General features: G+C 36.9%; 1 protein-coding gene across 1 annotated transcript; it reads left to right on the forward strand.

Annotated features, from left to right (window-relative positions):
* The first annotated feature begins 24,122 nt into the window (after positions 1–24,122).
* LOC6036374 (protein borderless) lies at positions 24,123–42,075 on the forward strand. Its single transcript, XM_038254974.1, has 8 exons — positions 24,123–25,100; positions 39,697–39,919; positions 39,982–40,266; positions 40,332–40,480; positions 40,538–40,798; positions 40,861–41,296; positions 41,356–41,583; positions 41,639–42,075. Exons 1-8 carry the CDS (start codon positions 24,873–24,875, stop codon positions 41,875–41,877), a joined length of 2,049 nt encoding a protein of 682 aa, XP_038110902.1. The 5' UTR covers positions 24,123–24,872; the 3' UTR covers positions 41,878–42,075.
* The last annotated feature ends 19,344 nt before the right edge of the window (positions 42,076–61,419 follow it).

Here is a 61,419-nt window from a genome sequence, read left to right on the forward strand (position 1 = left end):
CATATCGCAGAGATGACTCGTAATTGGGTTGAGCTTGAGCACAGAGTGTACGAACAACAACACAATTCTGAATCGACAGGGGAGGAAGAAGCGTGGGGACACACCACCATACGCTCCGAGATTTGGTTGTATTCGTTGGGAGCACCATGCTAAGACTGGTACTCCGGGACCCTCTGGGATGGGACATTGTATTGGTAATATTTTCGTGTTTTGGCAATTTATTTCCACAGAGGTGCCAAAGATTGGAATCATTTAATTAGAATATATTATTCAGGATTCAATAAATAGGCAATGATTTAAAAATAAAATGTAATAGAATATTTTTTAGGAGTTTTGTACAAACTTCTTTGTCATATTGGTCATGTAGAACATAACCACCTGCACCTTTTTTCACCCTGGAATTCCTACCCCAGTTCACTGCTCCTGATCGCATAAATGTCCCATATGCATTTTCATCGCTTTTAAGTTATTGATGCAGTTTGGTTCAAAATCTTGTGTTCTTTCCGAGCAGCCTATAACAGCCAGTACTTTGTTCTCGAAATCAGGAGAAAATCCAGTTTCAAATGAGTTTTTCTCAGCTTGCTGTTTTTGCTTATGGAACATTTATGCGAACATGGGCAGTACATGTATTAAAAATAAAAATCTGGTTACGAACCTAACCAATTCGAAAATATTACAAAATATAAATTGAAATCCTATCAATGTCACCCCGGTTTAGGGTATCCAAATATTGTAGAGTGTCCAATTTCCGGGGTTACAAAATTCCCGGGAAACGGGAAATTTTCAACAAATTTCCCGAGAAATCCCGGGAAATTTGAAATTTAACGAAAAACATTCTGATCCTGTTTCTGATAAATATTTTGCAACATCGTATAGAACAGCAAGTGTGAGGATCAATTAATGGCTGAATGCTTGTAAAAAATCTGCAACTTTGCGAAAATATTTTATTTTCAACGTGTGAATAAATAGATATTCATTGAATTTGCTTTAGAATCGTTTTTCTAGCGCTACAACCAATTTCATGAAATCAAAACACAAAGTTTTACAATATTTGAAGCAAGTTTTTGAAATATGGTTGCATTCTGTGGGTAAATTTCACATGTAACGAAGTTGTTTAATAATGATTTTTCAGTGTTCCATTTATGATATGATTTTAGTTATATGGTTCACATACCTAATAAATTAATTAGATTAACATATTTTTTATAGTGTAAAAGTGGTTGAAATTATACGGTATTTTTTCATATTTAAAATTTTTAACCTCAGAAAGTTATTTCTTGAATACTTTTGAACTAATTCTTCTCGAACAACCCTTTTTGAAAATTAGTATTATATCAATTCGATTTTCATCCAATTTGGTCAAGGTAAACAAAAATGGTGAAATAGTAGTTTATGCAACAAGTTGCAAAAAGAGGATTTTTTCAGCACGAGTCGTGCATTTATCCAACGAGGTTCACCGAGTTGGATAAATACGAAGAGATTCCGAAAAACACCCATTGAGTGAAATTTTAAGTCAAATTTTCATGTATTTAGTCAATAAATCGTTTAAATCAAAAAAATGTTGAAAAGTGTTACTTTTCGAAACAAGTGCTGATAAGTTCAACTTTTCAGCACCCATTTCAGTGCTGAAAAGTAGAACTTTTCAGCATTTATTTTGAAAAGTGTTGCTATTCGTTTTTTTTATTTTTGGTACAGAAAAGTAGGCTATTTCGTCGTTCAAGAATGACAGGAAATGTAAGTAGTTTCACGACGGAATTGCAAAAATCTTATTTTCAAATGATTTAACAAAAAAATCGTTAAAATAGGTTGTCGAAAATAAAATAGGTAATATTCATTCCATAACAGCATATTTTTTTGTTGCCCAACATATAATCAAACAATATTCCTAGTTGTAAATGCTTCAGGAATAAATATTATCTGAATTAGACAAACGGATCAGTTCAATGAACAGACAAGCTGATTAGTTTAATATAAACAGTAGATTGAAATGAATAAAATCAAATAAGGTTCTCTAATTATTATTTTTTGTATGATTTCAGAATATTGGTGGCAACAAAGTAGGAAAATGTATACTTCCACTTGTATTTCGGGAATTCCAGGGAAATTTACAAATTTCCCGGGAAACCGGAAATATTTTTTCCGGGAAATCCTGGGAATTCCCTATATTTTTTTTCCCTGGACGGGATATTGGACGCTTCTAAAAAAATTTGAATATTCTCTAACAAGATTTTGAGATGATTTTTTGAAAATCATTCATCGGATTTCATTACATCAAACTTAAAACACCGCGCGTCTCCAGCAAAAAGTATCCACATCTACCGACTCCACTGAACTGCAACACTTTCGTATGTCTATTGGGAGATGTCTTTACGGGAGCGAATGACCCATAGAATTAAAGTTCCCCTAATAAAATCAACAACAATATTGAGAGATGAAAATATATTGAGAAAAACGGCAAAATCAATTGTAAACTTTTAATTAAAATTTAAGACACCAAGTCATCGTTAAAGTTGTACCATTATGAATTTTATGGAAAAATAGGTTCGCGAAAAATAAACCCGGTTTTTTATTTGACATTTTATTATTTATTACTCAAATAATAATTCGAAAAGTGTAAATTACTGGATTTTTTATTTTTTTTTGTGTTTATTAGAGGACTGAAGAAAGACTTTTGTAAATGTACTTGAGATATAATCTAAAAAATGTGATTTTTAGAAAAAAATAAAACTATTGCTAAACAAAAATTCTAAACTTATGAATAGATGCAATCAAGTAAAAGACAGTTGAAGGTGAAACATTTTTTGATGCAATTAGCAGATATTTCATTATGGAAAAGTGGGTATTTCAGAAAAAGTTTTAAAGAACAGTGACAGTTTTTTCACTTTATTGATAGGACTGCTAGTTGCTAAAATACAGCGGTTTTTATTTTGAACATTTTGAAAAATGAGTTTTTTTCGGTGTCATCTGATAGCCACATTTTCAGCTAGCAATATTTCGGACTACTGGTTCTTCGATTTCTAACGTTGAAAATAGAAATTGCTTTGAAATTTTCTGTTTATTTCTATTAAAATTATTTTGAAATTAAAAATCCAACTCAACATTTCATAGGTTCAAAACTGAGTGTTTTGATACATTTCATAAGGATTCTTTTGATGCTAAATATTCGAAATTTAAAAAAAGTTGGAACGGTATAGTAACTTCAACTCGCTGGTTCTCGGGACCATTCGGGATGATTATTTTTTTGAGTGATTTGTATGGATGTCTAGATGATCAAATCTGTAATTTTTTCAATCAAAAACATCAAGTTAAGTTAAATTCTATTTGAAGTGCTGAGACAAAGTTGTGGTGTAAATTATTTTGGATAATATGAATTTTTAGCCGGGACCGTGGTGTTGGGGTAAGCGTGATTGCCTCTCACCCAGTCGGCCTGGGTTCGATCCCAGAAGGTCCCGGTGGCAAATTTTGAGACGAGATTTGTCTGATCACGCCTTCCGTCGGATGGGGAAGTAAATGTTGGTCCCGGTCTAACCTAGAGGTGTTAGGTCGTTAGCTCAGTCCAGGTGTAGGAGTCGTCTCCTGGGTCCTGCCTCGGTGGATTCGCTGGTAGGCAGTTGGACTCACAATCCAAAGGTCGTCAGTTAGAATCCCGGGGTGGATGGAAGCTAAGGTGTAAAAAGAGGTTTGCAATTGCCTCAACAATCAAGCCTTCGGACACCTAGTTTCGAGTAGGAATCTCGCAATCGAGAACGCCAAGGCAAAGCTGTAGAGCGAATAATTTGATTTTTTTGATTTTGAATTTTTAAAATATACATAAAAAACGTTACTTAATCCACCGTTAGGTGGTTGGTGCCTTCCTCATATTCATAAAGTCAATACATTCAGTAAAAATAGCAACATTCCCCCTTAACATGTTTAACAAATCAACTTTATTACTCATTTCTTTTGATATGGTACGCAGACCATCAATATTTCTGGCTCATCGGCAAGGTCTGATAAAAAAAACCTATCCAACGATAGTTCGCATGGAAGATTCAGACAATATTTTTATCACAATATCTGAAATCAAACCTCTAAAAAGTGTATAAATAACACTTAAGTGCCAATAACTTTTGATAGGATTGTCAGATCCTTGATGTTTTAGGCTCATTTGAAAGGTCTTTCGATTATCTAACTAACGATGGGTCGCATGATGGACCCGGACATCATTTTTACTGAAATATCTGAGATCCGGCCTCCAAAAAGTGTATAAATAACACTTAAGTGCCAATAACTTTTAATAGGGTTGTCAGACCCTTGATGTTTTAGGCTCATTTGAAAGGTATTTCGATTATCTAACTAACGATGGGTCGCATGATAGACCCGGACATCATTTTTACTGAAATATCTGAGATCCGGCCTCCAAAAAGTGTATAAATAACACTTAAGTGCTAATAACTTTTGATAGGATTGTCAGATCCTTGATATTTTAGGCTCATTTGAAAGGTCTTTCGATTATCTAACTAACGATGGGTCGCATGATGGACCCGGACATCATTGTCATTGAAATATCTGAGATCCGGCCTCCAAAAAGTGTATAAATAACACTTAAGTGCTAATAACTTTTGATAGGATTGTCAGATCCTTGATGTTTTAGGCTCATTTGAAAGGTCTTTCGATTATCTAACTAACGATGGGTCGCATGATAGACCCGGACATCATTTTTACTGAAATATCTGAGATCCGGCCTCCAAAAAGTGTATAAATAACACTTAAGTGCCAATAACTTTTAATAGGGTTGTCAGACCCTTGATGTTTTAGGCTCATTTGAAAGGTATTTCGATTATCTAACTAACGATGGGTCGCATGATAGACCCGGACATCATTTTTACTGAAATATCTGAGATCCGGCCTCCAAAAAGTGTATAAATAACACTTAAGTGCTAATAACTTTTGATAGGATTGTCAGATCCTTGATGTTTTAGGCTAATTTGAAAGGTCTTTCGATTATCTAACTAACGATGGGTCGCATGATGGACCCGGACATCATTTTTACTGAAATATCTGAGATCCGGCCTCCAAAAAGTGTATAAATAACACTTAAGTGCTAATAACTTTTGATAGGATTGTCAGATCCTTGATGTTTTAGGCTCATTTGAAAGGTCTTTCGATTATCTAACTAACGATGGGTCGCATGATGGACCCGGACATCATTGTCATTGAAATATCTGAGATCCGGCCTCCAAAAAGTGTATAAATAACACTTAAGTGCTAATAACTTTTGATAGGATTGTCAGATGCTTGATGTTTTAGGCTCATTGGAAAGGTCTTTTTAATACCTTTCTGAAAATATATAACATGACAGGGTTTCTTACAAAAACCACCCTTTTTACAATCTTCCGGACATACGCCAAAATCGTTTTTTTAGCATAACTTTTGAAGTACTTTACTAAACTTCATAATTTTCAATAGGGACTTATGGGACCCCAAGACGAATCGAATGAGACCAAAACGGTCCAAATCGGTTAAGCCAGTGCTGAGATAATCGAGTGCATATTTTTTGGTGCACAGACCCACATCCCTACACACACACACACACACAGACATTTGCTCAGAATTTGATTCTGAGTCGATAGGTATACGTGAAGGTGGGTCTACGAGGTCAAATTAAGAAGTTCATTTTTCGAGTGATTTTATAGCCTTTCCTCAGTAAGGTGAGGAAGGCAAAAATGCTTAAAAATTATCTTTCAAACACTCTACAGTGCAACAAAGCCATCAATCGATCCTAGCACAATGCACTTCCTCTGACCCTGTTCCTGAATAGTGTCGTCCAATCTCCTGACTAGATGATGTTCCTCCTCAACCCCTACCAGTGGCCAATCCGGTCCACCCCCACCGCAACCACAAAAGCGAAGCCCGATAAAAAAAAAAAACTAAAACGCATAAAACCTCGCCGCAAATGCAGCACCAACGGGAAAATATCAGCAAGCGCAGCGGAGTTTCCGCCCCGGAAACGGCCAAAACACGCGAATTTAGTGACCAAAAATGTTTTAATAACAAAAGCTGGACCATAAATTTTGTGGTCCCGACATACGTAACATGTTGGCAAATCCACACTTTGCGCTGTTTTTTCCCCTTTCATGTTTGAATGGATGTATGTGTGTGTTTTTGGGCTTGAAATAGAGCTTTTTCGTGGGGGCAGCTGCTTTTTTTGTTTCTATTTCTGGGCAACATAGATGGTGCAATCGTGGAAGCTGGCAAATAGAAAATGTAGATTAATTTCCCGTCGAAAAAAAAACAAAAAAAAAACCGTTGACTGCATGTGGGTTTTGATGTTTTTCATTACGTCGAATGTATGTAAATTAAATTCTCGGTAGATAACTTCCTGTAACATGTTTTCACTGAAATTCATCACTCGTTTTCGCATTTGGTATTGTGGGTCTAGCTCATTTCCCCGAATGACATTTCCCCGAATGCCATTTCCCCGAAAATCATTTCCCCTAATTGGTCACATCCCCGAATACCACTTCCCCTAATCATCCACATCCCCGAATGCCATTTCCCCGAATATCATTTCCCCTAATCGGCTATATCCCCGAATGCCATTTCCCCTAATCGGCCATTTCCCCGAATGCCATTTCCCCGAAGTGACACTTACGCCAATTGCCGTTAATTTAAATTTAAAATTACCCGAATTTGCATATCCCCTAATCATCATTTTCGCTAAAGCCTTTTTCCATGACTAACAGTTATTTTCTTTCTCAATTTTCCGAACAATCAGCTTTTTCGGGTATGCTGTTGATTAAATGTTGTAAATTGGGTAGTAAAGCCCTTTGTCAATTTTTATGAACAACGGTAAGAAACACGATTAAAAACAATTTCTGATAACTTTTTTTTCTTCATTTTTATGGCCCCCCTGGATCGAGCTGTCAAGTAGGAGCTTTTCTGCCAAGAAGGGCCGAGAAGTGAATTTTTAGAAATTGAATTAAAAATCCATTTTAAATCCTTTGCGATCGTTCAAAGGGTCATTGTACTTAGTAAAGCTTATTTTTCTTGTGAACAATAATATCGCAAATTTAAGCTTAATTTTAGGACCCAATTACTAAATTTTTTGTTGTTCAATTAACATTTGTGTTCAACCGCATGATTAGATGTTGTTTTTGAGAAATTTGCAAGGATTTTTTTTTTCGAATTTTGTTCAAAAATGCAAAAATCGAACAAATAGTTACATAAGGCTGGTACAAATTTTTGTTGATTATACTTTTCGCCAAATCCCAAACCAGCAATGTGAATAAAATGATCAGTGTGAACTGGGTTCTACTGATACGGGGTACTACGAAAATCGCACGGTATGTTTTTGAATCATAAAAAATAACAAAACTTCTATTGCATTATTATTATCATGTCTATTAGAAAAAGGTATTTGTTTTGAGAATATATATAAAAAAAAACTGTAACAATATTCATTGTATTTGAATGAATAGTACCAAACCTTCTAACACCACTTCCCCCCTAAAATGCTACGTCTATTCTGAGTGAAGCCAAAAAGAAAGTTGATCATTCAAGGCCAATACGAACCTTTCAAGAAATATTATATGTAGTTTGATGTGATAAAAAGTGCCATCATTTTTTCTTATAGAGCTGTCGATCTTCTAGATATCAATAATTCTCCATCTATCGATAAATTCTTCAGTCCCTGTTTGCTTTAAAATCTCTTCCGGTTGTCAATAATTTCAGTTTTCATGGCTTGCACAGACATTTTGCTTGGCGAAACGAAGCTTTAAAGGGTGTTTGAAATTTGTGTGTTTTTGTTTGATGGACGTTGCCATGATTCTCTCCATAGCTGGGTATCAAGAAAAATATTTTCAATCGAGTCTTCATTTTGCATCGTTCTGTAATCTGATGATTCTCTTCCTCGACGGTCCCTTGGATATTGACAAGCAGAGAGTCGACTGTAAAATGCGATTTCCCCGAACGGTCAAGCCGAAATGCCCGGTGCCCAGGAGCGCGCCGGGGCACCGGGCATTTCCTTGACCGCGTTCGGAAATGGCGTTCAGAAAATGACTATTCAGGGATATGACTAATCGGGTAAGTGGCATTCGGGATTGTGGCCAATTCGGGAAAATGGAATTCGGGAATGTGGACGATTAGGGGAAATGGGAAATTCGGGTAAATGGAATTCGGGGAAATTACTATTAGGGGAAGTGTCTTTTCGGGGAAGTGGCATTCGGGGAAATGTCCCTTCGGTAATATGGGTTTCGGGGAAATGTCATAGATTCGGTATTGTACGATCTTGACCCGGTGCAGTTTGTTTAAATGAGTTATGTGCTTGACGAAGTCGAACTCACACACAGCTCTGCCGCAAATTATGGACAATTGTGCCTAATGGGAGCATCAATATTCACCTCAATGGTCGCTAATAAGGCCTCGAGTGCATAATAATAAATTAGTACGGATGACTTCGAAGGCGGCTGTGGAGCTCTGTTGTTAACCGTTTTGCAACCGACGTTTCTGTGGTGGCATTGTCTGATGTCTTTCCCTCTGGAGAAGTGACAAGATAGGATAAACGATTACGTCATGACATTCAAATTGCGTTCAAAGTTGATGATGCATCCCTAAGCATCTGTGTTGTACAACTATCAGGGTGATACCAACTAACGTTTGAGAGTTTTTATCCATGTCTCCAATACAGCTAACAACATGTATGCAATACAGAAACAGTGTTGTTCTAGCTTCAATACAAAAGCATATTTGAAAATTCTATCAAATATCCATCAAGCGAAAAAAATATGTATCAACATTTTGAACAGTTGTTAAACATTGTGAATATTCGAACGATCACGTTCAGATCAATCTGAGCATTTGAGGATGTTTTACAAAGCGGATCACACTATCGATTACTAATGTATTTTGAATCAAATAAAGACTTTTTAATAAATCACTTTTTTTTAATTTTTGGAACCACAGATCGATACAAAACGTAAATTTTATTCATTTAAATAAAAAAAAATATAGTTGCATAAATGTTATGAGCATGAGCATGGTTGACTGCCAATGAGCTGCTACTCCGTTATTGACAGATCAGCTGAAGTTAACAAATGAATCAAAAATGATCAGTGGGAGCCAACCATCCGTTCACTGTTTAACCTCTGAAGATCTTTACTTTATTAGTCAATACCGGCGCCCTCCCAAGAAGCCTGCAGTTCAACGAAAGGGAGGAATGTTAGTCCGATAGTTGAAGTTGCAGACTCATCAAGCACATAGTTTTTCGCTATATACTTGTTGATACCGCTTGAGACTGTTGAATCCACAGCATCTCCTTCAAGCATCACGTGATTAATATTTTTTTGGGTTAGTAGGATAAGGTATTGGCTTTTCGATGCCTCCCGAGCTACGACGCTATGGGGAGGACTTTCATAACAGACCCGTCGGTGAGCCTTCCGAGCAACGATGCTATGGGAAGGTCTTTCTGGTTAACACAAAAAATCACTCACACACAGTTATTTTGCTCCTATATTAACTCAACGATCCAAATTGTCAGTGCGTCTTTCGATCATTATCATTAAAATTTAAACACAATTCACCCGACGCCGTGCCTTCCCATCAACGATGACATACGAAGGGCTTTGAAAATCACAAAAGAAACCAATTTTCACTCCAAATATTTTTTACGACCACGCGCTCCCTTTGCCAATTATGCACTGATGACGCTGCATTTTCCGAGGGCAATCTTCTCCTCGCAGCACACAATACACGACAAAAATGTGAAACAAAAGGCACACACAAAAAAAAAAACACTTTTCACTCCGAATATTTTTTTACGACCACGCGCTCCTTTTGTCAATTATGCACTCATAGTTACATAAATGTTATCATGTATAAAGAATTTTGTGATACAGTGTCATTTCGTTTTTGACAACATCTTTTTCCAGAGTTTAATACCATCAATTTTTTTTCTAATCTTCGAAAGCATTTGAAAGATTGGAAACCTAAAATGCATTTTTCTGCAATGATGATCACATTAAGCTTGTTTGGGCTCGTACAAAAATATCTTGAATTTAAATGAAAATATAAATTTTAGAAAAATCGCAAAGAGAATTAGTCAATAATGTCGTATTATGGAAACTAATGATTGCAAAACAACTGGGCTGGTTTAAGATGCAGTCTAGAATACTTTTTTCATTCAAATGTTGAAACCGTGCCTCTTGAATTAATCATTTTTTTTAATTTTATTTTTATTTTTTTTTGCCCTCTCTGGACTTTGACCAGAATCGAGTGACATAAGCTTCAGAAAATATGTGCAACGGCCTTATCAAATGTTAAAAAAAACATAAATGAAATTTTGCCTAAACTTTTATGAAATATTTAAATTACAGTACATCCGAGAACATCCGGAAATGTGTTGCAAAAATTAAAGCGGCCAGCCCTACTGCGTTGTGTTTACCGCAGAGAGAATTCAGAGAACGGATCATATTTCACAGAATCTACAGGGGAGGAAAGATGCGTTGACATAACGTAACAAACGCTCCAGTTTACAGTTTCATAAGAGTTTTGTATGATGTGTTTAGTGTAAAATATAGTGTTGTTATATAATCAATTAATTATAAGAATGCAATATAATTATCATTTAATAAAATCTCTCTACTTATTAATAATAACCACTCACCCAATCACATAAACAGCTACACAAAAGGAATGAAAATGAGCATGCGAGACTGACAACAAACGCATGTTTATTTTACTGCAATGAATATTTTGTGCAGAGGGGTTATGTTTTGTATTTTGATGTACTGCTAACTTTTCCAGTAAATAACCTGTACAAATTTATTAAAAAATAACACATTTTTGCATAAATTTTAAGCAGATTTTAGAATACCATGAAATTGCCGTTAAATTTCATTGTTTTGTAATTGGCATGCTTTGAAATTTCAGTTATTTTTCCAAGGAAACCTATGGAGTTGTTAATACAGTCGATTTCTGGTTATGGAAGGGGCCATTGAGGAACAAAAGTTTAAGTTTACAGTACGATACAAAGTGAAGAATGAAATAAAAATCATTTGTCTGTGGAGGCCCTGAGAACGAGAATGTATTGACAAACGTATATGAGCAATTCTCGCTGAAACCGTCCCACTAGATGCACATGTTGTTAAATCGTTACGGCAATGTTCTCATTCGATTCAGCGCACCAAAAAACCATTAAAACAACCTTCGAACCTATGAAAATGTCAGCCGTTAGCCACCTGTAAATAAAAACTTGTATTGAACTATGGATTTTTTTCGAAAAAATGCCCTAATTTGGAGAAATAATATCTCCCAAAATACATTACCAAAACATCAAAAAGTTATATATCGTTGGAAAGGTTATCGCGAGGGCTTTCTATCGCACTTTGAAAAACATTTCAAAAATTATTTTTTCAATGGTAATTTTAAGGGTTTTAGAAAAACTTACTCTTAATTTTGAATTTTGACCGTGTTCGCAACCACTTATCACTACGCAACCATTTTCATTCGAAAGATTGGAAGATTTTGCATAAAATCAACTTGAGAAAAGTAGTGTAATGAAATAGTTTTCGTATAGATATTAACGGATGAAAGAAATTGGTAAAATTTCAGTTAAAAATAACCAAAGCTCAGACTTCAGAAATGAGCCTAATTTACAGCCAAAACAAAGCAGGATTGTATTTGAGCCGAATGTACAGTCATATGAGGCAAATCTGGACATACAGGATGAATAGGGACAGCTATTTGAACTATACTTTCACTCATCAGATCATATTTTTAAATTGTTTATGTAAAAACATACATAAACAAGCAAGTTTCTAAATTTTATGCTTTTAAGTGCTCTGAAAACTATTGTCCTTACTTAGACTGAGTCTCGATTCGCCACATTTCAGTGAAGTAATATTTTATGTACAGAATTTGTTTTGGGAAGGTCTGCTTTATTTGTATAACCTCAATCGTGCACAAAAAAGTGCAAAGTTGAAATCAATATTTTTTGATCAAGTTAAAATTTTGTGGGGCTGTTGATACCATAAAAACAAGCAAAAAACTCGATTTTCGTCCAAATCGGACTACACCCAGAATATTTGACACCACCCCAAAGTTTCGCTTTTTTGCAAACAAGTTTAAAAACTTTCATTGACAAATTGCGATATCCCTAAAACCGCAAGCCTTACAATGTCGAGTCAGAACTCACTAGAAAGATAATTAGACGTAGAATTAATAAGTGTAGTCTGTTTTCAGTAAAAACTTTTTTCAATGTATTAATGTTGCGCACATAATTTTAAATTGATCAAAAAAAATGATTTCAACTTTGAACTTTTTTGTGTACGATTGAGGTTATACAAATAAAGCAGTCCTTCCCAAAACAAATTCTGTACATAAAATATTACTTCACTGAAATTAGCAAATCGAGACTACAGTCTAAGTAAGGACAATAGTTTTCAGAGTACTTAAAAGCATAAAATTTAGAAACTTGCTTGTTTATGTATGTTTTTACATAAACAATTTAAAAATATGATCTGATGATATAGTTCAAATAGCTGTCCCTATTCATCCTGTATGTCCAGATTTGCCTCATATGACTGTACATTCGGCTCAAATACAATCCTGCTTTGTTTGTAAATTAGGCTCATTTCTGAAGTCTGAGCTTTGGTTATTTTACAACTGTTTCCAATTTCTTTCATCCGTTAATATCTATACGAAAACTATTTCATTACACTACTTTCAAGTTGATTTTATGCAAAATCTTCCAATCTTTCGAATGAAAATGGTTGCGTAATGTGGTTGAAAACGGTCAAAATTCAAAATTAAGAGTAAGTTTTTCTAAAACAAAATTACCATTGAAAAATAATTTTGAAATGTTTTTCAAAGTGTAGAATGCCTTTCAACGATATCTTTTTGATGTTTGGTAATGTATTTTGGGAGATATTATTTCTCCAAATTAGGCATTTTTTCGAAAAAATCCATAATACAAGTTTTTTTTACAGGTGGCTAACGGCTGACATTTTCATAGGTTCGAAGAATGGTTTTTTGGTTTGAGCAAAAGATTTGAGAACATGTGCATCTAGTGGGACGGTTTCAGCGAGAATTGCTCAGATTATTTTTGGAGCAAATTAAATCCAAGAGATCATAGAGGAAGGGATTTATCGAACTAGAGAGGTTATCAAGAAAAGAAGAGCAAAGAAGTTTGAAGTTTTAAGGGACTGAAAAAACCATCGACAGATGGACCAATATTGAGATGGTGAAAATCGTCAGCCAGAGAAGCGTTAAGAGGCAGTATTTGAAAATTTGCTCGGTTTGTTCTAGAGGTCGTATCAAGGTGCTCCGATTTGGTTGAAACTTTCAGCGTTTGTTTGTCTATACATGAGATGAACTCATGCCAAATATGAGCCCTCTACAACAAAGGGAAGTGGGGTAAAACGGGCTTTGAAGTTTGAGGTCGAAAAAACATAAAAAATCTTAAAATTGCTCGCATTTCCGTAAAACTTCATCAATTCCAACTCTCTTAGATGCATTCAAAAGGTCTTTTAAAGCACTTCAAAATGTGCTTTAGACATCCAGGATTGGTTTGACTTTTTCTCTTAGCTTTTGCAAATTACTGTCAAAAATTGATTTTTTTAAAACCTTAATATCTTTTTCCAACAGCCTCCAACACCCATAATCCTATAGGTCAAAAGATAGGTAATTTCATGCACCATAAGCCTATGGTATTAACTTTTTGACCAATCGCAGTTTTTCTCATAGTTTTTCGATTTTTCTAGAACAAACATTTTACAACGTTAGTTTTTGCCCTGTAGGCCAAGAATACGGCATTTTTTGATCTCAATTTTGTCATATTCGGAATCCTCTGACAATTTCATGTAAGTCAGAAGTATTGGAGTTGTAATTTTGATTTAAAAAATAATTAAATAAAACATTTTTGAAAAAAAGAAATAGATTTTATTTACCCTATCATCAATACGTCAAAAGCTGTATCAAGTAGGCGAAACCCTGTTTTACCCCTAATCCAACAAATTGTTAAAAAATATTTTAATTCATTCTAAATGGCAATTTTTCCAATCAAATTTACAACTCCAATACTTCTAATTTACGTGGAATTGTCCGAGGATTCCGAATATGACAAAGTTGAGACCATAAAATGCCGCTATGGCGGCCTACAGGGCAAAAACTATCGTTGTAAAATGTTTGTTCTAGAAAAATTGAAAAACTATAAGAAAAACTGCGATTGGCCAAAAAGTTAATACCATAGGCTTATAATGCATGAAATTACCTATCTTTTGACCTATAGGAGTTTGGGTGTTGGAGGCTGTTGGAAAAAGATATTAAGGTTTAAACAAAAATCCATTTTGACAGTAATTTGCAAAAGCTAAGAGAAAAAGTCAAACCAATCCTGGATGTCTATAGCACATTTTGAAGTGCTTCAAAAGACCTTTCGAATGCATCTGAGAGAGTTGGAAATCATTAAATTTTACGGAAATGCGAGCAATTTTAAGATTTTTTATGTTTTTTCGACCTCAAACTTCAAAGCCTTTTTTACCCCACTTCCCTTTGTCGTAGAGGGCTCATATTTGGCATGAGTTCATCTCATGTATAGACAAACAAACGCTGAAAGTTTCATCCAAATCGGAGCACCTCGATACGACCTGTTACACATTGGTGAAAAACTCGCTCTTAAATATTGAATCATATGATTTTGAGTAAAAATAACCTTTTCAAGCATTATAGTAAAGCTCCTCAAATATCTTCCTTATACGGAAAGATGACAAATTTGAATTTCAATTTGCGCAGACAATTTAAAGCTCAACACCCTGTCTTTTTTCCACGAGCTCCGTGACAGTTGTTCCATTCCACATGACTCACTCAAAGTCAGAAAGGGTGCCGCCAACTGGCAAGCAGAAGCTGTTGTCACCCATAAATCATGCGGCAGCATATGGTTCCCAGCACAACCGGTGTGTGAGTGTTGGTTTGTTCAAATTGTTTGCTGGCACGTGTGAACAATAGGCCATGCAGAAGCTGCAGCAGATGCAGATGCGTGTCCGGAGACTGCAGCTGGCGTGCGACACGTGCCCTTTACATGTGATGCAAATCGGGTTGGTTTTATAATTTCCGGCTCTATTTGTCTCTAATTCAGTTCCCAAAGCGACAAACGGTGCCGGTGACAGTGGCCAGGCAACTTCCAAACTGATGCTGGATGCGTAATTGCCCTTCGGTGCTACGACTCTACTCTGGAATATATTGTTTGTGTGTATTTGTACATGTGCGACAGCAGCGTCAGTTGTCACGTTAGATCATAACCAAATGCAACAGCCGAGTCGCTTGAACACACGAGAACTGCCTAAAGCATCGTTGACAAACTCGAATCAACAGCAGCGGCAGCTGGAAACAACAAAATCCTAGACGTACATTTGCATTTAAACAATCAATAATTTGCATTTAAACAAGATTCAGTACAGGCGAGTTGTGTGTAATCTCGAATGTTTCGTCGTAACATGAACAGCGGATTGTGGGTGCCAGATTTTGGGAAAATCCTACTTTGAATCTTCAAAAGCCATGCGTCTCCATCGATTTCTGCACGAAACAGAATCTAATGGGTGCACCCTATACTTGGGGAGCCCCTAATGAAAATCCATGAACCATGACTTGCCGCTTCAATTAGTCAATAGCTACACGTATTCGGCATCCATCTTGGGAAGAAAAACGATCCCATAAAATAGCGATTGCGCTGCCAACCCTGCAATAAATTCGACCTGCCACCCTCGCCCGGAACGAAACCTACACCTCTATGCGCGTCCGAATACTAGCGAGTCCACTTCTGAGCTGCACAAACACAGAGATGGACCTGCCTAGCGTCTTTCGCGTTGAATAATTTATCATTATTGAATTCAATTTCTGGAAAACAACTCTAAATTGGAATCGCACACACATATGCACGAGTAGCACTACTAGGCTTGACACTCACTTACTTAGACTTGAACTAAGCTCCACGAACTAGTCCGGATCAACGAGACTTGCACCTTATGTTTACTTGTAGCTGTGATGGAATTTGAACAAATGGATCGTTGGCTGGACGCGATGACCCTTTTGTCCCACGTTACATCATAGGTCGTTCTGCGGGAATTTCGCAGTCATCTTTCAAATTGTTGAGTTTAAATATATTGATTTTATGCTGACATCACACTGTTTTGGGTTAATATGATTACTAGATCGGACGTTATGAAACAACATCATGTTCTTATTTTTTGCCAAAACACTTCTTTGACTAGACATTTTGCCCCTTAAGGTAACGTTGGAAAAATAATCTTACAATTTTATTGAAAAAATAGTTACAGGTTTATAAAATACTTAAAGCTTTAAACTCCAGAATTGATTCATATTTGGATTTACAGGATCTTTTTTGTTTTATTTGGCTCCCTCAAATTTGCGAGATAACATATTATTTTACCGAATCGTCATGATCGTGCTTACTTGTCACACGTTGGTTTTGGTTCAAATTGAGTTAAGGGTGCCATTTTGTGTAGCTTTCAATGCCTTGCCTTTTGAGCTTCACAGATCCCCAAAATTCGAATTCAATCCTGAGATATACAACAAAAACCCGAAAAACTCCGTGAATTGTTGACATTCTTCTTATAAAAGAAGTTTCGATCTGATCGTGCTATCTAGATGCACCCTAAAAATAGCTGTAAGTGCGAAAAATTGGCCAATGGGATTTTAGTCAGAACGCGATTGCCACACGTACATGCCCGACTACTGTATACATTATTAATTATAACTCGGAACTCTGGCTGCCAAATTCAACCAAACTTCGGGACAATGCACAGATTGATCTGCCAATCAAACCATGTGTGTTATTGTTTACATTCCCGAGCATGGGTAAATAACAAGGGAATTGCGTAATAATACCTTTCTCTGGTATCAATACCAAATTTTGGTATTCCTGGACCCTTTAAAATTTGTCTTGAGGATTATGCAAGAACAAAATGTGGTATCATACCAATTTAAGGTATTGTTTTGATATTGCAAAATTGCAGAATTTGTCAATGGTCGAACACCACATTTTGGTATTCTTTTGGTATTACTGTATTTTATCAAATTCCTCTGAAACTATGGGAAAATTTTGACCAATTTTGACAAAATAATTAATTTTGCGCTAAAATGATGTCTCAAAGCGAATGCTTTCATTGAAAATCGGAAATTTCAAACTTAATTTTAAACATTTTTGATATACCCCCTACAGAAATGACTTGTAATTGTGGAAAATTTTCTAAGTCAGGATGGCACATTTTGGTATTATATTGGTATTGAAAGGTTTCATCAATTTTCTCTGAAACTATGGGATTTTTTTTACCAATTTGGACAAGATAATAAATTTTGCGTTAAAATGACTTGAAAAAAAATGTTAAAGCTAGTTTTAACATTTTTTGATATACCCATTACGATTTTTTTTAATTGTTGAAATTTCTAACCAAATACTTTGAAAAAGGAGTCAATCGAAAGATTATTGAATTTTGGTGAATTTCAATCCAGTTTCATTTTAAAAACACTTATTTTTCAATCTTGTTATTTTTCAGAAGTTTCAAGAACTTCAAACACAGGCCGTTCATCAATGACAAATGCATTCGGTGTGGTGAAGAATATCACTAAGAATAACATGGAATCATCAGGTGAGTAGATTTGGCTGTTGCATATGGATCATTTCCGTTTTTTCACTAACTGCAACTGCTGCACTAAAAATGGTATGAAAATACCAAATTTTGGTATTACCTACTTGTGCAAATATCAGCGACCAAAATGTGCTCTTGGTTGCCCTGTAATAGATGGTAAAATACCATGAAATCATACCAAAATCATGTATGTGGAAGACCCAGGAATACCAAAATCTGATTTTCCAAGGGTGCGGAAATACCTAAAAATAAAACCATGGCAACACCAAGTTTTGGTATTCAAGCAATGTTTAAAAATCCAGAAGACCTCAACTTGGTATTGAAATGGTTTTATTTTGAGGTATTATTTTACCCTTGGAATAACATGGTTGGGTATTGTTGTGCCCTTCCACATACAAGACTTTTGTATGATTTCATGGTATTTTACCATCTATTACTGGGCAACCAAGGGCACATTTTGGTCGCTGTTATTTGCCCAAGTAATACCAAAAATTGGTATTCCCGTGTTATTTACCCCTGCTCGGGTTGTGTGCTCTATGTTTGGTTTATCCAAGGTCAAACGTTAAAATGCATTTTTTCTCGAAACATCAAAAAGGGACGTGCGTCAAAATAGCCCGATTTGGTATTTCCTCTAGATACTGGACCCCGCCTCCCAAGTCTTCAGTGTGTAAAGGTTTGGTATTATTTCTAACCAAACCCATACTCCAATAAAAGTTTTATCATTCCTACATATTTTGACCCGAGCCATTTAAAAACGGTCATACTGTTCAAACATTCGAGGAACCCCGTTCTAATACTTTCTGCTCTAACAGCCATATTCTCTGGTGAACACTACTGCGAATGGCCCCTGGCATATTGTACGCAAATGAACCGTGTTGAGACTTGGTTGTCGTCGTCGCCGGGGCTCTTATCTTAATAGGATAATTTAAATTATAGTTCTGGTTCACCGACGAAAAGCGGAATGTCATCGACAGACTGTATGGGTAGGAGGAAGTCTGGGTAGATGAATAAAAAAAAAACGGAACGCCACAAAATTACCAGCCAACCAACCGACTAACCAAGTCGAAGGAACTGGACTGGTCTTGTCTTGCTTGCTTTCGGGTGGTGTGGGTTGTCATCAGTGAGTCTGAAAGCACTAATAGTGCATTTGCAAAGCATGCTTTTCAGAAGGGACCAAAAGAGTTAAGTAAGTTGATTAATCGAAATTTATGCTAATTGACGGGACCGTCTATGAGTGTACGCCGTACGGTCATTAGACGTTACCAAAGGTCGTACATAGTTTTGTGTTGTTGCTATAGTTAACGAAAAGAAGGTATCATAGGATTCATTAAATTGAGGAAAATTGCATTAGAAAAAAACTAATTTTATAATTTTCACTCAAATAGGTCATGTCAAATGCATTGCATATAAACAATTCTCTACAAAATCGTTCTTTTTTAATTTTAATTTTGTATTTTTTAATCCGGCTGAAACTTTTTTTTATAACTTTCCTTACTAATTTGGTAGCTGTCCATGTGTGTGTGTGGTCCAATCCAATACCCACTAACCGGTAGCGATATTATGGGAAAGTATAATTTGTATCAGACTTTGTATATGCCGGATGCTGATAGCCCTCACGCTGCTTCCAACGACCCGTTTCAGAATGACAGAGCTCCTTGCGGTCCAATTAGGTTTTACGCCGACTCGGTTTTTAGGTTAGAAATTTTACAGCTTGGCTGCACTGTTTACATTTTTTGCACGTGTGTCTCAGCAAAAATGTGTGTGCGTGTGCGCTCGTGACGTCACGCTGTAAAACCTAATTCCGAGGTCGCTGGGCATTGTTCGGCCCCGCCTAAACATAGAAGCAAGCATCTGAAGGAAACTCGAAACTATACCCTTTGTCAGCCTATTTCTATCATCGGCCTATCAGCACTTTGCTCATGAATTACAGCTTTCATAAAGTATTTTTGACTGTTCCAAAGTAATAAATAGTTCAAATAAAAGTGAGCAAGCGACTCTTCATTGTTGTTACATCTGGAAATATTGATTTTAAGCGGAAAACGGCAAAATTGATGAAAACTGGTCGAACGGCTTATTGTGATTAAAATGGGTATATTTACCCTATATTTAGACTTCCATTCCAGGCAAATCAGGGATTATCGCGTATTTAATATGAGAAGATAACATTGTTTCAACACTACGGATCAATTCACTGCTAGGGTGTAAACCTTCTGATGGCCGGCTGGTTAGCATCCCAGATCACCAATACAGAGGTGTGAGTTCGAATCCCACCTGATTCATTTTCGTTTTGTTCATATTCAAAGTTCAAGTTCCTGATTCCAAATTTCAAAGGTACCGACCGGGATTTGATCCCTGAACCTTCTGCTTATGAGGCAGAAGCCGTAACCATTAAGCCACGGAGTCGGTTACTTACAAATTTGGTGGCTAGTCCATGTATGAAATGTATGAAAATTCTAAAATCTGTATCTTTTGAAGGAATTTTTTTATCGATTTGGTGTCTTCGGCAAAGTTGTTGGTATGAATAAGGACTACACTGAAAAAAAACATGGTAAAATTTTTTTTTGGTGATTTTTATTTTCAATTTTTGCCACTAAAACTTGATTGAAAAAAAGAACACTTTTTTCATTTTTTGATATGTTTTAGGGGACATCAAATGCCCACTTTTCAGAAATTATTAGGTTGTGCAATAAATCTTTGACCGAATTATGAATATTTTAATCAATACCTGCACTGCCCACCATTGAAAAAACGGCTAATATCCACTTTTGGCAAAAACGAGATATTAGCACCAGGTGGTAGAGGATGTTCCAACGCATCTTCTGGAACTTGAATTTCACTGAAATAGTGTTTAGACTTGGCTGTGTGTGTGTGTGTGCAACCAACCAAACGGGACCACGCGGTCGCTTCTTACAAATTGAGTTGTTTCCATGTATTTTTAGCTCTCATTCTATACATGCAAATAACTCGCATAGGCATTTGGAAGGTGTTAGCTCTGCCGAGCTTCGGTGACCCATTTCTACGCTGGCTAGCCGAGCGCGAGGTACTTCAGCTTTGTCGACAAGCCCCGCCCTGAAGAACGTTTGGACCAATCGGATTCAAACGTTATTTAGAACTTCCGAACCCTTGTCAAATGGACAAGGACCCAGCGCGTATATAGTTGATGGTGGTAACAGTATTCCTAATTCCAGTCATAGCTCACACCAAGTCGCGATGGCCTAGTGGTTAGCATTTTTGCTTACCAATCCAAAGGACGGGGGATCGAACCCCGACTCGAACGACTTTGATTTTTCGTACATGTTCAGAGTTTCAAGATTTATATTTCCTATACTTTCTCGTTGGGAACAGATGGGAATCGAACCCAGGACCATTCGCTTACAAAGCGAACACCGTAACCAGTCAGCCACGGCCGCTCCCAAGTGTTTAGACTTGGCTGCCGATGCGAAAAACCAAACGGCTAATATGCCACTCTTATGGTAAATTGCCTTGAAGGAGATTTTGTGACAAACACTAAAACGCGTTTTTCTCGGAATACTTGATTTGGCATAATAGCCGAATTTTCAATTATGGGCAGTACAGTCATCCCACATATTCGGAACACCCACAAATTCGGAACACTTTTGTGTTAGTTTGTCAATAGCATGCTAAATGCATCTTTTCTCTCGACCCTACTATTTTTAGGACCTTTATTTGGACATTCTCTTGCTATTTCACTAGTAAAAGTAGTTCTTTAAGAACAAAAAAAACTCATTTCAAGACTATTTTATCCAGAGCAGCAAAACACTGCCACCAAATTCCCTGTTGTTGTTGAATTTAACTGATATTTTCACACAATAAAGTTATCAGAAAATTCATAAAGCATAATTAAGATTGAATTTCGTTTGTTTCGGTGCGTGAAGTCATTATTTTGAAAAAATTATGTACTCATAGAGAGAACCAAAGTTTGTTTACATCCGTAAGAAAAAGTGTTCCGAATTTGTGGATTTCAAGGGTCAAAGTTTTTCTTCAAAAAATAGTATAAAAGTAAAAATTTGCAGTTTTCGATACAGTTTTTGAAAGATTGCAAGAAAAGTTTTCAAATGAAGGTAAAAGCGAATCATTGAGTTCAGTTATCGATTTACTATGATTTTTTGAACATTGGCCGATCTGTAAACTGTTCCGAATATGAGGGATGACTGTATTATTGATAAAATCTAAATATTGGTCGCAACAAGTTTTCATTTTTCGATGTAAAATTGAATTTGCATTCACAAAGTACTTACCTGAAATTTTGATAAATTGCACCGTTTTTAAGTTATAGCCTGTTTTAAAAAAGGTCGCAGTTATTTTTTTTTAAAGTGCTCATGTTTGCCCACTTAAAAAATGAAAAGCTGAGAAATTCTCTATATTCTGCTTTTTTGAACTTTGTTGATACGACTTTTATTTGCTGAGATATTGCCATGCAAATATTTAATAGCAGGAAAATTGATATTGTCTACGTCTCACCCTAATAACCCTCCATTTTTTAATGTCGATATCTTAGCAAGTAATGGTTTGATTTTCTATGTTAAAATATGAAACATTCGTGAAATTTTCCGATCTTTTCGGAAACAATATTTTCTTTTTTTAAATCAAGACTAGCATTTCAAAAGGGCCAATCATTTGATATTACGCCTTTTTGAAATGATAGTCTTGATTTCAAAAAATGTATGGTACTCTCAAACTTTTACTGCAACTAAAAACTTGAACACGAAAAATCTATTTGTAACATACGAAAAAAAAAATCATTAAGACCGTTGCAAATATTTTTCAAAGTTTATGTCGCCTCTTAAAAATTGGTTCGAAAAATTAGCGGGCAAATTTTTTTTTTTTTCAAAAAACATCAAAATTTTAAGCGAAATAAAAGTCTAACCAACTTTAAACTATAAGAACTGCATTTTCCTGCCCTGGAAATCATATTTAGCAAATCTGGGATCGATAAAAAATATTCTCAATTTTTGTGGAATTCCAATGTACAGCACCGCAAAAAGTTTTTTTTTTCTGTGAACAAAAACTCTTTTCAATAATTGAATATTTTGAAAACTTTTGATTACAAAACAACTGGGCAGGTGTAAAATGCACTTTAAAGCATTTTTTTAATTCAAATGTTGAGACCATATAGTCCAGACTCGATTATCCAAAATTTCGATTATCCGAAGTTCGATTATCCGAAGGTTTGTATGGGACTCCGGATAATCGAATCGAACATCATCAAATTCGAGTTCTGCAACCCCATTTTATTAAAATTTGAATTGTTGATTGCCTATTAAATAATAAAATGCTTTTTTTTTCAAAATTTCAAATTGGCCGCCATCTTGGATTCAAAAGTTTTAAATCACTTTAACGTAGTTTAGGGGTCATACTTAAGCACAACAATAAAAAATTAGGCATCGAAAAAAATATTGTTCGTGATCAGTGTTGCAAAAGAGTGATAGAAAAGCTACCAATAGATTATCTCTGCACCAAAAATATCCGAGAGTATAGCGGCCGTCACTATAGCTTGTGAGATCTCTTCTTGTGTCTCGTGATTCCCAACGATGTCATTCTCTCGCTATCACTCCTTCCCTTTTCCTCAACTATGCGCTCTCACCGCTGAGTCTCTCAATCTCTCCGAAAACTGCAATGAGAGAACGCGAGATGGCGATTAGGAGCCGACCACGCATGACGCCCCTTCAAACTGCGTTTGCAAAATTGGCGGCTTTTGTGGTTAAACGCTGTTGCGGTAGGATGATCGTGGAAGCGAGAATGAGAGAGAAAAGGAAAATGTCAATCGCGAGTGTGTAAATACGAAAACGTGTTCGGCTATGTTCGGCGCTGAAGAGAGAAGAGCAGTTGTATTTGAGGAATGAATATTCAGGCGAGATAATTGTAGTTGCTGAGAGCTGATATTTTGATATTTTAACAACCCTGTTCGTGATTCGATTATCCGAAGGGAAATATTTAGTATTATAGATTGAAGTACCGTATTTTTTAAATAAGCAATTTAACTCGTGTTAACTAACACCTAATTAATCCTCTTATAAATTTGTTGTGAGTTTTACGGATTACGCTTTTTCTCGAACAGCTAAAAACGATTCTATAGAAACGATCAAGCTTTGATTAGATTGCCATTGACAATGACCGACCTACAAATGCACCAGAAGCAAATCTTCCAAGAATTCTAACCGCACAGAGGAAATCAAACAAAATCGCTTTTCGTGACATGATCCACTTAATGTCCTATCAGTGCACTTTCGTGATTCCTTCCCTCATACATGACATAGTTTTTTTTCGTGATCAACTTGTTGATCATAATCGCGCTGGTAATTAAAATTATTCAGTTCTGCATAACCGAGACCTCCACAACCGTCGCGAATAAACACACGCCAATCACAAACACGTTTAAACGCAGCAATTCCCGCTACAGCAGCATCATCATCTGGTGTCACTTCTACTTCGAGCCAAGTTCCGCTGACGGGCTGGCTGACCTGCGACTTGGATTACTCGACCGTTCAGTAGTGGATCAGTCGCGATACTTGAAGCACCACGCTTGGACGCCCCTCCGAAATAAAAGAAGAAAAGTAGAGCTTGCCTTTGTGCGCCGAAAATAAACTTGCCAAAAAGTTTGATCACGGTGTCGAACATTTGCTGAACATATGTGCTGTTTTTGGGGCGGGATTGACGGGTGATTTCGGCAAAACCGCAAACGGTCAACGCGCGAGGGCGGTTATTGCGTAGTTTGGGCCGAACTTTCTAGCCCACAACACAGAACACGCGAGAGAGGATGCACAAGTTCTGCTGTGTTCAGCTGGGATCATTTGCATAATGGGTCCAACCGCAGCAAGTGGTTGAATGAGTGTATAATCCAACGAAACTCTCTGTTTGTGAAAAGTGCGAACCTGCTACAGAAACTGTGGTGAATAAAATATTCCAAAATAAATCGACCTGAACTGGAGTGTTGGCGCTGTTGGTTCTGGGCCCCCGGGAAATGGCCACCCAGATTTTGTGCCCACGAAAATATGCACATTAATTGTTTGAGTTGATTAAATCATCGTTATGTTCACTCAGAGTCCGCACACGGACCGACTCAACAGGTTGTTCAACGCGCCCAGCGCTTCGCTTAATCCGAAACCAGTGTTCAAAAGTCCCCGGCAGGTGTCAGTTTAACGACCGCGTATCTCACCAGACTAAAGTGTGTTCTCTAAACCCGATCGAATAAAAACGTTCGAACGAATCACCATGGTGGACCTGCGAGGACCCCGGAAGGTCCTGCTAGTGTCCACAGGTGGAGCCGCCACCTTACTCCTAGCGCTGCTGCTCGTCCTGCCAGCGCAAACCCACGGTTATCTGGAGGACCGGGAGCCCGTCTATCTGGAGGCCAAGGTGGGCTCGTACGTAATCCTAAACTGCCCGGTGGATTTCCCCAAAAACGACCCCATCCCATACGTGCTGCACTGGAACAAGGATGTAAGTTGATGTACTGGGTAGCGTGTAACGTAATGCCCCCCGAGAGGCGAATGTAAACATTGTTGAGCGCGGATGGATTCGATGTTCGTTAGTGGTTTAGTGATGGACGCGGGAAATAGAACCGGTTCGAGCCGGTGCAAGCAAAATGCGATTTAGTTTGTTCGCAACTGCGCGTCTTCTTCGTTGGATGAACCGAAATGCGGGTTAGTTGGGAATTAATTTTAAAGGTTTAGTTTTTCAAAAATGGGTTTCTCAACTTGCTGTATTTTAGTACTTTTAAGTCGGGATTATTACATTTATGTTTAAAACATAAATTCAATGAAAAATTATTGATTTTCAAGAATGAAATGCTTGGAATAATCACTCAAACAAGTTAAGATAATCAACTTTATTCTACTTAAAATCCAATTTAAAAGCAAGAGATTCAAATTTTTTTTGGTTGATGAACTGTTTTGAAAATGAACCCATGAGAATAACGCTCGTTCATAGTACCTTTATACTACCAGATCGTGTTCTTTATTCTCTGAGATGGCGCTGCCCAACTGTGGGTGTAGAACAGAATAAATATAAGCTTAATTTGATGTTGTCTGATAGTTTTGGTATTTTTTTTCCAAACGAACCAGCGTTTTAGTTTAGTTTTAGGTCCGAGTTTCATTGTCAAACTTTTTGATATTTTTGTCTAATTTTGAGAATTTGAATGTTTTTATTTAAGTCTTAAAAAAAATACTCTCCCCCTTCAAAGTTAGCCCAATAAATCCCGAAAAAATAAAAAAAAAACTTCAAAATTGCAATGGTAATTTAAGTGCAATCAGCTGAAATTGATTTAAAATGCATTCCCCGGCGTTTAAAATAATTTTTAGCATGTTTGGGCTGATTTAAACATCTTTCACATTTCAAGGAAAAAAGGGTTTGAAAATGCATTTTACACTAGTTCAGTTGTTTTGCTACCATTAGTTTCCAAAATATTTCACGGCGTGTTTTCTGGGCAACCTTAAGGAGAAAAAATAGTCATCGCTATTTTCAAATGTGTCTTACCGGAAATTTTGTCAGCTTTCCAATGCTTCTCTGAGCAAAATGTTTCATCGAGAAATTTCTGAGATATCATTTTTTGGAAACATTTTATCAACAGTTCAGGAAACTTTTCAAAAGATGCGTTTGGGTGTCATTTACTCAAAATAAGACAAGAAACAATCATTTAAAAGGTTTCAAATCGCTAAACATTTTTAAAATTAAGTTTTAACCGAGTTTTTGAATATGCGGGATTTATTCAGAAAACGAAATCAGAAACCCGTATTAAAAATATGTTTACAACAATTGATCGATTATTACATAATTTTGTGTACAAATATCAGCCGTCTGCTCTGATTTAGCTTGGATTTTGCTGATACAACCAAAATTTGTGCATGTTTGAAATTGTCAAGGGTAACTCAAATAGATTTTTATGAATGAATATCATATTTCCTTAACCAACATTAAGCAGTTGCATACCAATACATGTTATTTACTCGAAATTGAAAAACAAATTTACTGTGTAGAGTTTCAGGGGAAATACTTTTCATGAGTATGAAAGGTTTTTTTTAAGTTGCAACAATGTTATAGAAGTCTTATCTGTTTTAAAAACCTACGAGAATTTCCCCTAAAATGAGTGATTGGTGCCTTCCTCACATTTTGAGTGTAATGCTAGGTAATATCTGAGATCCGGCCTCCACAAAGTTCATAAATAACACTTAAGTGCTTATAACTTTTGATAGGGTTGTCAGATCTTCAATATGCTGATTTCGTTGGAAAGGTCTTTTGATTAGGTCGCATGATAGATCCGGACAACGTTTTTGTCAAAATATCTGAAATCCGGCCTCCAAAAAAGTTCATAAATAACATTTAAGTGCTTATAACTTTTGATAGGGTTGTCAGATCTTCAATCTTTTGAACCACAAAAACCACCCTTTTTACAATCTTCCGGACTTTTGTTAAATTCGTTTTTTTAGCATAACTTTTGAAGTACTTAACTAAACTTTATCATTTTCAATAGCGACTTATGAGACCCCAAGACGGATCAAATGAGACCAAAACGGTCCAAATCGGGTCAGCCAGCGCCGAGATAACTCAGTGCAAATTTTTTCGATCAACATCCCACCACACACATAGACATTTGCTCAAAATTTGATTCTGAGTCGATATGTATACATGAAGGTGGGTCTAGGAGGTCAAATTAAGAATTGCATTTTTCGAGTGAAAAAAAAAAATGTTTGTGAAGGTGTTTTCAACATTCTCAGTTGAAAGTCACTAAATGTATTGCTACTATCAAAAAATTAAAAAAATATATTTACTTTAAACTCATGACTTTTGAAGCATGCAACAGTAATTTGTAGTACCTACATTTTCGATTTTGTATCATGTTTTGTATCTGTGTTCCTGGTTCAAGTTTGTTTAATATCATATTTATTCAATAATACTCTTAAAAATCTAAAACCTGCAAAATTTCGGTTTTATGAGTCAAATCATAGCAGGCACGTGATACAATTATGTAATAATCTATTAATTCTAGTAAAATTTTTATTTGAATACAGTTTTATGATTTTAATTGATGATTCTGGGTTCGATTCCCATCTGCTTCAACCTTCCATCGGATGAGGAAGTAAAATGTCGGTCCCGGCCTTGGTTGTTAGGCCGTTAAGTCATTCCAGGTGTAGGAGTCGTCTCCATGCCATAAGTACAAACAACACACCAAACCAAGCCTACTCCGGTGGAATCGCTGGCGGCGGTTGGACTCGCAATCCAAAGGTCGTCAGTTCAAACACTGGGGTGGAAGGTTCCTTGGAGTAAAAAGAGGTTTGGGTGCTCTCCCCATTCAAAGCCTTCGGACTCCTAGGTTCGAGCAGAAACTTGCAATAGAGACCACAAAAGACCCGGGAGTCGTTAATGTGGATGGTTTGATTTTTTTTGATTTCAATTACTGATTAAATCCCACAAATTCAAAACTCGCTTCGCTTCGCTTCGCTTCGCTTCGCTAGGAGACGGTGATTTTAGCGGATTGCAGACTGGATTTTCGCCATGTGATGTGATGATTGTCTGAGCCCAAGTTGCCTAGGAATCGATAATTGGGAATAGAACCAATTCCACCTGAACCAGATTCTCACCACCATGGCAGCCGTCCATTGCCGGCCGCTCCCATCTCCACCGCGCACCAGGGACAAGGAAAGGAATTGGAAGACGGGAAGTGTTGATGCTCCACTTTTTAAGAGTATTAAGGAAAATCTCCACGGTATCCTCAAGTAAGTTTCGCTTGGAGTTGGACGGTTTTTGGGAAGGTGAATGGTCTGAGGAGCCACCCTAGGCGAGTGGTAACGACCTTTGGCATTGTTGTTCGAATTCTTCGTGTGTTCTCATTTCTAATGGGAATGCTTTCAATTATTCTCATCTCTTATTGGATGAATTCTATCAGTTGCCCAGGCTATTTATAGCGAGGTATTTTTAGATTCAATTTCATCTGCGCTTGCAATCTTGCATGCAATCTTGTTTGAGTTCTGATGTTCAACTTGCATTCAATGTGATTCTAAGTCCGATTCTTGGATTCAACTATACCAGTCTAATTCCTCCTCAAGCTACCAATGCTCCACGGTTGAGTGGAAAGCATTTTGTTTGCCAATCCTAAGGATAGGGGATCGAACCCCGCCGTGAGCTTGTAGTTAATTCATTAATTCCAAATTCAATGAGTCCAGAACTTTCTCGTTGGGAGCAGATGGGTATCGAACCCAGAACCATTCGCTTATAAAGCGAACATCGTAACCATTCAGCCACGACCGCTCCTTAAATCCCACAAATTCAAAACTCAGTTAAAAAATAACTTTCAAAATGTTTAGCGATTTGCAAGCTTCTATAAATTTGTTTCTTTTCTTGTTTTGCATATTTTGCTGAGTAAATAACATATAACCCACATCATTTGGCTAGTTTCCAGAACTGTTACTAAAAAGTTTTTAATAAATGATTAAGGGATTTATAACAAAAAACTCTGCCTGTGTGGATCAATCGGACCGCGCGCTGGACTCACAATCCAGAGGTCGCAGGTTCGAATCCCGAGGCGGACGCAAAAAATTCTATGTGTAAAATATAGGTAATCGGTGCCCTCTCCCCGTGCCATACCTTCACACTTAGGAGACCCGGGAGGCGGAGTCTTGTCGCAAAAAGAACGATACACACCTGTGGATCCGTTGACGAAACCACAAGGTTTAAGAGGGCCACATTATAAGGTGTTACGTCGATTCCGTTTTTTTTTAGCAAATAACTTAAAATTAAGATATCTCAGAAATTTCTCGATGAATCATTTCGCTCTTAGAAGCATTGGAAAGCTGAGGAAATTTCCTATAAGACACATTTGAAAGTAGCGATGACTATTTTTTCCTGTTAAGGTTGTTCTAGAAAACACGCCGTGTATTTTAGAAATCGATTTTTTTTTGCAAACTCTGAAAAATATTTTCAGTGGTCTAAATGATTTTTTCACATTGCACTTTGGGCATTTTATGATATGAATAAAAAAATCAGATACATTTCTTAGAAGGTTCATCATGATATTTTCTTTCAAAATTTGTTAAATCCAGCCGAACACACATTCCACGGTAATTTAGCATAACTCCTAGTGTGTGTGTGTGTGTGCTTCCCAACAGCTGTAGATCCCACCACCGTCGACCACTGCACTGTCACTGCCTCCGGGATCGTTTTCTCCGGGATGCATGCAGTTTATGGCGGTGTGGCGTCGTATCGTTCTAATAACCCGCCAGAGTTTAAGGTCAAATCCATTACGGGATTTACGCGCGATATTGTTTTATCTGTGATGCTACCCGTGTAGAGTGTTTGTGTGTTTGCGATTGAGCTGTACGTGTGCGCTTACATGGTAATAGAACATAACGCAACTCATGTCACGTGGAGGAATGGAGTAAACATCTCCTGGAAGATGGGACGGGATGATGGTTTTGGATGAGGTATCAATTTATTACATTTCATCGAGACTTATCTTAAAATTTTCATAACACTTCATTTAAATATTTTAGAATTATACTTTGAAGAGTTTAGACTTATCGCTCACCCTGCTGGGATGCTTCACAGTAAACTAACCATTAACTGCCGGTTTTCGCTGGAAATTTCACTGCCTACAGCCGTTGTTGACCACCGTGCTCGGTATATTATTTAATAAACCCATTTAATGCACGTACAGTGCACGACCCAATACATCAACAATAACACACCACCGGCAACAACCACAATCGAGCAAGCTAGCACACATTCCTCAACCACCCACGCTCTCTGCCCACTAACTGCGGAGGAAGGAACACACGTTACACACGTGAAATTTCCACCTCCCTCCGTCCTCCACCCCTTCAAACAAGCCAGCAACATGAGTTATGGTGAGAATAGTCGCCGAGTGGGTGGAAGAAAGCCTACTCACGGTGTGTTGCTCAAATATATTTTTTTTGCTATAGCTTTTTATCAACCTTCCATGTTATTGCTTAAATTAAGCGGAAATTTTTTTTAATATTTTTTTGAATTTATAAAAGTTTAAATTATTTAAAAGCTATTTATAAAGTTTAAGGAACACCGTGCTAGAACCCTAGAACCTGGCCGACACGATATAGCATTTAGTATTCACGATATGCTTTAGAGGTGCATACCTACCACTTCAGCGGCGGGCCACTGTTTGACGATGACAGTTTCAATTAATTTCTTCTATATCAGGATCGGTTATTACAGCGTAACAACAACGGGTTTTGGGTGCGATGCCATGCGATGCTTTTGCACGAGGAAAATTGCATTTACGTGGGAGCGTTTCACGGTGTGGATGATGATGATGACGATGTGCTCTGTCATCGGAAGTGGCGCGGTGGTTCATTAAAACTGTCACGGAGCCCGGCGTAACGTCGTTAAGTGAAATTTCATCGATATTGCAACTCGTAATGAAGGGTGCCTCGATTCAATGTAGATTTTTTCGATTTTATTAAAATAAATGATATGGATAGGTTTGGATAAAAACAATTAAAATTAAGGTTAAAAAAATTAGGAAGATATCTCTCTCTTTCAAAAATAATTGTTGCAGGAAAAACCAAACATGTTTTAAAAAAAATAAAAAAAACACAGATTGTCTTAAACTTTAAAATGATCAATCAAAGATGTGAAAAATCATATTCGATGACAAATTTCATTTCATGGAAAAGCGAGTTATGTAAAATGGTTTCTTTTTCTTTTGCATGGACACAGTTTCAAACCACCGTAAACCGGGGTGACATTGAAAAAATTTCAATTTATTTTTGGAATATTTTTCAACTGATAAGGTTTTTCTCAAGATTATTATTTTAAAAACATGTTTGAAAAAAAAAATTAAAACTGTTTAAAAAAATGTTGCGTTAAAAGTTCTTATTTTGAACTTCGGGGTCACTTTGACAGTCATAGTTTTTCTTGTTAAAATCAGATTTAAGGTGTTCTAACTTTATTTTTACGTCGAATGTACCAAAACTAAGGATGCTGCTATAGTTTTCAAGAAGAAACTTAATGTTTATTTTAAGGTATTTAAGTTTATAAGCTTTTCAACAAAATATATATATTGTATTTTAAACTGAATTTGATGCACGAATCAAAAGTTTTCACAATTAGACGAAATTAAGAGATTTTTTTGAATTTTGTTTCAAAAACACATATTATTTATTATTCACAAACTTATTTTACCATCTCCTAGTAGAAAATTGATCAAAATACAGTGGACTCTCGTTGTCGTGAAGGGACCGTCGAGAGCGGGAATTTTAGAACAAAAAAACAAAGCAATCTATTTGAAGGAACTGAAAAATTTATTGACAACTGACGTAATATTGATATCGAGAAGATGGACTGTAATGATCATTGAGAAAATCATGACATTTTGAGAGGATTAAAATAATGCTACTTATCAACATTTTCTTATTTATATGCAGTTAACCAACCTGCCCGTGTGGATCAATCGGACCGCGCACTGGACTCACAATCCAGAGGTCGCCGGTTCGAATCCCGCGGCGGGTGCTCTAAAATTCTTTGTGTAAATAAACTTAGGAGCCCAGGGTGGCGAAGTCCTTGTAGATAAAAGGAAGACACTAGTGGTTGGTACTAGCAATGGTGGCCGACAGCTATAAAGTCAACTTCGTTTTTTTAACTAACTTTTTAACTTTTCAAAATTGTATGAGTAGTTCTTATTGAGGTACTTTAAACACTACTCTATCACGGTCAATATGATTCTATATTATTCCGTGCGAATTTAATTTCTACTCTTCATTATGAGGCAAAATCTCAAACATCAAAGTCACCCCGTTTTACGGCACATAAAAATACTTAATTGAAAATCTCAAAAAAATAATTTAGAAATTTTAGTTTATTACTCATTTTTAATAATTTTTAAAAAACGAAAAGAAAATTTTACAAAATCTCATTTAAATGATATGTTTGGAACATTCAAAAACTAGTTAAATACTATATAAATTAAGCATCAAAAACTTTAAAAAATATTTTAAGGCTTCTCTTATTAGATCTAATGAAAGTTCGAAGAAATCAAATAATAAAAAAAATAACTTTATTGTTAAATTTTAAAGACATCATCGTGAATGTTTTTTTTTTAAATTAAGACAAAATCACTTTAATAAACAAAAAAAAAAATATCATTTATAAAATAAGTTTTTCTTCATCGGATGGAGAAGTAAAATATCGGTCCTGGTCATAGTTGTTGTTAGGCGGGTTAAATACATGTAGAATATCACACAATTTGATGTTACAGAAAATTTATTAAATCCACTCAAAAGATGATTTTCAATCACCCCTGAAAGTTTTATGAAGATATTGTATGACATGTATGACGTGTCACAAGTGTGCACGATCATTTTGATGATAAAGTGTGTAATCGGGTTTAAGCATCTTGTAGTGTTTTTTTAATTATAGCAAAACGTCATCATTAACTCATTTTCGACCAAAATGGTCTATGTCACAAGATAGCACACAGCTGACGATTTGTAGATTTTGCTCGGTATTTGCTCCGATTTTGATGAAACTTTTATCGTTTGTTTGTCTATACATGAGATGAACTCATGCCAAATATTAGCCCTCTACGACAAAGGGAAGTGGGGTAAAACGAGCATTGAAATTTGAGGTCTCAAAAACATGACAAATGTTAAAATTGCTCTTATTTAAATAAAACTTGATCAATTCTTATTCACTTAAGTGCATTCGAAAAGTGTTTTGATTACAGTTAAAAAAATATATTTCTAAAATTCTAATATCTTTTTGCAACAACCTCCAACACCCATACTACAACAAGTCAAAAGTCAGGGAATTTTCATGACTATAAGGCTACGGTATTGGCCAAACGCAGTTTTTTTTCATAGATTTACGATTTTTCACGATTACGGGAATCGTCTTTTTTCTGTGTACTATGCAATTACATTACATCTATAAATTAATTGCGCTGATACTAAATTCTTGAATGAGATTATGATTATTAAATTTATCTAAGCTATCATTAGATCATTTCCTAAATTATGTGACTCACACTCTGTCCCAATGACACCAAACATGAACAAATGACCCAACGGTCATCATTTGATGTTAGTTCTCCAGCTCAAAAAGTGCTTCTATCAACCACTAAAATTATTCCGTCAATAAATTCATTACCATTGGCCTCCCCGACAGAAGCGCTCAGACAGAGTCTCGTCTAAAGTGACCTAAATTTGATAATTATTACCCCGGACAAGTACTCTGTCCGTCGCCCACGATCATAAAAATATATATTTCGGAGTTTCTTCCCCCCATTTCGTCACCATCACGCTTGTGTTGTTTCTCCAGTGGATGTTAATTTGTTTTGATGATGAAAAATCATTCTTTCGAACGCGCGAGGGGAAAACAGAAACGGATAATGGAAAATTATCGGATAATCAAGCACTCAATTTTGCGAACCGCATTTTCTGGACAGGGGCTTAATTTGATGGGCTGGTTTGAAAAAGAGCAAACAGATGGGAAGTTAAGTTCCCACGGTATCACGTCAATCATAATTGAGCACTTTTTTTGTTTGAACATGGTTTGTTGCAGACTTTTCCCTTAAATTGTTCTATTATTTTTTATTAAGATGGAAATGTTGCATTTATTTTTCAACCCAATTCAATAATGCAGTTCGTTGTTATTATTTCTGTAATAAAATATACACTCAATCTTTTCAATATTAGTTGAATTTACCGGTCAAATAATAAATGTAAACATAATCTAATCAGCGTATCCACTAAATAAAGGGAGACACCTCGACGCCACCACCAGCTGGATACGACGCATTGTTAATAATGTTGAACATCTAGCACCGACACAGAGTGTCTGGAGAATCTAGACTGGTCCAAGCTTAAGTTAAAGTACCCAATAAATGCTTATTAAACTGAATACGCACTTTGCAGTAGGGCTGCGGAGTCGAGCAGCCTTTGAAGCGATTCTGACTTCGATTCCGAGTCTCAAACTACAACTCCCATACAAAGTAGTTAAAAAAATAGCCAACTCTGAATCCGGCTGCTGAAGGTTTACCAACTCTGGATCTAACTCCACATCCACAACCACATTTTCAGACGAAATTTTTAGATTTCGGCCAATGTTCAAAAAATCATAGAAAATCGACAACTGAACATAATGGTTTGTTTTTACCATCATCTGGAAGCTTTTCTTTGGATCTTTCGATTAATGTATAGACCGACTGCAATTTTTTTACGTTTTATATCAAATTTTTAAAGAAAAACATGGACCCTTGAAATCCACAAATTTGGAACACTTTTTTCTTACGGATGTAAACAAACTTTGGTTCTCTCCAAGAGTACATATTTTGTCAAAATATAATTACGTCACACATTGTAACTGATAAAACCCAAGCCTAGTCATGTTTATGAATGATCTGATAACTTTATTGTGTGAAAAAAGCAGTTGAATTCAGGTGTTACACAATTGAAGGAGGCACATTAACATCCCACAATTATGGAACAGGCAATTTGGTGGCAGTGTTTTGCTGCTCTGGATAAAAAAATCTTGAAATGAGTTTTTTTTTGTTAAAAAAGAACTACTTTTACTAGTGAAATAGCAAGAGAATGTCCAAATGAAGGTCCTGAAAATAGTAGGATGAACAGAAAAGCTGCTTTTGGCATGCTATTGACATATTATCACAAAAGTGTTCCGAATTTCTGGGTGTTCCGAATATGTGGGATGTCTGTATAAAGGGAAAAAAACAACTTATGACACTTGAAATGGAAAAATATTATTTCTGGATTGAAAATTCTGTGTTGATACACAGTTATCAAGTAGATAATTACCAAATAATAACCATGTATCACGAAACGAAGAGATTTTTGAGAAACAAAAATCATCTGTTCTGTTGATTACGTGATTACGTGATTCCTAAACCGATCTCATGGTCATAAAAGGGTTTTTGTTGTTTATGGAAGGTTTTCACACAAATTCAATACACATTTTTTAACATCTCTCGATTTCGGCTGAATCCTTAATCTGGCAACATAAAAATCACCCACTGTAGCCAAAAATGGGATAGAATTGTATTTACATTTTTTTTGTAAAGATACATGCTCACGTGACTCACAATTGCACAAAATAATTTAAAACTTAAAAAATAATAATGAAGAATAAGAATAAATGTTAAAAGAAAACGTGTCTAAGCGCGAACTAAACTTGGATTCGGAATCATAGTGAAAAATTACGCTAGGGTCACATATTTTGAAAACGCATGAAAAGTATGGTGACAAGAAAAAAATTTAATCATTGAAAAATAAGAGATACACCTGATTTGATTCTCTAGGTAAACATAAGGGTCATTCCTTCCCAAGTGACCACGCGTCCAACATCGACCTTCACCAAATCTGCTCATATTTGGCATGGGGGTTGTTTTTGCCCTAAATTCAAAGAATCCCAAGTTTGGTGACATTTGGTCCACCCCCGCGCCCATGGCACCCCCCTCTTTTTCTGAGATTTTTGAAAAACCTCATTTTTAAAATGCATTTTGCTAAGTGAAAAGTTTACAAAAAGTGAACTTTTGGGTATGCATATTTGAAGATTTTTTGATGTAGAATCGAATAGCGTACTCAAAATTTACGTACAGTGTTGACAGATATGAAAATTTTGCGCTTTAAGTTTTAAAATACATTTTTAACCCTTTGGACGAGCACTTACGGGAAAACTGACAATTGCATTCGATTGCTGAGAGTTTTTTACATTAAATTCAATCAAAACCTCAGGGTAAAATGAATATTTCTTGAGATATATCACATTTTTAAGTTGGAAAGCTCTGTATTGCACAGCAAATGTTTTACTTAACCTTAAATTTTCAGCAGTACATTGCGTGAGAGCATAGTAGGCCTTGAAATTTGAATATTCTTTTTTTCAATTTCTAAACGGAAGCAAGTGAATGTCCCAACATTGAATTTATGTATGTATGTATTTGTGTATGTATGTATTGTATGTATGCATTTGAACCTTCGTCTTGGCTGGAATTGGCGTGGTTCACGGATATAAGAAAATGACAAAATGTTTAATTTCGAGCGCATTTGAGCGCTTTCGAGCGCATTTGCATTTAAAAATGAGGTTTTTCAAAAATCTCAGAAAAAGAGGGGGGTGCCACGAGCGCGGGGGTGGACCAAATGTCACCAAACTTGGAATTCTTTGTATTTGGGGCAAAACCAACCCCCATGCCAAATATGAGCAGATTTGGTGAAGGTCGATGTTGGACGCGTGGTCACTTGGGAAGGAATGACCCATAAGTAAGAGTCAATTTTGAGCCTAATCGCTTAAGGTTCAAGGGTCGTTGATCGTTGAAGCTTATATAAACAAAACCGAAAAAATGTATGGGGAAAAGGAAAAAAATATATTTCTCCAATAAATTTGCGTTAAATGTAAAATTTTACTTGTAAAATTTCAAATGTTAGATTTTAAATTTAATTTTCATGACTATTACTTTGAAGAAGACCGCAAAACGATTCGTGTTCACCCAGACGAGTTATTAGCGTTTCAAAAATGACGTTGCATGAAAAGACCAACCATCTCAACCCATCTTAGATTTGCGTGAAAGTGTGTCCTAAGGAGTAACTTTTGTTCCGGTCCGTTTTTTGAAATCTCGTGCCAGAGGGGTGGTACGACCCCATCCATTTTTGAACATGCGAAATAAGAGGTGTTTTTCAATAATTTACAGCCTGAAACAGTGATGAGATAGAAATTTGGGGTCAATGAGATTTTTATTAAAATTGGACGCCCGATTTGATGGCTCACTCAGAATATAGAAAAAACGTATTTTTCATCAAAAAAAAAAAAAAACACTAAAAAAGTTTTAAAAACTCTGCCATTTTCCGTTACTTATCTGTAAAAAATTGGAACATGTCATATTAAGGGAAATTAAATGTTCTTTTCGAATCTACACTGACCCAGAAGTGTCATTTTATCATTTAGAACAAAACTTTGCAGGGTTATTTTTTAAAGTGTAACAGTGTTCTACAAAGTTGTAAACAGACAATTACAAAAAAAATATTTATAAACATAAAAGGGTTTGCTTATAAACGTCACGAGTTATCACGATTTCAAGAAAAAAAGTTTTAAAAAAGTTGGTCGTCGTTGATCATGGCCGTTTAAGGTCAACCGCGACAGACATGGGCGATGAAACAAAAACACGCAAAAAGTTACTTTTTCAAAGCTTTTTTTCGTAAAATCGCGATTACTCGTGACGTTTATAAGCAAACCCCTTGTGTTTATTTATATTTTTTTTGTAATTGGCTGTTCTACAACTTTGTGGAACATTGTTACACTCTAAAAAATAACCATGCAAAGTTAGAAAAAAAACACGAAAAGTACATTAAATATCCCTTAAAATTACATGTTTAAAAAAATATATCCGTATATCAAATATATACAGTCGAGTAACGGAAAATGGCAGAGTTTTTAAAACTTTTAAAGTGTTTTTTTTCGGTAAAAAAATACATTTTTTCGGAATTCAGAGTACGTCATCAAATCAGGCGTCCAATTTCACATTAAAGTCCCTTTGACACCGAATTTCTATCTCACCGTTTTAGGCTGCAAATTATTGAAAACACCTCTTTTTTCGCATGTACAAAAATGGAAGGGGTCGTACCGCCCTTCCGTCACGAGATATCAAAAAATGGACCACGTGGCAGTGCGTGGCCGAATGGTTACGCTGTCCGCTTTGTAAGCGGATAATTCTGGGTTCGATTCCCATCTGCTGCAACCTTCCATCGGATGAGGAAGTAAAATGTCGGTCCCGGCCTTGGTTGTTAGGCCGTTAAGTCATTCCAGGTGTAGGAGTCGTCTCCATGCCATAAGTACAAACAACACACCAAACCAAGCCTACTCCGGTGGAATCGCTGGCGGCGGTTGGACTCGCAATCCAAAGGTCGTCAGTTCAAACACTGGGGTGGAAGGTTCCTTGGAGTAAAAAGAGGTTTGGGTGCTCTCCCCATTTAAGCCTTCGAACTCCTAGGTTCGAGCAGAAACTTGCAATAGAGACCACAAAAGACCCGGGGGTCGTTAATGTGGTTGGTTTGATTTTTTGGATTCGTGATCAGGGACAAAAGTTATCCCATAGGACAAAGTTTCACGCAAATTGAAGAGGGGTCGAGGCAACTTTTCCCGATTTCGTGTGAGTTGGTAGAGAATTACCCATTAATGATTTTTAAAAACCCTTAAACCTTAACTGATTGGGTTGAAAATTGGCACAGCTACTTAGGCTGGTACACATTTTATTTAAAACATTCAGTTGAATTCAAATTAAAATGCTTTCCCCATAATCATGTCTGGGTTAAATTTAAAATGCTTTGATTTTTTTTAAATTTTCGATGTTTATTATCGTAAAACGTTTCTTTCGTAAAATTTACATTTTTTGAAAACTAATGTTTGCAAAACAACTGAACTAGTGTAAATTGCATTCTAAAAAAAAAGCTTTAAGATATTGAGACTTTGTCTTGTTATTTAAATCTTTATATTAATATTTTTTGTATGAGAAAATAAATAAATTGATTTTTCTATGCCGTTTTGCACTTGGGTGAAATTATTTATTATTTTTATTAATTGAAATCCTGAAACGAATCTGCTGTCCACTAACCGCGAAAATAAACGAGAAATTGTTATACGTTTTGTACAAAACTTGGCCCAGTCTGATTCAAGCGCGTTGAAGCAGCATAGTCATCCAACACTTCTCTGCTCCAAAATGCCTCCACTAACCTAGTCTACCTCCTAGTGGACGGCACCGAGTAAATAACTAACGCGCGACCGACATTGACACTCTCCACTGCGCATAAATTATTCGCATGCTGATGCTGCTCTCCGTGCGTGAAAGCCATGCATGCCACTGCCGTACCAGAACCTACCAAGTGGTATCAGAATCAACGTCACTTTAATCTGTCCAGAATGCCATTATGAATTACGTAAGCGCCTCTGTCCAGCGCAACTTTGCTTGCATAAATGTATCCGCTTACTCTGGACGACCTTTGTCGGGTGGGGTGAAATGAAATGAAATTTTTGGGACATTAATTTAATAACCACTAATTGTCGATTTCAGAACAAACCCGTTTTCACCCTGTACGACGGCGTGCTCAACTCGTACGAGACGTTCCTCGGGCGGGTGACGCTGCTGAACAACGACCTCGTGTACGGGAAGGCCTCGCTGAACCTGACGTCGATCCGCGAGAGCGACAACGGGTGGTACGAGTGCAAGGTGATCTTCCCGAACCGGGTACCGAACAAGCGCAACAACGGCACCTGGTTCCACATCTCGGTGTTGGGTACGGTTGAACTTCTAGATGGGGTTGATCAAAGTTATGAACTCTTGTTTAATTTTCTGCAGGAGGAACTCTGCTGAAGATCCCACCGGTCAACAGTACCGTGCTTGAGGGTGACCCGGCGTTCTTCAAGTGCCTAGCCCAGAACCCGGAGACGATGTTCATCGACTGGTTCAAGGACAACGTTTCGCTGCTGGATATGTACGACCTGATGCGTAGATCCACCTTTGGCCCCGATGGGAGCCTGATGATCAGTCCGACCCAGATGAGCGATCTGGGCTTCTACAAGTGTGTGGTGAGGAACCACTTCAACGATACGCAAGACGCGACGGCGTTTCTGAACGTGCAGTGTGAGTTCTGAATGGGTTGGAATGTTACCTCGGTTAGACCTAACCACAACTTGACCCCTTTTCAGACAAGGCCAAAGTGATCTACGCCCCGAAAGAGGTCTATCTGCCGTTCGGTGAGCCCGCCGTCCTGGACTGTCACTTCCGGTCGAACCCACCGCTCACGAACCTGCGCTGGGAAAAGGACGGCTTTCTGTTCGATCCGTACAACGTGCAGGTAAGCGACGAGGACGTGCGGGAAAATTTGCTCAAACCGATCAGCTCTGCTTTTCAGGGCGTGTTCTACAAGCGCAATGGGAGCATCTACTTCGAAAAGGTGGACGACGCGCACGCCGGCCGGTACGCGTGCACCCCGTACAACGAGCTGGGCACGGACGGGTCGTCCCCGATCATCAACGTGATCGTGCAGAAGCCGCCGTACTTTATATTGAAGCCCAAGTTGTTGTACGTGACGAAGATCGGATCGACGGTGGAAATGCACTGCGATGCGCGTGATCGCGACGGAACGCACGTGCCGCAGATCACGTGGGTTAAGGTGATCGCGGACTCAATCCATCCAAATATCCAATAATTCTCTAAACCCTCATTCAATTCCAGAAAGACGGAAGCATGTTGCCACACGGGCGTTACCAAATCAACGGGGGAAATCTGACCCTGGAAGAGATCATCGAGTCCGACCGAGGAATCTACGCGTGTCAAGCGGTCAACGAAGCGGCCACGATCAGTGCCGATGCAGAGATCATGATCGAGAACGTTTCACCGCGGGCGCCGTACAATCTCACCGGAAACAGTTCTGATACGGCCATCACGTTGCGCTGGGCACCCGGATACATTCGACAGTATCTGGAGTACATCATCTGGTACAGGCCAACGGACGGCATCGAGTGGCGAACGTTCAAGGTTAGCAACAAGCACATGCTGGAGGCGACCATCACGAACCTGCAGCCGGCGAAGGAGTACGAGTTTATGGTGCTATGTCAGGACAATTATGGCGATGGGATGTTCAGCAAGGCGTTCCGGTATTTTACGAAACGTAAGTTGGTCCTAAAAAAGTTTTCTTTGATAATTACAACTGCTCGAATTCCATTTTAGCCCGCGAATTCGAGCAGCCGGAGACGTTCCAGGACACGCTGCTCCAGTTCAACCAGATTGGGTCACCGCTCAACCTGACCATCGAGAAGCGCTCCAGCCACTTTGAAGCCCACTGGCAGCCGCCGGAGCTGGGCCTGGACCAGCTGCGGTACTACATCCTGCGCTGGTGGATCGAACCGCAGCACAAACTGCACGGAAGTGTCACGACTCCCGAGATCAGTCACACCTGTAAGTTCTAATTCAACAGTTGAAGTCAGCAAATTAAGATATTTTCCTTCTACAGTTGAGGATCTGGACGAGGACGAGTTGTACACGTTCCAGGTGTTTGCGATGTCCACCACGAACTACACCAGCGGCAGCAACGAGGTCGAGGTCTACGTGTACCCGTACAAGAAGGTCAAGGCGATGACGGTCAGCGGCGTGCTGATTCTGCTCATCTGTCTGGCCGTGATATGCATGCTGCTGTACATGAAGCGGAACCGGATGAAAAAGCTGCGCGAGGCCGAAAACGTCAAAATCTAATCCACAGCAAAGCGGGAAGTCATGTAACGACGTCGGCAGCTGTTGAGTTGACCAGACACACTGTTCAGTAGGTTTAGAGCGTAAATTAAACTGTCTGATTACCTTAGGTTAAGTCGTCTTAAATTAAACCAAAAAAAAAAAAACAAATGTTTCCCTGAAATAAAAAGTTGCAATATCGTTTAGTGTAGAAGTCAATAAGTTTCATTGTTTTCCTTTTTTGTGAACTTTTCCGAACTTTTGTATTTTCGCTGACAAATAGCAATTTGCATACAGAACAACAAGCTTCATTTCCGGCACACCAGACACGACTATATGGAACAGGTAAGTCTGTTGCAGCTGCTAAACTACCAAATGAACAGCACCACTCGAAAGCAGTTCTCTGGAAAATTGGCGTATACATTTTATTTGTTATGTTTCAGGTTTCAAGTTTCAAGTTTCAAGTTTCAAGTTTCAAGTTTCAAGTTTCAAGTTTCAAGTTTCAAGTTTCAAGTTTCAAGTTTCAAGTTTCAAGTTTCAAGTTTCAAGTTTCAAGTTTCAAGTTTCAAGTTTCAAGTTTCAAGTTTCAAGTTTTTCAAGTTTCAAGTTTCAAGTTGAAACAAAAGTTAATTAAATTCATGTTGGCCTCAATTTCTTCAAGAACCGCTCAACAGTGAACGAAAAGTTTAATATAATAGATTCGTTTTATTTACAGCACAAACATGGCGCATACAGATTTTTCCTGTTGCCGGTTGGGTGGCGGGAGGTGATCCGGGTTTGCTGCCATTTATCTTCGAATTTCCTGAAACATACTCCGCCCTCTTGAGAGAGAGAGAGTTGGAGCTGGCTGTGTAAAATGGCACACAAGTAGAAAGAGTGTATGGAAAAATATGCAAAATAATGCCCCAACTAACAATATACGGACGGTAAATCCAAGGGGTTTATTTTCCGAGAGAGTTTTTTTTGGGTTGTTGCTTTTTTTCATTGCTTATAAAAATTTGCATTGTGCTCGGGAACCTGAATGGGAAAGTTTGTCGGGATGTATTTTTTTCTTCTTCTTGAATCATTATCGAGTTGGGCCAGAAGGAAACATGTTGATTGTTAATTCTATGATGTAGGTGGAATTATTCTCATGAAGTTTGGGCTTTTATGGCTGGTAACAATGTATGATTTCTTGACTGGATTGTATAGAGTCTATAATAGACAAGGTTTTTGACAAGGTATTCTTGTAACTTTATGAATTTACTGCAGTTTATGTTGAAATAAACATAATACAGCAATTCCAGCCCAAAACAGGAATTTTTCAGGTACTTTTTTCTCGACCCTCTCCAATTTCAATGAAACTTTGTAGACATGTTATCCTACGCTTATATAAGCCATTTTTGTGTATATGGAGCCAGTTCCACACGATAATGACATTTGAGAAGGGCGTAAGTGTTTTAAATATTTTTGTAATTCGGAATTTAAATATTTCTGTATCTCGAAGCCGTTGCATCGTATCAAAAGTGGTCAAAGACAAACTTGTAGGAAATTTGACGGGCTTTTTGATAAAAATACACTGAAAGAAAAAAACACCCAACTTTTATGAGATTTTTTGATTTTTAAGTTTAAAAGTCAAATTTGAGGGGGAGCCCACGATTTTTTTTCGTTCAAAATTTTTGTGAAGATAGCCTAAGATGTTACAAAAAGACTCACAAAAAATGCAGGATGGTATGTCTCACCTAAAAAAATACAAAAATCATTTACTGAAACTGTTTTTTTGAAAAGTGCTCTAAACGTCAAAATTTTCAAAAACCGAATACGGGAATCGATTCTAGAGACAATTTTACATAAAAGTCTCCATATTGACCATTGTCCTAAGTCCAATCCTAGTAAAGTTACAGCGGTTTTAAAAATAAAAATGTTGAAAAAATAGGTTTTTTGATGGTTTTTGGCAATTTCTATATGACAGACTTGATTTTTCAGTCTCGTAAATATTTTTACCGGAAAGCTCGTCAAATTTCCCATAAGTTTGTCTTTGACAACATTTAAATTGGATGTATGAGCTTGCAGATATAAGCTAATTACATTGCTCATAATTGAAAACATCATATTTTTTCAGTGTAGTATAGTAACCTGGATAGTAAATTAGCTTATATCTGTAAGCCCATACATCCAATTAAAATGTGGTCAAAGACAAACTTATGGGAAATTGGACGAGCTTTCCGGTAAAAATATTTACGAGACTGAAAAATCAAGTCTGTCATATAGAAATTGCCAAAAACCATCAAAAAACCTATTTTTTCAACATTTTTATTTTTAAAACCGCTGTAACTTCACAAGGATTGGACTTAGGACAATGGTCAATATGGAGACTTTTATGTAAAATTGTCTCTAGAATCGATTCCCGTATTCGGTTTTTGAAAATTTTGACGTTTGGAGCACTTTTCAAAAAAACAGTTTCAGTAAATGATTTTTGTATTTTTTTAGATGAGTTGCTCCATCCTGCATTTTTCGTGAGTCTTTTTGTTACATCTTAGGCTATCTTCACAAAAATTTTGAACGAAAAAAAATCGTGGGCTCCCCCTCAAATTTGACTTTTAAACTTAAAAATCAAAAAATCTCATAAAAGTTGGGTGTTTTTCTTTCAGTGTATTTTTATCGAAAAGCCCGTCAAATTTCCTACAAGTTTGTCTTTGACCACTTTTTGATACGATGCAACGGCTTCGAAATACAGAAATATATAAATTCCGAATAACAAAAATATTTAAAACACTTACGCCCTTCTCAAATGTCATTATCGAGTGGAACTGGCTCCATATACACAAAAATGGCTTATATAAGCGAAGGATAACATGTCTACAAAGTTTCATTGAAATCGGAGAGGGTCGGGTACAACCGATTCCCTATTTGGCATGGAATTGCTCAATATCACAATATAATTTGGCGTGACTCGATGTTAATAATATTTCAGCGCATCATATGAAAAAACCTAAACATTACGGCAGGAATTTACTTATTTTGAGCATTTGGATTTTTTTGGTTCAATAAGGCTCAATGTTAAAAAATACAAAAAATATAATCTATGAAGATTTTGTGATTTAAGGCTTGGTTTTTAGTCGTATACCGGGATCAGTGACAACAGTCAGAATGAAATTTTCGTTCAACATCTGTTACCTCCTTGCCAACGAGCAAAATTGGCTACATTCGTTTCATGAAATAATTAAAAACGAAAAAAATGCGACGTGGCTTCACATCAATCAGTTCAACCAGCAGCTTTTCTCCAGAAGCATTTTTCTGCTCCCCATTTTCTCAATCCATAATAATCAATTTTCAACCCACCTGGGGCCGTAATGTCTCTCTGTCAGCCAGCGCCATAATTCCCTCAGCGCGCGCTTCCTCCCTACAACCCGTAATCAAAGATATCGATTCCGTGGTCCTCGGGCCCGCGTGGCCAACGTCTGTCAAGTCTGGTTCCGACGCGTTTGCGACGGGGAGGTACGGGAAAGGAAAAGCACCAATATTTCGATTCCCTCTTGCAATTCTGTCAGTTCCTTTTTTTTACGGTTAGGACTTTTTATTCATATTTTTTTTGTTTTCCGCCGTTGGCTCGTTCCGGTAGGATTTCATTTCCGTGCACCACGTGGGAAATATATCCAAAGTCAGCTGACAGAGAGCTCACGGATGTGGCAGCCAGGAGCGAGGGCCGTCAATCCCACGTGTTGCCAATTAAATGAAAAGTTTTCCCTTCGGTTCCGTTGGGTTCCGTTGCGTCTGTGACTGGAAATTTGTTCGGGGAAATATTTATTCGAGATTTTTTTTGGGTTTTATTGAACTCGTGGATGGTTCACTGAAGCACGCTTTTGATGAATCCATCAGCTCGTCGCCGTCGTGCTAACTTGTCGTACGTGCATTTTGGGCCAAATTGAGTTAAGAACGCCATTTTGTGTGAAAACCAAAAGAGCTCCGAATTTTTTTGTCACTCTTCATATGAAACAAGTTTCAATCTTGTCTTGCTATCTTGTCACTCCCTGAAAATTGATGTAGGGGAAATCTACCCATTTTAATCCTAATAAGCGGTCGTGTTTGAATGATGCTGGATAATATAGAGTCTCCCTTGAATTTTACTAAAACCAAGTACACCAACGAGTAGAGCAAGTTTTTGTGAACATTTCTGTTTATTTTCACTTTCACTAAAAGTTATTCTATTTCTTTACCAAGCATTTAACAAAAAAAAAATCCCAAGGGTATTCTAATCGAGGTGAATGCATTGGGCCACGCCCATTTTTCTAATATCGGCTTAGTTCTTTTTTCTTCCAACACTCTGTCGAGTGTTGCCATTTGCGCTGACAGTTCAAACGAACACTCACGAAAAGTGGCATTTATAGGGAAAGTTTCCTGGCATCGCTGGCTGTGCTGCTGGTGGTGTTGACGGCCAGCCTTTGTTCTTTTTTGCCTTCGTCTCTCGCTCGGTTTTCTTCAGCCTTCGATTTTAATGCAAAGTGAAAATTGAAACGTCAAACGACTTGGCGCGTTTGTTTTTTTTGATGGCGCTTGCTAATTTATTACATTTTTCGGGATTATTCTTCAAGTGAGTGCCTTACTAATGATCAAAAGAACATGTTGCCGGTAGTTGGAAGCAATTTCATATCTTAAGCGCCGTGAAAAAGTAAGCGAAAGTGAAAAGTTAATTTTGGTGATATTCATTAAGCGTTTGAGGGATTCTCGTGTGTGTCACTGTGTGTGCCAACAAAATGATGAGAAGTGGTCTCGCAAAATACAAATTATGATCAAAAGTGCATTAAATGTGATCTTTTTGGCCAGTAAGTGGCATACATTTGCGTGCTTACTCGAGGCGGTGCTGTTGCTGGTACGTTAATAGCCCAAATAGTATTTTTGGAGCTTTAATCGAGCATCAAACTCTCCATATGACGAAGATAGGTGTTTGATTGGAAAGGGTAGATTTCCCCTAAGTGCGACAAAGGGCAAATGAATTTCAGGTCAGAACGCGTTTGACGCACGTACAAGTTAGACTACCGTAAACATTTGTAATTATAACTCAGGACTCCAGCAACCAACTTTAACCAAACTTCGGGACAATGCACAGAATGGTCAGCTAAACAAAACGTGTTTGTTATTGTTTACATTGCGTGCTTTTGTTTTTGTTTATTCAAGGTCAAACATTGAAACGCGTTTTTTCTTGGAACGTCGAAATAGCGGATGCGACAAGATAGCACGACGACGTCGAGCTGTAAATGTTTTGAAATCCATACAATTTAAAACATAGAAGCACATAGATTCGAAAAAAAAAGTTGTCCGACCGGGCTCAAAATTTTTGTTTTTCTATTAAGGTCTTAGGGTGGTCCGAAAATTGAAATTTTCGTCGATTTTCGCAAAAACCACATTTTTCAAAAAACATAGCTCAGCACCAGTTGAAGCGAATCATGCTGTTTTTTGAGGAATTGCTGCATATTGAGATTTTGTCAAAGGTCTTTGAAGGTTCATTAAACACAGACAAATTAAAATATTACTTCACCCATTTAAGGGGAGAGATTTAAGAATTGTTTAACACTCTGTGTATTCCAATTCGTCCGAGAAAAATAATTACTATTTAAATTAGAAAAACCTATAAAACGTAATCATTATGTTTTCAGCTCAAAAATACTGAATCTCGTGAACTAAAAGGAAACCACCAACCAAAATTGGAAAAAAGTGCAATTCTTTCTGAGGCTTGGTTTTGTGTTATGAACACGGAGAAAAAAGAGTTCCCAAAATCGTGAACAAGCGTTCATGAAAATGGGAACCACGAACAAAGTGTTCAAATTTCATGGTACGTTTTTCAAAATCGTACCATGGGATTTGAACACTTTGTTCGAGGTTCCCATTTTCATGAACGCTTGTTCACGATTTTGGGAACTCTTTTTTCTCCGTGAAGAGCCCCACCAAATTTAAGCTTGATTTGAAAAATTTGATTTTGATTTGAATTTTTGGCGGAATAAGTTTTTTTTGTGTGTATTTCAAAAAATCAGTTACTCTATCGATAATGACCGTTGCAAGTTGTGTATGCCTAGCGAATATCACAATCAGTATTTGTTTTAAAGCCCTCTTTAAATGTTACTTGATATTTGAATTTTGGAATATATTTGTATCGGAAAAATCGGACTATTTCTCGGCATAATATTTCATCACCATGAGCCGATTTCGACCATTCTTATTTTTAATATTTTTTAATTTGACTCAAACTTTGTGGGGGCCTTTCATATGACCATCATTGGTTCATATGACCATCATTGGTTCATATGACCATCATTGGTTCTCCCATACAAGTTTTCATACAATTTTGGCAGCTGTCCATACAAAAATGGTACGTAAATATTCAAACAGCTGTAACTTTTGAGTGAATTTTCTGATCAATTTGGTGTCTTCGACAAAGTTGTAGGTATTGTTGAGGACTATTGAGAAAAAAAATAGCTACACGGAAAAAATGCCAATTTTTGAATCATCATTTTATCACAAAAACTCAAGTTTCCAAAATACGTATTTTTTGATTTTCGACATATCAAATGTTTTAGGGGAAAAAACCCGCAACTTATGAGCCACAGAGAAGTATGGTCAAAAAATCTGCGCCGAGTTAATAATTTTTCAAAAATAGTGTTTTTGGTAAAAATCGAAATTTGTTTTTGAAAAATTGAATTAATTTTTTTATGTAAAATTTTATTTGCAATCGAAAAGTACTTAACAGATTTTTTGATAATGGGCTCCGTTTTCAAGATATAGCCACCGAAAGTTTGATTTAGCGAAATATTTGCAGTTTTTCGATTTTTAAAATAGTCTCCATGAGTGACCATTCCTGAAAATATTTTTTTTAAGTTTAGAAAATTTGCTATAAAATTGTCTAAGAGACATTGCACAGTGGTCCAGATTGCAAAATTAAGTGCAAAATGGATTTTCCGTAAAATGGTGAAGTTTTGGAGCTTTGGTGTCTTCAGAAGAGTTGTTGCATATGGAAAGGGGCAATTTTTGGTTTAGTTGGAAATTAGGGTGGTTCACTATGAGCGTGATTTTGAAAATCTAACTTTTCAGGAATATTTTTGGGATTTTTTTTTCTAGAGAGTTGTTGGGCTTGCCAATTCAAGCAACTTTGTCAAAAACATCAAAATTTTATCTCGTAATCTACGCCTACTACGACCAAATTTATAGAAAGCATCTGAGCAAACCTTCAAAAATCAGTTTTTTGAAAGTGACAATTCAGGGTTAAGTTTTAGAGAAAAGTGATATTCGGGGCACTTTTAGAACGCTAAAAAACAAACATTTTTATTTGTTTACAAGTCAATTTGTACTTAAGGGTCAAAAGTTACAGCGATTTTAAGGTAAAAAAGATGCAATCGAAAAGGCGCAAGCCAAATTTGTAGGTTGTATTTGAAAGAGGAGAACGCTGAAAAAATCTCAGGGGTGTTTTCCTTTAAACTCGAGGTATCTTCATTTGAAAATGTATAATTTTCAACGGAAATCCTTATGGGACCCCCCTAACGAATTTCGAAAATTGTCCAAATATAGGTTTTTCATGTAATTTTGCCCGCTGAATCTGAATCTGTTCTCCAAATTGGCCCAAATTGGCGAAAAATCGGGGTTTGGTCATATTTTGGGTTTAAATGAAAATTTTACCTTTTAAAAGGGCCAAACATTCAATATTATGCCCGATCAAACAAAAGTGACGTGCTATATCTTCTCTTACTTATCGATGTAAATGAGATTCTCTCATTATGTCATGCAAATGGCACCATCTTAGTCATTAGTCCCACTCACCCCTGGAGTGAACACACATTTCTTGTGGAGGAAAAACTTGCTTCAACCGCATTCAAATGCGCAATCCTACCATTCCATACGACAGCTTCAGCCCGGGCTTGGAAAGCTCTCCAAAGCCATTACCGTGCACCCAATATATCCGTTCGTATTCCATGTGGCGGTTGCTGGGCACTAATCCTTCTACCCGCAGCAAAAACCACTCCAGAATTGGTCCGAACCTTCGTCTAGTTTTTGGAGATTATGTCCATCGTATCAAGTTTGAATCTGGCCCGACAAATCCGTCCATTTCCACCACCGTTTTAATCCGGCCATCACTGGTTCAGTGACTGTTACTTGCCAGGTGACTATACTTTTCGATAGTGAAAGGTGAAACGTTGTAATCTCTTGCAGTACGGTCTAGTTGGACATTGTTTGCAGGAAGTTCTGCAATTTGTAAAGTTAACATTAGGTTGTAATTGAACGAAGAATTATTTGAAAAAAAAATTGTTGGAATTTTTGTTTACACTAGCACGTCTGTCCTTACCCCAATCGGTAGACAAAGTACTTTACAAAGCTGTTGCAAGTGAGGGTGCACTTTAGTAACGATCATTACGAGCACAAACCCGAACACATACACGTAGACATCGCACACTTACATCTGCCCGAACGAACGGTGTTTAGCGTTCTCCCGGTGCTGGATAAGTACGTTACGTTACGTTCATCGGGAGTAGTTATCTGGTTTGTGGAAGGCAAGTTGGATGTGGTTTTGTAGATTGCTAAACCACTCGGAAAAGTCGAGTTTGGTGTGGTTAAGGGAGTTTGTGGTGGTTAAGGGGGTGCCGTCGTTACGTGCGAGATTCACTAATATGGAGTTTTATGGGAGGACTTATCTCCACAAATTACAGTTTAAGCTTGAGATACAGAGATTTATTTAAACCGTTTGAATGAGAATATATTTCAAGAATAAAAACTCTTTTTTGATTGACCCATATTATGACGAAACTTCCTCACGATGGGCTAACAAACAAGTTCAAAGTATGTGCTTTAAAAAGTTCGACATCCTCGTAAAAGTTATTTTTCAAGACAGAAAATGTGGCGCCATCGCCAAGTTTATAGTTGTGCCTTTTAGATAACCGCCGTCGTCTTCGTCGGCCTAAACTAAGAGAAGAACGTCCTTGCCAGCATCCGAGAAGCCAGCCACGTGAGACGTCAGACACGTGTCTGCTCGGGATGATGTTAATATTTTTTTGCCAAGCGATGCTGCCAAAGGCAAAACTCCTGCTCCTCCAGGCCAGGCCTCTGAGCCAAGTGTGTTCATTAAAATTTATAAATTGACTCTACATCAGTTGAATTTATAATGGGCTTGTGTCGTGCCAGCCTGCCGGCCGCCTTGTAGTGTAGCAATCCTTGAGGAAAGCCATAAGGATAATGAAAGGATACTATGCCTGTTCGGAAGAAATTGTTGTCCCGTGTGTGAGTCGTGTACGGAATGGCTTTGCCAGGACGTTCTGACTTTGAGATGGTAACAGATGGAATTAACATGAAGTTTATGTTTGTGAAACGCCCTCCTGAATGGCAAAAGAATTGAGAGGTTTTTATTATAAATGAATTGGCATGAACTATTCTCTTGTCTAGAAGTGCGTTGGGCAAAAAAGGATTGTTCAATGTGTTTGATATGTGAAAACAATAATTTGTGCTATGGTTTAAAAAAGGCTGATCACCATTTTTTTTTCTCAAAGTTCTGCAAAATATTACACTAACCAACAAAAATTTCTGCGCAGTCTCAACTCGAGGGGAAACATAAACTTTAGGGTCCCCAGAAACACGTGCCATTTGAGTTTTTCAAATATATTTAGGCAAAATGTTTTTTCTCCAAAGTATACATGGAGAATTAGAGCGATTCGTCGCTCTTACATACAACTAAAAATTGCAAGAAATATGTTGGAGAACCGGACCGCACTTATTATTGTAAATTTCCGTTTATTTTGCAAATAATATTCAATCAGCAACACTTATCTCAAAATTTATATTTTTAAAACATGCACTTTGGTCCATGTAAAAAAATTCCCTTGGTTTGGAAAGGAGTTTTTATTCTCGGTATTAAGTTTTTTAATAAATCGTTTAGTTGAAACCCGTTATTTGATTGACACTGCGGTTCCAACAAATTTCATCCTAAAAGTGTGCAAATTTAATTTATTTGGTCAAATGAATCAATGTTGCTTTTAATGTTACATTTGAAACAAAAACGCAACTAATTTTTTATATCTGAATATACCAACTTTAAATAAAATCATATCGATTCTAGTTGAAGTAAATTAAAAGTTCTAAAATTGTTCTAAATTCATTCCAATTAGATTTTTCCATTAAAATATCTATTTGAGTTGCAACCAATTAAAGTTTTAAAGCATCTTATAAGAATATTGTTGTACAGAAAATTTCTATAAACTTAACCTTGAAAAAAAAAACTTCAAAAATACTGGTGTTTGAACTAAGAACATTTTTATAATTTTTTGTCCTATTACTTATTATAAATATTTATTTTATATTTTTTATGCGTCAAAATCTTGGGCTAATGGACAAATTTATTCAAAATCACAGGATAAGTTATATTCAAAATTATAGGAAAAATATAATAAATAATAAATCTACAACTCTGTAGAACAGTGTAACATTCTTACAAAGTAACAAAAAACATGCAATTTGAAGAATGAAAATTTTTGTTTTGAGTAAAAAAGTAAACCTTTGAGTTTATGCAGATTCATAAAATACATTAAATGTCCTTTGAAAAGACGTATGTTAAAGTTTTTTACAGTTGAGTTACGAAAAATTGCAGAAAATTTTTTGAAGCTTTTATTTTCTCATGAAACATATTTTTTCTGGAGTTATGAGCACGCTATTAAATCGGGCATCCAATTTTACATAAAGTCCCTTTAACACCAAATTTGTCTTTTGTCGCATGTTCAAAAATGAAAGGGGTCGTACCGCCCTTCTGTCACGAGATATCGAAAAACAAAGCATAGATCCGTAATCAGGGACAACAATTACCCCCTTAGGATAAAGTTTCACGAAAATTGAAGAGGGGTCGGAGCAACTGTTGTGTGAGGTATGGAACATTTGGTAGTCCTATTAATAGATTGGAGAATGTTTTAGACCCGATGTTAATATGTTGGTTAAAATTACTACATAAATATGAGCAGGGCCATTATTACAACCTTAAGGTTAATTAAGTAACTTTTTTTCTACAAAAAGCAGAGCCCGGTGAAAAAACCATGGCTATTGCTAAGAAAACAAAGGCAACTTTTAGATTTTTTGTGAAATGAAGTTTCAATGCATCCTGAAGCTTTTCGAATGTTCTCATTTATATCCGAAACCAAAGAGAACAAAAAAATCTAACTACACGGAATGAAAAGCTCCCACTAACTTGAGTCATTTGCCCAATGATGATAATGATGTTAATGGAGATAGCAAATGATGATGATGGTAAGGGGGAGGCACGTCTCTGCAGTCCCACAAATGATGGGGAAAAACTTTTCAAATTTGAATAGCAAGCAGGCGGAACAAAACCATCTTGTAAAGATAGCATTTCGTTGAATGTGACAGCGGACTGATGTTTGATGAAGAAACTGAGCTGTTCTCAGAGGGTGGATAACAGACAATATTGTTTCAAATAAATTAGCATCAAATCTCTCTAATCTTTGTGGGGGAGAAGAAAGCAAACTTTTTGACCAAACCCCAATATGACGAATGATAAAGATAAAATTCCATGTTTTTTTGGAACTGTAAAAAAGGAACTGCTTAGCTTGATAGTTTTACTAAGCTCTTCCTCTTTTGAAAATAAAGCTCCCTTTCTAAAGAATCACAACCACGTTGCTCTACACTAAAGTGCAACAATCGCTGAGTCCTGTGAAACGACACAACCATCACAAAACAAACTTCAAACCGGCACATAAAACGCAACCAACTCTCAGTGCGGGAGATTCCAGGCAACTGGCAAACCACTGAAAGCCCCTTCTTTCAAACCATAGAAACACATAAAAAGGACCAAAGCGCACACCACCCGCACACACAGCACTTTCTTATCTCTGGTCGATGCAATATTGTATCGAGTTCGGGGAGGAAATAATAGTCTGTGTGTGTGCGAATGGGGGAAAAGATTAGACCACTTCAAATAAGCTGAAGATTTTTTTTGCTGTTTGGGGTTTGTTTCAAGAATTGTAGCGTTGCAGTGATTCTGTTGATGTGAATAGTTTGCGATGTGCTGTAAATTTTTTTTTAAATCAATCACAAATTGCAGGATGAAATCTGTTGTTTTAAAATTTTCAAGCAAGTTAAAAAAAACATGTTTTCTTGTGGAATTTAATTTTTAGACAGATTTTATAAGACATTGAATCAATTGATATGGTCTTATTAATACTATACCTTTACTATCATTGCATCTGACTTTTCGAAACATTTCCTCTTGTCAAAAACAACTGATGAATATGACTAACTTCATTTTTCTTTGAAATTGTTGATCAAAATCTAACTTAATAAACTTGTGTGGATGGTGCCTTCCTCACTTCTTACCATAAATTGGTCAAATTGGATCAGGGCATAATTGAAATTAAGCATCAAACATGGTTTTTGGTAAGGAATCAACTAAAATCAAAATAATCGGCTTCGAAAAATCATCAAATGAGTGGCCTTAACTTGAAACAGGGTTCTCAGATCTTCATATTTTCAGACTTGTTTGAAAAGTGATGGGTCAGATGCTGGATCTGGACAAAGTTTTTATGCAGGGGTAATTCTCCGCCAACTCACACAGCAGTTGCCCCGACCCCTCTTCGATTTGCGTGAAACTTTGTTCTAAGGGGTAACTTTTGTTCCTGATCACGAATCCGAGGTCCGTTTTTTGATATCTCGTGACGGAGGTACGGCCCCTTTCATTATTGAACATGCGAAAAAATAGGTGTTTTTACAATAATTTGCAACCTGAAACGGTGATGAGGTAGAAATTTGCTGTCAAAGAAACTTTTATGTAAAATTAGACGCCCGATTTGATGGGGTACTCAGAATTCCGAAAAAACGTATTTTTCATCGAAAAAAAACACTAAAAACGTTTTAAAAATTCTCCCATTTTCCGTTACTTGACTGTAATTTTTTTTAGGAACATGTCATTTTATGGGAAATTTAATGTACTTTTTGAATCTACATTGACCCAGAAGGGTAATTAGGCGTCATCCATAAAGTATGTCACGCTCTAGGGGGGAAGGGGGTCTGAGCAAGTGTGACATTGCATGTTATAAGTATAGGAAAAGCGTGACAAAGGGGGGGGGGGGGGGGGGGGGGATAAATTTTGGCCGATTTTAGCGTGACGTACTTTATGGATGAATCCTTATTCATTTAGAACAAAATTTTTCATTTTAAAATTTCGTGTTTTTTCTAACTTTGCAGGGTTATTTTTTAGAGTGTAAAGGCCGCTCATCGTCACCCGCGATAGACACGGACGACGAAACAAAGAGAAACACAAAAAGTATTTTTGTCAAACCTTTTTTTTCGTAAAATCGTGTTAACTCGTAATGTTTATTAGCAAACCTCTTATGTATACATATCAATTTTTTTATAATTATCTACTCTACAACTTTGTAGAACATTATTACACTCTAAAAAATAACCCTGTAAAGTTAGAAAAAACACGAAATTTTGAAATGAAAAATTTTGTTCTAAATGAAAAAATGACCCTTCTGGGTCAATGTAGATTCAAAAAGTACATTAAATTTCCCATAAAATGACATGTTCCTAAAAAAAATTACAGTCAAGTAACGGAAAATGGGAGGATTTTGAAAACATTTTTAGTGTTTTTTTCGATGAAAAATACGTTTTTTCGGAATTCTGAGTACGCCGTCAAATCGAGCGTCTAATTTTACATAAAAGTCCCTTTGACACCAAATTTCTAACTCATCACCATTTCAGGCTGCAAATTATTGAAAAACATCTCTTTTTCACATTTTGAAAAATGAAAGGGGACGAACCGCCCCTCCGTCACGAGATATCAAAAAACGGACCTCGGATTCGTGATCAGGGACAAAAGTTACCCCTTTGAACAAAGTTTCACGCCAATCAAAGAGGGGTCGGGGCAACTTTTCCCGATTTCGTGTGAGTTGGTAAAGAATTACCCACAGTTAAGTGAGATGCAACTTTGAAAAAGCATATAAATGTCACTTAAATGACCAGAATAAGAAAAAGTAACTTTTTCGAAACTATCTTTCGTAAAATCGCGTTAACTCGCGATGGTTAAACGTAAACCCCCTTATGTATACACAAAAAAATGTTTGTAGTTGTCTGCTCTACAACTTCGTAGATTATTGTTCTCTTAAATTTAACCTTGTTATCAAAAACACGAAATTTTAAAATCGAAAAAAAAATCAAGATGAATAAAATGTCCTATTGGGATATTGCAAAATTGAAATGTAACTAAAATTTCTCAATTGCAAAAAAAAAAAAATTGCAGAGTTTAAAAATAATTTTGAGTGTTTTTTTTAGATGAAAAATAAGCTTTTTCGGAATTTTGAGTAAGCTAATTTTACATAAAAGATTCTTTGACTCCAAATTTCCAAACCATCACCATTTAAGGCTGCAAATCACTAGCGTGCACAGGGTGGGGCAACATGGGGCAGTTGCCCCACCATCCTCAGAAATTTGTTCTAAAATTGCCAAGGGGGTGTCCATAAACGACGAAATTTTCAAAACGTCCATAATGTTGCCCCAGCTTCCTTGAGGATCTGGGCACGCTAGTGCTGCAAATTATTGAAAAATTAGTATTTTTCGAATGTTCAAATATGGAAGGGATCGTACCGCCCCTCCGTCACGAAATATAAAAAAAAAGCTCGGATTCGTGATCAGCTCCGATTTCTTGTGAGTTGGCGGAGAATTGCTCAAAATAGTTTTAATCTTTGATTTCGATTTTGATCTTTCGGCGGTAGATTGTAGAAGAAATCACATATTATTAGGCAAACGTGAACCATTCAAAATTAATACAAATACAAATAATAAAAACATAAAATACAATAATACAAAAAAAAAAAATTAAAAGGGAAGTAATTTTTTCGTTTATTAAAAGTTGCTCAAAAGCGAGGCACAAATGAAAATTTTGTAGAAAAAAATTTGCTTTCAGTGAACTAAATTAATTTCTAAAAAATATAACAGATAATTTTTTTTTCAATTATGCTTTACAAAATAGCTATTTTTCATTGCGTTTACAAATTTTTACTACAATTTGTATCAAATTTGGAGTATTTTTTTATTTTCTATGAATATATTGAACTGTAATCCATCAAAGAACAAGTCCAGGAAAGAACTTTGCTAACACCATGGTATTAAAGCAAGATCAGATCACATTTGACAAACTTAGAAAATTTCAAATTTGTTATGGAGTTTTTTGCAAAACGTTTAGCTGTGCATTAATCAGACAAATAAAAATAATACAGAATGTTTAAAGTCTGGCAACATTTTCATTGAAAATTGAGTAAATTATTTAAATAGAACAAATATAAATTTAGATAACAACAAATCAATCATTGAAAATTTATTTATTATTTATCAAAATGATGGAATATTGTGAAGGGGCGGCAAGGAGTGATGCTTCACCAAGGGCGCCGTGGACCCAAGGTACAGCAAATTCATTTGCTTCTTCATTTTGCATAGTTTGACTGTTCTTACGATATTTACACAAAAAGAACATATTCTAACAAATTAAAATATCTGCCCAAACCGTCCCGTTCAACAATTTATTGACATAACCTACAAGGTCAATTGCAATCCACAAATCATCAGAAATAGCTCCAAAGTTCGGGAACCCCTTCCCCTTTTTACTGTATTCACATATCAAACCGCCCGAAGCTTAATGCCATTGAGCTTTATATTGTGTATTGTTTGTGCAATCGAAGAACTTTTGGTTGAACCCTTCTCGCTCCCCACCCCATTTCCCAGCTCTCCAAATCGCCCCAAGTGCAAGGCGAACTTCACCCAATAAGACGCTCAAGTTTCATTTGTAGAGAATTTATCTGTTTAGCCTCGCCTAGTGGCTGCAGACCACTGTACTAAAGCCAGCTCTAGGAGCTTTAGTTCGACCAACTCGAGATGCTGATAGAAGGGAAGGGGGGAGTGTTGTTGGCTTAGCACTTCCAATTATGTGACTCCCTATCCCTTCCTCCAAGTTTTCCCAACAAATCTGGGCACTCGCCAGACCGGGAAAGCCACAAAAAAGATGCATTGCACTTGTGTTTAGGGCTTTCCGGTTGTTCTAGCCGGAGAGGAGCAGCTGAGCTGAATAAAGGGGATCAGGGATAAAACTACGAGTTTGGAAAAGTTTTATGGTATTCCAATATGTCGGGACTTAGGTTCACCCTTTTGCAGGGAAGTTTTGCCCCCCGACCCCGGAAGCACGTCGGGGAAATATTGTTTCTCCTCTGAAGCGCTTTTGATAGCGGACGATAGTTCATATGGCACCCGGGGATAAACCCTTCCGGGGGGCTGGAGAATGGGAGTTTATGTCGAGCGGAAAATAACCGGAATTTGTAACATGAGTCATAAATAAAAAGTTTACTGCTCGGTGGGTAAGAGAAGTTGTGCGTGGGATGCTTTTTTTTTGAAGCCATAAAAGATATTTTTGTTTTTCAGTTATGTTTTTTGAGAAAAAAAATCAAAATTTACGTAGATATATGGCGCATTTTTTCAAAATATGTGTAAATTTGGGGATAATTTAAAAATATTAAAAATGAATTAGGCAAGTACAAATTTTATTTAAAGATTTTTTTAGGTCTATTTTACTTTTGGAAAAATATTTTTTTTTTGTAAAACCATTGAATTTTGCAGATTTTCGGTAGTTTTCGGATTTGGTTGGACCATTTTTTTCCCAAGGTCTATTTCAAATTTCAAGCCCAACCAAAACCAATAACTACTGAAAAAAATCCAAAAAAGCAGAGCAATCCACTTTAACGACGCCCGGGTCTTTTGTGGGCTCTGTTGCAAGTTTCTACTCATTTCTAGGCGTCCGAAGGTTATGTGTGGAGAGGCACCCAAAACCTCTTTTACGTAAATGGACCGACGTTTTACTTCCCCATCCGATAGAAGGCCAGGAGGATAAGGCGGGAATCGAACCCGCGCCTAATAGCAACTTAGGGATCGGCTGCCGAAGCCACTAACCACCGCGCCACGAGGCTCTCCGAAAAAAAATCCAACAGTCTATGAATTTAAATAAATTTTATTTTTCCTATAATTCTATAATCTCTAAATTTGCAAAATGTCTGATAGTGCCCTATTTTTAGCTTAGAAATGCAAAACTTAACGCCATGCAATGTATTTAAGATAGTTTACAATCAATTATAGAAGTTTTTCAATGAAATGAGTGTTATGATAACATAAACTGTTTTTTAAACATTATGCAAAATTTGATTTTTCCAGAAGGTTCTATAACACTTTCTGTTATTTTAACAGTATTTGTTATTGTATTGGCATGAATTTAGTTCTGCCCGGGTATACAAATAAAATCAATTTCCACAATTCGGGAAAAATTGCTTATAAGTGAAATTTTGCTTTTTAACGCCAACTGTATTGCCCATGTTCGCATAAATATCCCATATTTAAAAACAGCAAGCTGAAAAAAAGGAAGATAAGTTTGTTCCACACATAAGTCTACGTGTTAAGTTTTCGCGAAGAAGCTGTATTTTTAAAACTCAAAAGTCATGAAAATGCATATGGGACGTTTATGCGATCAAAGGCAGTGTAGTCACGTTTAAAAAAACTTTGTTTCATCAAGGGGTTACATACATGTAAAAATCACAAAATTTCATAATACAGAAAATTTACGAATCCACTAAAAAGATGATTTTTAATCACTCCTGAAAGTTTCAAGAAGATATATCATGATTAAACTGAGTAAGAGACGAACTAAGCTTAAATATTTGCCATGCGCAAAGCGGGCTGTCAAACTTTCTGAGCGTTTTTTCCTGTAAACACCGAATTGATTTACGGGTGCCACGATATCTCGAGATGGGATGGACCAAATTGGCTGAAATTTGAGATGAAGACTCTTAAAACATATATTGTGTGCATGACGAAGCCCAAATTTAAAATAATGCTAAAAAAACGTTACTTAATCCACCTTTAGGTGGTTGGTGCCTTCCTTTCATTTATAGAGTGATTCCAACCCCCCTAAAGTGTCCATATTGTTTATGGATCTTCACTAACGTGATCGCAGCACCTAAAAGGTCCTTATAAAAATAAGTGATGGGTAAAAAAACAGACTACCTACAGACTTTTTGTCAAGACTATACAGACACCTTTGAGGATAATGGCATCCGTCTACACGGCTTTTTCGTTGCGATCTGACCCGACCATTTGAGGTTATGTAAATTCAGACCATTTTTCAAACTGCTTGTAAGTTTTGTTAGGTAAGTCAGATCTTGAAAATTCTTAATCCACAAGAATGGACATATCTGAACCTTTCCCTCCTTAATTTGAAATATACTCGTGGTGTAGGGGTAAGCATGGTTGCCTCTCACCCAGTCGGCCTGGGTTCGATCCCAAAAGGTCCCGGTGGCATTTTTCGAGACGAGATTTGTCTGATCATGTTGTTGTCCCCGATCTAACCTAGAAGTGTTAGGTCGTTAGCTCAGTCCAGGTGTAGGAGTCGTTTCCCTGGGATCTGCCTCGGTGGAGTCGCTGGTAGGCAGTTGGACTTACTTACAATCCAAAGGTAGTCAGTTCGAATCCCGGGGTGGATGGAAGCTAAGGTGTAAAAAGAGGTTTGCAATTGCCTCAACAATCAAGCCTTCGGATGCCTACACGGAGAAAAAAGAGTTCCCAAAATCGTGAACAAGCGTTCATGAAAATGGGAACCTCGAACAAAGTGTTCAAATCCCATGGTACGATTTTGAAAAACGTACCATGAAATTTGAACACTTTGTTCGAGGTTCCCATTTTCATGAACGCTTGTTCACGATTTTGGGAACTCTTTTTTCTCCGTGTAGTTTCGAGTAGGAATTTCTCAATCGAGAACGCCAAGGCAATGCTGTAGAGCGAATAATTTGGTTAGATTTACTTAAAATTTGTTTTTAATTGCCTCTACCTCCCATTTGAATTGATCATGGGTGAGGGACAAAATTAAAATAAAATTTATAACTGTCTTAAGTTGCATTTGCTTGAAAATTTGATCAAAACCATTTCCCAAAAACTGAGATATTTTTTCATCATTTTATCGAACTTTTTCCCAGAATCTTTGCCAATCACCAAAGAATTAATGATGGTTTTGTGAGCTGCAATTGCAAGTACAAATTATTCATCAACCGTCACTTCCACTGGTTCCCGGTGGCAGTAGCTCCAATCATATTTAAAAACACGTCAATTACGCGAATGAATACGATTGTAAATATCTCATTGGGGCCATACACGCCGAGTAGGGCAAAGTGCCACCGCCGTCCATTCGTTTGGAAATCAATTTATCTGCCGAGCCAGGCCAATTAATTGCGTGCACTCGTTTTGTGTGCGCCCAAGTATTTATATTCATTTATTGCCCACGCACTCAATTTTCGCGCTGAAAGCCCCACACTGGAGCCTCGGAACAGCTCTATTTTTAATCAGTGACCATAAATTATGAAGCAACGTCAATTTACAGTTGTGAATAAATCATAAGCCATAATTAAAAGTATGAATAATAACCATTAGCGTCAGCGCACGTTGATTCCCACGTGGGAACGGGGGGAGGAAGTTTGGGACAAGCAAAAAAAAATTAAAATTATGTCAACTTGGCACAATCGCCACGCA

This window comes from Culex quinquefasciatus, chromosome 2, assembly GCF_015732765.1.
Source record: "Culex quinquefasciatus strain JHB chromosome 2, VPISU_Cqui_1.0_pri_paternal, whole genome shotgun sequence".
Classification (NCBI taxonomy): Eukaryota; Metazoa; Arthropoda; class Insecta; order Diptera; family Culicidae; genus Culex; species Culex quinquefasciatus.

Excerpts from the sequence above, each read along its gene's own strand:
- LOC6036374 (XM_038254974.1), top strand. The coding sequence starts at position 24,873 with ATGGTGGACCTGCGAGGACCCCGGAAGGTCCTGCTAGTGTCCACAGGT. Across the intron at positions 40,481-40,537 it reads TCGATCCGTACAACGTGCAG|GGCGTGTTCTACAAGCGCAA; the intron begins GTAAGCGACGAG and ends TCTGCTTTTCAG. Across the intron at positions 40,799-40,860 it reads CGCAGATCACGTGGGTTAAG|AAAGACGGAAGCATGTTGCC; the intron begins GTGATCGCGGAC and ends ATTCAATTCCAG.